Source organism: Carassius carassius, chromosome 25, assembly GCF_963082965.1.
Source record: "Carassius carassius chromosome 25, fCarCar2.1, whole genome shotgun sequence".
Lineage (NCBI taxonomy): Eukaryota > Metazoa > Chordata > Actinopteri > Cypriniformes > Cyprinidae > Carassius > Carassius carassius.
Window position 1 is genome coordinate 17520937 of NC_081779.1, and position 72089 is coordinate 17593025.

At 36.8% G+C, this 72089-nt stretch overlaps 1 protein-coding gene across 1 annotated transcript; it reads right to left on the reverse strand.

Annotated features, from left to right (window-relative positions):
• Positions 1-31779: 31779 nt before the first annotated feature.
• Positions 31780-52205, reverse strand: LOC132104309 (angiopoietin-2-like). Its single transcript, XM_059509684.1, has 9 exons — positions 51424-52205; positions 45579-45725; positions 44006-44127; positions 40805-41037; positions 40444-40568; positions 38476-38577; positions 36722-36888; positions 34108-34238; positions 31780-32695 (listed from the first exon to the last, which is right to left on the reverse strand). The coding sequence occupies exons 1-9, from the start codon at positions 51703-51705 to the stop codon at positions 32535-32537; spliced, it is 1470 nt and encodes a 489-aa protein (XP_059365667.1). The 5' UTR covers positions 51706-52205; the 3' UTR covers positions 31780-32534.
• Between the last annotated feature and the right edge of the window lie 19884 nt (positions 52206-72089).

Genomic DNA, 72089 nt, shown 5'->3' on the forward strand with positions numbered 1-72089 from the left:
TTTGTATTTTATTTGCATAGGCCATATTAATATTAATGTTGGAAATCATTTAGATATTGTCAACTGCCCTAGCAATCACTGTGAGCGTGCAATTTTCCCCCGAATAACCAGGTGCTTGTCTCTTGCGAGTGCATTTGCAGAACTGCCTTCCATCAATTCATATTTTAAAAATGTCACATTATTTTCCACTGTGGGGAGTTCTTTGCCAGATATGATTTTCTTTGGCAGTTAAAATGGATGTCTGGTCCTTAAATCAGAATTTCAAAAGACTTTTGTAGATGCTATATGCTGGCACGCCCAAGACATTGTTATGCATAACAAATAACTGAATCAGCTGTGTTTTAAAGATGCCCTTTCTTTTGGTAATGTTGTTTTTATAATTCTTAAGAATTAAAAATTGCTTCTTGAGCACCAAATCAGCATATTAGAATGATTTTAGATTAAGGATCATGTGACACTTGATGTCTGGATTATTGGCTACTGAAAACTCATCTTTGCCATTAAGGTGAGACACTGCAGGCAAAAACACTGCTTTTTTTCAAGCACCTGTCAATTTTGAGATTTTGGGCTTTTTGGTTTTTCATAAAGTGCTTTTTCAAACTGGTGGAAGGAAAACATCCAAAAGACACTGTTAAGTGTTTCTTTTATAGCACTTTATCTGTTTGTATCAATAGATTCCAATTACAATACATATTTTTAAAGGCCGTTTTCTCAAAATGAGTTTTTTCTCCAACACTGAGCCATAAATCTCCACTTCAGTAGCACTTACACACACCAAACTTTAAATGTTTTATTCTTGTCTATATTCTGAAGGTATTTACAGAGGGATTTGTTCATATATATTTTCCTTGATTATATACAACATTTTATTCCCCCCAAAATTGTGAAAATATATTGTTTTCTGGCTGTTCAAATTATTTTCTGAATTATGGAGTGACAAAAAGAGATACACAGAATTCCCTCTGTAAAAATCTTTGACTCTAATATGTCAAAAAAATGAAAAAAAATTTTTGAAACTGACTTCATCTAGTGTTCAGATTTTTGTACTAGACATTTATGCAAATGAGCACATATTTCATTAAATAATGCCTCATTTGCATATTTAAACAAAAAATTTGAAAACTTGTAATACAATTTTTTTTGCAATCATCAATGTAATCAATCAACTGGGTAAGTAAGGTGATAACTATTAGTTATTTTTTTACCCTATTCACCTGCAGTGTCTCGCCTTGTTTTAGTGTATTATTCATCAAATAAATACCGTCTTTGGAGATCATAAGAAACTTCTTTCAAATACATTAAAGAATATTATCTTTTTGAAAACACTCTTGTGATCATTTTAGACTGCATAGTTGTAGATTTATGATATATGCCTCACTGTTCAATCTTTAATATTTGACAAACATCTCAAGCAACCTCTTCTACCATACTACCTCCTCATTCTATGAAAAGGAGAGTCAGCACTCCTCTCAAAAGACACTTTTTGTTTTTTTGCTGAGTGCTGAATTCAAAGTGTGGTAATGAAGAAGAGCCAGCCCACTGTTGCAGCTAGCACACAAACTGTACAGTAGCGAAGTGGGCAGCTCTCGTCAGATGTTTATTTGAGTACTGTGCATGTGTCTACACCTGCCGACTTTAAAAGCTGTGATTTGATTGCAGTTTGATGCAGTGAGACTAGCTTTAAAAGCACGTTGTTGTCTTGCATGGCTGGCACCAAATACAAGCATGGTTAGGCATTCAAGAAATGCAATTTAAAGATCCTGTAATGTTGTTTCAGAAAATAATTTACATTTTTCAGCATGAAATTGCAGACATTAAAGCAGAGCCAGCAAGAGTATTAGCCAAGATCCTTCAAGGTTCTGCAAGTGATCTAACCACTTAGAAGATAAAACTAATTGATCCAGATATGGTCTCCCAGTCGTTTGTATTGGCATCCAAGCACTATGAGCTATTTGGATCATTTAGCTGTAAGCCAATATCATTTTGAAATTAAGCCAAAATGATCCAAATACTGTACAGATTTCTTAAAGTGGCTTATGCTAACCATTTCTTTGCAGAGCAAAACCGGTATAAGAGTTACATTTATTGACAATTGTGCAGTGTTACAGTAGCTAACTGAGCAAAAAGGAAATATGCGGCAAATGTTTTTTTGTAAAATGTCTTTGCCAGTTCATTTTGGCACGTTCATTCGGTCCCAAAATAAATAAATAAAACTAATCTCTAGCATATCCATATCAAAATCAACACACCACAAGCAAGAACACAGGAACATCTACATATACAGAAATAAACGCCACACTGAGGTCTATTCAGGCATAAGAAAGTTTCCAAAAAGTGATGTGGGTGTGAAGGGAAAGAGTGATGAACACTCATAGCCAAGGTCAGCGGATGATTTGCTGTACTGAAGAGTCATCTGCTGAGGCCACCGCAGGCCACAGCAGCCATTTGCTTTTATTGGAGCTTATTTTCATCATCAGCACACAGTCCTCTCTGTTAGCGACAGAGCATCAATCCCACTAAAGGCCTATATTGATAACAGGCACTGTATTTATCAAGGATATACACACTTGACTGGAAGTCCTTCTCTGTATTATAAGTGTCTGTAGGCAGGAATGCCATCAATAGAGTCAGGGGAAATGAAACCAGAAGATGAAACCGGAAAATATTGCTGTTAGGATCCTCCTATATATATATAGATAGATACATATATATAACACAGAATACATACTATGTAAACAGAAAATATTTTTAGTTACAATATTGCATGAATTAAACAAATTTTGAGACAACCCAAGTACTCACAAGTATACATCTTTAGCACAGTGTTTTAACCAAACACCCTGCTCCACACAGCTCTGGTGCTGTGTTAACCTTGTTTTTTGGAGAATCCTGACAAGCCTCCATTATTTTCCGATGTCAACTGTTTGTCTGTTGCATCTGTTGTTCATCTGTCTGAGGTTGTGATCACTTGTTTGAATCACACAGAATGCAGATGTAGAACAGACCTGTTCATATTTTCAGTTACATTCTCGTATGATTTGTTTGAACAGATTTCGATTGCTGTGCGCCACATCATAAAAATTCTATATATTTACAGATGTGATAAATAAATTCTAATGAAAATAGTTACTAAATCACATTAAATGCCTTAACAGTTTACTGTACATAATTCTTAAAAAAGAAAAAGAAAAATAGGTCAGAGGAATACCAAGTCTTCAAAAAAACACACTAAAAACACATTTAAAGCAGCACCAGAATGGTTTTAGGGTTGTAAGGATTAAATTCACTTCATTTCTTTGTAGAGAATTGCCCATTTCCCAGTAGGTCATTATGGTAATCACACACAATGAACAACAAAAAACGCAGCTCACAGGCTGGGCGTATTTTTACAGAAACACTGTATAAGCTAAAAAAAAAAAAAAAAAAAAAACATTAGAATGATTTGAGGAGAGGGTTTGAGAGAAGCATCTTGACTACCCAAGACATTCTCATTTCCCTGCCACACTGTTTAGTCTAACACACTTTCAGCTTGCACTTAAAACCAAGATGGCTCAAATCTGTTTTTCTTTTAAAAACATTGAGACAGTTTTTGGGGGGAGACAGACAGAGTATGTTCTCTTACTTGTCATGAATGATTCAGCAGGTGCAACCTGGAATAGATATGGTCCCATGCTCCCGCCCCATCCTGAGAGAGTGTGAGTTAAAGATGCAGTCCTGGAGGGCTAAGGAGGGCTTCAGTGTTCTGTCTCTCTCTCTCTCAGACTGTATGAGGAAATGAGAGGTGGAAAGTTATTGAATTATGAATGATTTTTATCTCACAGTTCACAGATGAGAGAGAGTAGCACTGGATTAGCATTCAGGGAATGTCTTGCGAGTGAAGGGGGAAGAGCAAAGGAAAGAAAGAAGCGAACAGAAGGGCAACCGCTTCAACACACCACCCAGAAAATACCCTGAAGAACATCAAATCTACAAATGTAACAAGTCACATTAGTAGGGCTTTACTACATGTAGAAACAGCCTGTTTAAGACTTGTCTGACACACTGTTAACATCTATTACTGTATCTGCATGCGTATTTGTATTCCATAAACATACCAGTGTAATTAGGCTAACATATTCTAAGAAGAACATTTTCAGAAAGACTGAGAACAAACTAAGAACTTGTTTTTGTGTTGTTTAATACTAAAAGGGACAAAAAGTTTTTCAAGGGTGAATCTGATCTTATTAAAAAAAATAATAATAGTAATAAAAAAAGCCACAAGTACGATATGTCTACATTTAAATTCATATGTCTACATTTGTCAGGGAGTCACCATACTTTCAATTTCGGTAGTGAAAGTTTGATAAGCAAAAAAAAAAAAGTATCTAACTTATATATATAAAGAAAAACACATTTTGTTATGATAACATTGTTTAATAAAGTATGCAGCTTCCTAAATACATACAGTTTTGCCATCTGAAATCTGAAAAAATGTACTGTATGTCTACATTTGAATCTACAGAAAAACTGAATTTTTAAAATTTGTATCTAGATTTTTCTTAGTGTTTTCTTTGTTTCATTTGTTTTTACACATTATGGTTCTAAATGTGAAAATTTGGTAGAATTCAAATTACATAAATCAAAATTTTCATGCACAACCATAAGCTACTGACTTTGAGCTTTTACTAGGTATTACAGACCTTATTGTGCAAACCATTACTGCTACTGTTCATAAATATGGCAATTCTGGGTTCAGGCTCATTTTTAATTGGCACAGCAAAGGATGTAACATCAGCATTAAGAATAAATATCAGCTGTCAAAGTCTTTCACAACTGCGTTTGCCAGTGCCAATAAACAGCTTTTTAAATGACATTCAGGTGTCCAGAAAACTCCTAATTTCTTAAAGAATGAATTTCACTCTTCTATAATGGAACTGAAATAGATTACACCATGCTTTTCAAGTTGTATCAGTGAATCTGTTTCAAACTATTCAGTGGGTCATGTGGGTAACTGGCGTACAAAGTTTAGTTGAGAAGCACAATGTCACACTTTAGAGCAGGGGTCGGCAACCTATGGCATGCTTGCCAACCTTGGCACGCAGAAGGATAATCACTGGCAGTCTTTCTGAACATGTTCTTCTGTTTCTTTCTTTGCATGATTCTTTCCAACTTCATGACATGGTTTGAGTCGTCACAATGGTGAATATGGTAAGATAGATCACATCTGAATATAGAGATTCATAGAGTCATTTTACAGACAGTCATTGAGAATGGAGCAGGTTTAGACACTGGGCCAAATGCATGCAGAACTACTTACCACACAAACTCATCTACAGGTCTGGCATCCATACTGTTTTCTGGACACTCACTTTCCATGATCTGGGGAATCTTCTGAAGATCCAGAAGTGGATGACAGGATATGCTGCAGTGAGGGGAACTAGGAGGAAAATCATGTCAGGTTACAATGTGCTGTTTGACACCAAAAGATCCAAGCAGATGGCAGATGCAGACCAGCACCAACTTTCCAACCTTGACAGATGGTCTGGCTCTTTACTAGAGATCTCGCTTTGAAAGTCCCAAGCCGTAAACTCAGTCCAAGGAATGTAGAATCCTTCAAAGTAATAGGACATATCAATCCGGTTTCATACTGTTTACATCTCCCACCTAATTACCATATCTTAACCCCATTTCATTACTCTCCGCTGATACCTGTGTCCTCAATCACACCCAGTCTTTTGACACATCATGCTCTAACCAGAAGTCTGGCCAACCTAACTTTCCAGAGCAGTTAGATAAAACCTTGTGGATTATGGTTCAGAAGAATGATTATGGTCTTTGGATGAGGACTGAAATCATCTCTAAAGGTTTCGCTATGAGATCCCAAACCATCCAGCTCCTAAGTCAATAGGAACATCCAAAACAGGCAGGATAATGTTAGGAAGAGATCAAAGGTTTAGTGACCTGCAGCTCCACCTCCCCACCACCAGAAGTCATATAAATTACTAATGTATAACATTATACATTTCAAATGTAAAAGTTATATTTTTAAGAAAATGCAAATATAAAAATAAATAATAATAATTGTGAAAACTGCTTAATATTTTTTAGGTAATCATTACAAATGAAAGTTCAAAAGAAGTGTTTTTTTTTATAGAAATCTCTTGTAACATTTATAGAGGTCTTTTTACTGTCACATTTTATTAATGAAGATTTTTAATTGCAAATTGCAAGGGTATTCTACCAACCAGTCTAGGTTTGGAGGGACTGCCCAATATGAATCAGCTCCTGTTCTATAAATAAACTAGATAAGCTCTGTAGCCACCTAGGTTTTTTTATTTGTATTTTTATTTTTTTATGTCAGGCATCAAGCACATCATTAGTAGTGAAGAAGGAGTCTGACAACCAAATTAAACTCAATTATGTCAGCTATTCCAATTCAAGTCTCCATTGCGAATGGCATGTATTCAAAGCTGTCAAACTGTGTTTCTAAAAAGCAAATACCACCACCAATTAATAATTAGGCGTCCCAGAGTAAGCAATTAATTATCATTTTACAATGTGGCTTCCCTCGTTAACAGTTGGTAAAAGACAGCTCACTTGATGTTTTGTTTAATAGTCATAAACTTTATTGCCTCATAAACATGAAAAGTCAATTACATGTGACTGAAGATGCTTAACATAGGTCCCTGCAGAAGGGGAGGTTGATTGAGGGCACACAATTCCTCAAAGCATTAAACGGATGCCGGCCAAATAAATGAAAGGCTGATAATTAAAAATCATCAAGAGACAAAAGACTCTCTCAGTTTCCCTCTCTCTTTCATTCTTGCCACAACCCTGTAAAGGTGTCACAGTAAGACATATGGATTAGCATATCCCTTCGGCAGATGCTTTTCTCTGCAACATTCAACTTACTTTTTCTTTTTCTTTTTTTCTTTTGGTGAAATTGTGCTTTTTTGGTATTTTTAAATTTGATATTTTTGTTTTCTTTGTGCTCGAAAAGTATTCTTATAGCTTCATAAAATTAAGGTTGAACTATTGATGTCACATGGACTATTTTAACAATGTCCTTACTACATTTCAGGGCCTTGAACGTGGTAGTTCCACTGCTGTCTATGGAGGTTCAGAAAGCTCTCGGATTTCATAAAAATTATCTTAATTTGTGTTCCAAAGATGAATGAAGGTTTTACGGGTTTGGAACAACATGAGGGTGAGTAATTAATGACCAAATTTAAATTTTGGAGTGAACTATCCTTTTAAGAGGATTGCAGTGAGAGGATGCTATAAATGGAAACGGTGGTGCTCCAGTAGTTTCCACAACCGACCAGTCTGGCTGATGACTTATTCACCCAATACTCTCACAGCCACAGCAGCTCAGAGGATTTTGAAATGTCATATATTAAGAAACCTACTTGTAAGAAGACTAAGGTTGGATGGTTGACAGGATTAAGTTTAGATGGCTGACAGGGCTAAATTTGGGTGGCTGCCAGTGCCATGTTCTGATGGCTGATTAGGGTCATCCTACGAGGTGAAACCCAAATGTGCTGAACTGTGTTTTGCTGAAATATTGGAGATATGGAATGGTTGAAGCAATTATTGCTTCAATGTCTGTAGATCTATTTATCTCAGACTTCGATGTGGTTTTCCCACATTTATCTGTTACGAATTAAAGCTGTTTAAAAATCTACAACTTATCCCTAAACGTTATAAATTAATGTCAAGTACAAAGAGCACTTTTGTGACAGTGTAACACAATTAGAAAACTTTGTACATCAGTTTTAATTTCGTACACTACCTTTCAAAAGTCTATTATGCACCAGGCTGCATTTATTCGATCAAAAATGAAATAAAAACACTAATATTGTGAAATATTCTTATTATAACTATAGCTGAATTTTCATAAGCCATAAATTCAATCTTCAGTTGATAATCTTACATGTTGAAAACAGTTGTTTTAATATATGTGGAAACTGAGATTTATTTAACGGTTACTTGAACAATTTAATTAAAGGATTAATTCCTCAAACAATCAACACATCTTACTGACCCCACATTTTTAAATGGAAGTGTATGTATTTTTACTTAAAAGAATGAATAAAAAAAACATCTTATTCTAATAAAATAAGTATTTTGCGACTCACATGTATGTAATCACAAACAATGATGAGAAATATAAAGAAAAGAGAAAATGCATACTGATTTCTCAGGCCCGGCCACCATAGTGCTTTGAAACCAAATTGTGTTTGGCTTGTGTTTTTCCATGCTTATTTGTTTGTTTAGACATGTTAACAGGACAGCTGATGGACTTGTTTTCTGATATAATGTGGCTGCTTGAAGTTTCAGCTGACAATGCTTGAGAAGGTCAGTAGTCAGTCAGATCACCTTCACTCTGCTGTCCTCAGCAGAGCTAAAGGCCGCCTAAGGCTGGACAGATGTCAAGGCAACCTCTGGAACATGCCACCTGTCACCAGCACATCAAGACAGAAGGTTTCCTGAAGTGAACTACAGAAGAGGACCAAGATATGAGGCAATGAACTAGCAGTACTTCCAAAGGAACAAAAGAATACTGTTCCTTAAGTGTCTTAGGATTGGCGCTTGATTTTAATGGGACATACAAACACAGGTCTTTTTCACTAATAATTATATGCAAAAACATATGCGTGCCATGCAAAAAAATAATAATAATAATAATAATTTCTCACAAATAATTTCTGCTGGAACAGTTGCAAATGCTTGCTGGCTGACTGGGTCTTGTGGCTGAGAGTATTGTTTTGTTGTTTTCGATTAACTATTAATACGCCAACATTTTTATAATACAAAAATCGCAAATTCATGAATAATTTACTCATGATCACCTCATTTGAAATCCATATGATGTTAGCATTCGTGAAAAATACCACAAAAGTAGTTTAATTGAAATGATCACGTTATTCTAATAGATTTTTTGACAAACAGACTGAAATGTAATCGCTGGTGGCGATTTATTTCCGCAAGCCAGTTGTTTCTGATGGTTGATTTAACCAGCTGAATTAAACCAAACTGAGCTTTTACGTTCAGCATTTTTTCTCTATTTTATTTTTCTCTCTGAAGCTGCATGGACTTTTCTTTTCTTGTTCTTTTTCGTGGCAAATGCACATTGCACATTGATTACTCATCAGGTTGTTGTGATGGACCTCTGACAGAAGAGGGTGAGATTCCACCAAATACAATCAGAGGGTGCGCTGAGTACCACCAAACTGGCTGTAAATTAACCCTTTGAAAGGTGTTTGAGTGACAGGCGATGTGACCCATCATGTACTGACAAACAAAACTGACCACAGACTAGATTTACGTGAGTGGACTTGAACTCGAAAAATGGTGTGTATCAAAATTTTTCTGTGGATGAAACAAGATGTCTTCTGATTTTTATTCAGAGGTGGGTAGTAACGAGTTACATTTACTTCGTTACATTTACTGGAGTAATTTTTTGGGGTAATGAATACTTTTCTGAGAAGATGGGTACTTTATACTCTTACTTGAGTAAATTTTTGGGGAAAAATCTGTACTTTTACCTCGTTACTGTGGGCGACGCTCCTCTCGTTACTTTATCTTAATGCAATAAATGATATAATGCTTCAGTTTATTCCAAACGCGCCGTCTACTTTTCTCTGGGCAATGAGCGATGCCCATTCGCGAATGATTCATTCTTTTGAGTCAATTCTGTTCAAAGGCTTGATCAAACCAATTGGCAAAAGAGTGAATTGGTTCATGAATCAGTTTGAATGAGTCGTTCAGTTCCCTACCGCACGCGCTGAGCGTCTGAAGTGGTTCACTCGGAGTTGTAACGTTTAAGAACAGAAAGAGCGTTGAAAACGTGACTGGAACTGCACTGCTAGCGATGGAGATCCTTATTAGATGAACACCGCGTGTGCTGTCTACTGTTTAACAGGTAATAACTTGGGCTACATTCGATTACAACACGATACCACTGTGACATTAGTTTGTTGTACGTGTGTGGCTTATAACAGAGGGGAGTCAAGTTGAATGCAGCTTCCAAAAGACAAAAAACAGCCGATTAAGATTTTATTAATTTTAATACAATCACACTGGTGCAAGTACGTTCAGCGAGTCATATTATCAGCTGCTAAATTCAGATCTGTGATTGCTTGCTGGCGCTTAGCCAGAGATAGATGCGTTTATACAGCGCTGCGCATTATAACAAATCACACATGATCTTTTTGAGCTGATTAAGCATTGGCCAATCAGAGGCGTTCAGATGAGTCATCGCTAAAATGCCGGTGCTTCCTTCACTCGCTCACTGACTGAATACCTCTTTCTGGCGAATTCTCTCGCAGGAACAACAAAGTGCAGATGTGTGTACGAATCTTTAATTAAGATATTGATTTCACAGTGTTAACAGTTTCAGTGATTTTAATGGGAGTTTCTGAGAGTGATTGAAATCTAGACTGACAGTGAAAATGATCTTTAATAATGTAAATGTTATTTGCTCTCTTTCTGAACAATGAAAGATTAGTAGCAATATTTATATCACATTAACTTTCAATGTTAAATTCACATTTAATATAAAGTCAGTCGTATTAAAAATATGTTATGGCATGACACCTATATCTGTTACTAAAGTAAACAGACAGGGTTTTATAATAAATTACATAAATTGGAGTAAAGGCTGATGAAATATATACATTTATACAAGCACACATACATTACATACATTTTATCTATATATCTAAATAAAAATAGGCTCAGTATATATGACCCAAAGTAACTAGTAACTAACTACTTGAGTAGATTTTTTATCCGATACTCTTTTACTCTTACTCAAGTAACTATTCAAGACTAGTACTTTTACTTTTACTTGAGTAAATATTTCTAGAAGTACTTTTACTTTTACTTGAGTACAGTTTTTGGGTACTCTACCCACCTCTGTTTTTATTTCATGTTTATTTAATCTTATAACCAGTAAAGAGGAAGATCGGTTCACGTGCCACTTGAACTGAGGCGCTACGACACATTAAAGAGCCACAAAACAGTATTTATTGTTTAAATTTCTTAAAAATGACTGCATCTGAAAGGGTGGATTGCACCTGTATATCTATGGATCTGCAGTGACCCCTGATGGTTGGGTGAAGCAGTCTTGGTGCAGGCAGTATAGTAAATGCAATCCTTGACCTACTTAGTGCCTCTCTGAGTTTCTTACTAATCTCAGAGAACTGTGTGCAGAACTAATGCAAATTGATCTGTCCAGAGTAAGGCAAAATTATGCAGTGGAAGAAGACTACAGTAAAAACCATTGTAATTATATGTATTTTTATAATTTATTTATAGATGTGATTTATAATATATATATATATATTATAGGATTATCGATGGCAGTTGGATCTTATTCATTTCACAAACACCAGTTATTTCCCAGAATAGTAGGATCATTGTGGATCCTAAGATCAAGAGATAAAGTGATAGCATCTCAGAGTAAAATTAATATGATCCAGCCTTTCTTTTCAATTAAGATTTTAGCCCACAGACATTTGTGCTCTCTTGTGTAGTACCAGCTGGATCTGTGATGCTGCCCCAAGAGGAATTATTTCATCTCTAGTAAAGGTGTCTGATCTTTGCTGGGCTCAGTCATAATGAAAGCCAGCGCTTGTTTACACTTGTTTCAAAATTGAAAAGTTAAAATTGTACTGAATACAAGAAAAGCATCCTAATTTACATGAGGTCTACTAAAACATAGCACACATAGTTTTTTTTTTTTTTTTTCTTAATCAACCTAATGAGCTGATACTATTAAATAAAAACCAACTTCAATTACTGCCTTAAATTTATAAATATAATCAAACTCCCTGTACAGGTTATATGAACGTTTTCCCAGCTCATTTAATGTAAAGTTTACATAAAGTTAATATATTAAACTGACTTTAAAAATCTAGTCAAATATTGTGTAAATTAAAGTTGCTGCAAAAGCTAAGTTGATATAAAATTACAAAGTCCAGTTAGGGTCATGCAGCAGCATGATCGAGCTGAGGCGCCACCCGCCTATTTCTTTGACCCCAAACTTTTGAGCAATGAAGTAAAGAGGGACACAGAGTAAAAGTGGAATGGCTTTGGCTGAAGCTAATTGTTGTTATCACAACACAACCATTTCATAATTATTGCTACCTTGATGCCCCCTTTCAAGAGCAGATAAGGGGCAGTGTGTAATCCTCTTTTTCACAATGGCACTGAAACCATCATTACTCACTTCCTCCTGGGCCTCTTAAAGAAGAAAGTGATGCTTTAAAGGTTCAGTCACTCTGCATTGCCTGACACCAGACTGATATATTTCCAGCTGCTCAGGCTCTCTGTCAGCAACAGCTAATGGAATCAACATGGGTGACAGATATACCAAGGAAAATAAGTTGTCAAAGAGACCTAGGCCTTTCATCAGTAAGTCTGCTATGTTTGATGCTGCCATGACCCTCCTGAAGTTTCACAGGAGGTTTATCATCTGTAGACCGAAATTGCAGTTTGAGTAGTTTGACGTAAGGAATTGGGCTGGGTTGTTAGTCAATGTCAGCGAGATGAATGAAAGAGAATCCCTACAAATGTTCTTAGACCACAGTAGGGTCAATGGATATTAAAGGGGTCATATGATGATTTTTTTAAATATTATTATTTGGTGTATTTGGTGTAACAGAATATGTTGACATCCTTTAATGTAAAAAAAAAAAAACATAATTTTTTAAATACTGTACATTATTGTAGGTCCTCTATGTCCCGCCTCTCTCAAACTGCTCTGATTGGCCAACTGACCTAGTGCATTGTGATTGGCCGAACATCGCAAGCATTCGCCGGAAATATAATGTCCCTTTCCATAAGCGTGAGCTTCTTCTTTCAAAATAAATTAAAGACAATTAAAAATGTCCTTAGTTTTACCATCAGTTCAAGCTCGAAGGGTGAACAGAGTCATGTGACAGATACAGTGATGAAGCTCGTATGTGTTTGCAGTACACAAGCCTTGGACGGTTTAGACAGCTGACTCCACTGTGTGACCATCTCTCTCTCTCTCTATCTCACGTGCGCACATGCAATGCGCAAAACTCTGCATTTGAACATTCAATAGCAAATACTTAAACTTATAACAAAACATTCTTACAGTAGCTGATTCAGAAGGGCCAGATTGTCTTAAAGTCAGAATGACCTCCTCTCCTACTTTCACGAAACGGTCATCCATAAAATGTGTTGCTGTTCTGTTGTAAGTAATCTTAAATATTCCTAAATGCATCTACTTTCGGAAGTCCAAATAAAGTGCTTTTGCTTTTGCCTAGAAACACACAGCATCTCCCTGACATGGCTGCTTCAACACTAACTGAGGTTACTGAAACCACGCCTTCTTTCTTTGCGTAAACATTTGAGTGGCATTATGCAAATATTTCCACATAGTGAAGTAGACATGTGGGGGCGTGTTTAAACGAGGTGTTTTAGGGGGGCGTGGCAGAGTCTTAACTTTGATAAAGAATATCTCTTTGGATTTGAGACTTTAGTCTTAATTTGCAACTTTACAGATTTTCATTATGCACCAAGAGCTTGTAACACTCCAAAGAGAAAGGAAAAATTGCATTATATGACCGCTTTTAGGCTGAGGTGGAACAAAACAATATATCTTTACCTGCATCATACAGACAAAATATTGAGACCTGGGCTGTAACACTTTACTGTACAGTATACAAAAGGCACAGTGGTGCTGATAATGATCGAAGCTTGTAGACCAAGATGTGTATACAACAGGGGTCTGCTAGTTGTAACACCTTGTGTAAGGTGTAATTAACTGATTCGTCAGTTTGAATGTGTCAGATTTGGTTTTTAGTCACCAGGTCAAGGAAGGGATAAAAGAAGATTGTAACTATTAATCTGTTTGTTTGTTTTTTTCTTTGCTGGTAATCTCTTTTTGCTGGGGACCTTATCTTGGGGTTCTCTCAGGTAACATTAACTGTTTATATTGTATCATCCTTCATCTATTTTGTAACCAATTCAAGTGAAACCATAATAAAATACTGTAATTAAACTATTTAAATTATAAAATATGTGCTAACTAGTTCAATTCAACACTAACATTAAAGTGCTATCTATTGCAATACAATGTAGTCACATAATGGCAACATTCTCCCACATATTTGCCTATTCTAACTGCGCTTATTTCTGTCATTGGCAAGTAGCAGTGGGTGGTAATAGACATCTTGCTGATAAAATTTCTTTAGGCACTTGGCAATCCTACAGCCTGAACCACTGAAGGGAAACCACCCTTACAGAGCAAATATCCAAATTACAGTGTCTGTCAACTTAATCATCAATATCTGGTTATTTATTTAATTATTGTACTGGATTACACTTGGAAATGCACATCTCTCATTTCTTACCATGAAAATTAGTGTTATTTTTTTTAAGTATCTCTTTTTTAACTTCTAATCCCTATTTGCATCCTTTACTAAAAAGTTTTCATTAAGAAAGAAAATACAGAAAATGAAGAAAAACATTTTGAATTATACATTCATTTTTTTAAATTCGTTAAATGATGGAAATGCTTCAGTTAATGCAACCTCTCATGCAATATGTAAGGGTGATTAGCATTTTGTGTGGGTAGAGATGCTTTGGAATGAACATAAAATTGCTAGATATAAAATGCATGTTAATGCAGAGTGTAAAGGGACCCTGTGTGAATTATATTGCTGGGAAAATGTGCCAGCATTTCCATTTTCATTGACTGACTTAAACTGTTTTCTCCCCGCTCTGCATGAAATGGGGCATTTTTTGTTGAAGTGACATTGTCTAACGCAGCTGATTCTATCATTCTCAAGACATCTTTGCTGGTATATCATATTTATATTTATTCCAATGGAATCTTGTTTCAGAAGACTGTCAGGGTCTGCAGAATAGTCTTTTCAAGCAGCGTTTGAGCGTCTCAAACCTCCCTTTTTATACAGTTCGGAGTAAAAAAAAAAAAAAAAAAATACAGGAATGCAGATCAGAGACCTATATTTAATCTTTAATACTGACACTAGAATTTTTCAGTCTGTTTGCACTCTTTTTGTTTCAGACACGGTTCCAGCAATCATACTACGACTGCTCACCAATCATGTCAGCCAAAAAGAGGCTCCAGACCTCCTCGATAGGAGTGTAAACCTGTCCCCTTTTTGGAGTTCAGATTAGAAAATCAATATTCTTATCCCTCTTGACATTATTATAAAATTCATAACCTGCATGTTTTCAAATGCCGAGATTGTCATGCACAGCAAGCACAACCTGCAAACTTAACAGGAACATAAAATCAAACGAGAGATCTCTAAATTTCAGTCAAGAAAATGGTTAAATGACTTTCAGTTTCAAATACATCATATGCAGCTAATTTTATTTTATTCTGTCTGGGAAGGGAGTCATAGAGAGATTCATTAATGCATCTGAGCAAAGATGTGTATGAATGAGTTCACTGTTACCATTTAATAAAGGCAGTTGGTACGCATTTTGAGCACTGCATTATTTTTAGTTCACACAATGGGAGTTTAAGCACGATTTGCAAGTTAACAAGCTTGGTGAAAGGTCGGGATGTGATCGTGGGAAAATCAGCGGGTGATCAGCGCTCTGCAATCTTTATGTGTGAACTACTCAACAACACATCAAAGAGGTTCGCAAACGAATATCTAGCATGCTAAATATCTGGACCAGTCAGCCAACTCGACATCACGTGGTGTCAGGTGTCGCAACGAGCTACAGCCAATGAGAGAGCGAGGCATTGGTTGAGGTCAGCGCAAGAAAAACAGCAGCAGCAACATGACTTTAAAAAAAGTTTGGAGACAAGAAATGGAGCAAAAAAAAAATTAAGAACAGATCATCAGACAAACAGCTTGCAGCACTAATTTCTTTCCGATGTCCATTTTCTAATAAACAACTCCTGTTCCACTTCACACGTGTTTTCATGAGAAAACATGGTTTGGAGACCGTGTAGAGTTGGGAGAATTAGTTTATTAATGTTAAATTTTAATCACCGGTGTGTGTGGTTGGACATAATTAATAAAAGTGTGGTGAGGTCTTTAAAAACAAGTGCAGGTTTGCTCTTAATTAGGCCAAAGACTGACAAAAAAAAAAACCTTAAGCATTAGATATTTTTTAGGCTTAGAAAGCTACATTAATTTACACTAATTGACTGTGTCTATTAGTGTAGACTGGTGTTATGATTTACTTTGTTACATTTATACTGACTTCATTTTTATTAAAAGTCTTATTTTACAGAGTAACTCTTAAATTCACGTGCAGCAGTTTTTATTAATCATGAACGTCACGTGTTCATACTGTGCATGTCACCCAATATGAGAGACTAGTGGTAACTTGAAACTCTTGATTGGAAAGAAATCTGCGAAAATGGAGTCTTCTAAAATGGTGTAACCCCATTTTTGTCTCTCTGCATGCCATGTTTTCACAGGCAGCCAGCATCTACTTTGTGGGTTTGGCAGAACAAGACGTGTGTCTCTGTGAAAAGAATGACATTTTCATCCAACATGAGTTCCCGAAGGCCTCACAGTCTGCTAAAGGAATTGTCTGCATCTGTGCTGGTTGAATCCCAGTTCAACAGCTAAACATCACAAGGTGCCAAGAAAATGAAGTTTATAATCAGCGTTATTGGGAATTCATCTATACTCTACACCTGCACACTTGTCCCTTTCCGTTTTGAGAAATGGAGATATGACGGTCTCTTAAAATAATCTCAGTAGAAGTCCATATGCTTAAGGGGTCTCTCCTACTGTTTTAGAAGAGTGCAATGCATTTCAGGGGAGTATACCTAATGTCCTTGGACATATTGCTGCTATGGCTGGTTATTTTCATCTCCAGCTAATGATCATAATTAACATTAAAGCAAATGAATTAATAAATGAATGGGTTGCACCCTACTGGTGAACTCTTATGTCTGTCATTGTATAATAATCATCAGTTCTCTGTATATCTTCCTACTTGTCTGAATCTGACTTTGTTCAAAAGGGGTTAACCCACATCATATATATATATATATTGTTTAATTTGATTTGCTTACTTTTTTTTGTAACACTTTACAATAAGGTTCATTAGTTAGCATCAGTTAATGCACTGTGAATTAACATGAACAGTGAACAACTGTATTTTCATTAACTAGCATTAACAAAGATGAAAAAATACTGTAATGTATTGTTCATTGTTTGTTCATGTTAGTTAATAAATTAACTAACATTATATAATGAAACTTTATTGTAAAGTGTTACCTATATTTTTTTCTTGTACAAAAAATTAGAAATGTAATGCCACTGAATGAAACCTTGACCACAACAGAGTTTCTGGGAACTTATTAGTTAGGATAATGATGCTGAACTGTTTAATAATATAAGATAAAAGCATTATTAGTGGACAAGTGCATCTAATGATTAAAAGATATGTACATGAATTCAATTAATGACTGAAATATCTGCATTTTATCAAAGTGTGTAGATAAACATGTTTTTCTTTTTTTTAATCTTTTTTTTATCTCATCAAAGTCAGTTTTTTCTTTTATTTGGCACTTTTATTAACAAGTCATTTTAAACTTATTTAAATTGCAGAAAAGGGAAACTGGAAATGTTATAAACAGTGATTCAACAGAAAGGGTTATTATCGTTAACTAATACAATTAAAATATTTTATTGTTAACTGGAATAAAAATAAAATTAAATTAAATGTGAACATAAATATAAGATGAAAAACTTTAAATAAAAAATTTTGAAATGTTCCATGGCAATTAACTGAAAGTAAATACAAACTAAAACAGAAATAAAAATATATTAAATCTCAGTAGTTACATTTAATATATGGAGAACAGTACTGACTCTTGTTGGCCTGCAGTGATTGACATTTAGCTGTTATTTGAAGGTCAGCTCCATGTGTGCATTTTCAAACTACACGTACAAGAGATGCAATTATTCATCTTAACTCACAATGGTTTGTCCAAGAGAATTGCCACAATGCTTTAGTAAACTACCCACCTAAATTCAAAATAATTTATTTTGAAATACTGGCTTGTTTGTAACACAACAAACTGGTAAATATGCTGTAAATTAGAATTTCCTCTTAGGCTGCTATTCATCAAAAATCCATTCAAATGATGGTCTTCAGTTAAGAATCAAACACACTTTGCTAAACAATAGAACAGATAGACATGCATGAGTGTTTGAGGGATAACAATCACTCATACCTCTCAATCACTGAATTTGACTTTCATGGAATTAGTAAAGAGCTTGGTGACAAACAAGCCCTGGGGTATGTTTCTGTGGCGTATCTAAACACCCTGAAGTCCAAACATATTTAAATTGCAGTTTTCACTCTTACAGCATAAATTGTGAGAGCCTTGACTTCTTTAAAGTCCTTAGGGTTCAGTCTGGCCGACCTTACATGGAACTTTAATAAAAACAACTCTGTCCCCTTTCAACACATCTATACAGAAAGACTGAGAACAACATTTACTTTTTATGGCACAATAAACATTTATTGCAGTCCATGACAAAAATGGACAAAATAAATATTCTTGAGACTGAAAAAAAAACTGATAAAAAAACATAATAATGTTATGAATAACAATGATCTAAAAGACAGGAATGAAATACAAACTAAAACATATTTAAAAGTAAAATAATCTCTATAGTGATGTAACATTGGTTTTGGGTGTCTTTTACATGTATTTCATTTTTTTCATAGTCATGGTTCCTGTCATTTAATGTTTCCCTTGCCAGCATGTGATACTGTTATTGGTTCCTTTTGTCAATGTGTCGTGTTGTGGTTGCTTTACTGTCTGTCTAAGCCAGAGCCTCTCCATGTCATGAGTGCCACACCTAAATCTTCAGCCAAGGTGGCCATCACGCCAGATCCTCAACCTAACCTAACATGGTTACCACTCCAGAGTATTGACCAATCATGGCTCCCAGGCTAGATCCTCCGGCCAATATGGCAGCCACTCCAGAATTTCCAGTTGTCGTGGACGCCACACTAGAATCTTCACCCATCATGGACACCACTCCAGTGTTTCCAGATGTCATGTACAGCGCATCTGAGTCTACAAGGGTGATTCCTAGGCGTTTGAGACTGGCTTACAGTATGGAAGACAATCCGCTTACATCTGTGCAAGCTGCTGACATCTCTACAGTGGTGTGAGGCCTGAGGGTCTCTGAGGTGGTCCCACTATCAGTCACACTTCCTGTTATGGCGATAGCCATTTTGTGTGTTTGGGCTGCACACTGCTCTCCAATCTGCTCCAGAGCCTACTCTAATCTATGAAGCCCCAGAGTTCAGTTCTGTGTTGGAGCCAGCCTGTGAGTTTCCTTTCTTTTCTGTCTTGACCACAGTGATCAGAAGGAAACCCTCTAACAGTCATGTCATGGCCAATGAGGCTGTGTCTGAACTCCCAGATTGTCCAGTTAAGTCCGGGGGAAAACATCCCTGAACCTCTTGCCTGTTCTGTCATGGCCATGGAGGCCGTCTCTGAATACCCTGTCATGTCATGGCTATGGGGGTCATTCATGAAGTCTCTACCTGTCATACTTTCGCCATTGAGGCCATTCAAAGAAATTCTGCCTGTCATGTCACTTCCTTGGAAAACATTCACAAACCATCTACATTTTCTGTCACAGTCAGGTGGTCTGTCCATGTCTCTGCTCGCCATGGCCTCCTGATCTGTGGTGGTCTTCTGCTCCACCAGCTTCACTTTGGTCACCTGCTTTGCTCTGGTCTCCTGCTCCCCTGGCTCCACCCTGGTGGTCATCTACTCCACCGGGATTCTCAGTCCCGCCTGCTCCACACTGGTGGTCTTTGGCTCTGCCCTGACTTCCTGCTCTCCTGGCTCCACCCTGGTCTCTGGCTACGGCTTGGTTCCCTAATCCTTTATTGTTGTTCCAAGGACCAGGTCCTCCACTGCTTAATGGTCCAGGCCCACCTCTGCTCCACAGTCAATGGTTTCCACCATTACTCCACAGTCCAGGCCCTCCACTGCTACATGGTTCAAGCCTGTCTTTTGCTCCACAGTCCAGGTCTACCATGGCTCCACTGCCCAGGTCTGCCATTAGCCCATGGTCCAGGTCCACCAGTGCTTCACAGTCCAGGTCTGCCTCTGCTTCTGCTTCTGCCCTCATGGTTCATTGTCCATTGTCTAGATTTGTACTGTGTAACCTGCTGATAGTGAGTTTTGTTTGTCATGGTCATGTCAAGATCTAATTTAGTTCATGTTTTTGGTTTTGTATCACATGTTTTTTGTTGTTGTTGTTGTTGTTGTTTGTTTATTAATAAAAGCTCTGCATGAGTTCATCATTCAGTGGGACTTTTTTACAAGTGAAGTTTAAAAAAAAATGACAAGAAATGACAGAAGCTCATACCATTTTTTTTTTTCAATTTTACAAATATTAAAATTAAACAAAAAAAAATAAAAGCTAACTAAAATATTAATAAAAACGATAATGTAATATAGATCATACTAAAATAACACTACCATAAGACACTGTTTGCACTTATAAAAAATAAACAATAATAATAAACAAAAAAAAGAAAAAAGAAAATGTATATTAGTATAAAATATAAAACAAAGTGTAACTGTAAATTCAGTATTGAACTTTGAATATCATGCACCGTGGAACTCACTCATAAGGTTAATTTATACTGGAACTCTTGAATAAGAAGATTTGCAAATTTGAAATGTCTCACTGGATTCTTGAGGAGACATTTACTCCCTTTCTCTGCACAGCTGCTGTATGCTTGTGCAAATTAAAAATGCTCATAGGCATGTTTTATCATGCTACTCCTCACCTTGAATTAGCTGGGGTCAAATACAGTTCCTCTCATTTGCCTCTTCTAAGCTGAGCTCTGGAGTTAAGACTCTTCTGAGTCCATGAGAGACCTTCAGCCTTTCCAAAGTATCCTGCAGAGCAGACGTGCTGCCCACCTGCTATATAAATACTAATTCTGTTTCATTTGCTTCCCCCCTTCTTCATCATCTTCCTCCTGTTTCTCAGTCTCTTTTAGAAGCTTTGGACTAGAGGTCTTCACAGTGCACCCGAGACCCGTCGACCCCGGACCCGACCCGGGACCCGTACGGGTTCGGGTCTATATTTTAAATCATCAGCCGGGTCCGGGTCGGGTCCGAATCTATTACCTCGGGTCCCGGGTCTGTTTAAAATTGTGTGTAATACCCATGCGATCGGAGTCATTGGACTCGGAGTCGGAGAACACCCGGCCATGATCAAAGACTGCTTGTGTTTTTTGTAACTTGCAACTTGTAAAATTAGGAAAAGAAAAGAGGGAGCCAAAAAAAGTGATCTCTCTCTCTGCTTTTAGAAGCAGAGCGCGCAGATTCAGAGTTAATACAAGTGCACGCACGGTATTAATGCTTGCAGACTTGACACACTCATATTTAATATATTTCAAATCAGCAACACAATCTGAGGTGGACTGTCACATGAATGTTTTCTATGACGCTCAAACTGCGTTAAAGCATTTTAGGTTGATACAGCTAGCACGCATGTGCAGTCTCGAGCGCATTTCATGTTTCTATGGCAACCAGTGAGGGACACTTCGACCGCCAAACCGCGTTTTACATTTTCTCCCATTTTTATAATATTATAAATGAACCGTTTAATCTTAAAGTTTTAGTCATTCAGATTCAGACTCGATGCAGAGCAGAGAGCACAGAGATCAGATGATAGCAAATAAATAACGTCAGCGGCCATGGCATTGCACGAGCGATCGTTATTATAGTTCAAAAGGGCAAACAGTGGAAGTTATTATGCGAATTAACTCGAGTCAGAATGTACATGTGCACAGTAGCATTTGTCATCCGTCACCGTGACATCAAGTGGACTTTTGAAACTGAAATAATGAGTGGATTCAGCTTGGACTTGGAATAACGAGAGGAATAACATGAATAAATTTCTTGTCGGAGGATTGTAATGCATCACAGGCAGTCAGGTACAAGGAGGAGAGACTATGGCTCTTTAAATTAGGTAAGACAAAAAGCTGTATTTTTCGCAACAGGTTTATTGATTTGTAATAGCAATTTATGGTGGAATATGTGAACGTCGGGTCCAGTCGGGTCTGTGTCTTCCCGGCGGGTTCGGGTCCAGATTTCAAATAATATACGGGTCTGGGTCGGGTCCGGGTAGGCATTTCTCGGATCTACACGGGTCCGGGTCCAGCTTTTGAAATATTAGACGGGTCCGGGTCGGTTCGGTGTAGTACATTACGGGTCTCTTTCGGGTTCGGGCACGAATTTTTGGACCCGTGAAGACCTCTACTTTGGACTCTCAGAGCAGGAGATGTGTGTCAGACGCCTTTACACTCACTTACTTTTGCTCTTCCTCCATGAAGAGAGAGGCAGTCATGTGGAGGACATTATGACATCTGGCCCTCAAGAACTGACATGGCTGCGAAGTCTTAATGAGATGACAGCTAAGGCTGAAATACCTAACCACTTTCATTTTCCAAATCTAGTAGATCTTTTAAATTTTTTAATTTACTGATTCCAGTTTTTCCATTTGACTTGAATTGCTGAGCATATATTTGTTTTATCATATATCAGATACATACATCTTCTTGACTCGCTGTCCATAATGGATCCCATACAAAATGCAGCAGGAGTGAGGTACACAACCGTTCAAAAGCTTAGAATCAAAAAGGCTGTATATAAAAAAAGCAAAATATTACAATTTAAATAACTATTGTATTTTATTTTATTTTATTTTAATTTATCATGATTATTAGCATCTATTTGAAATCAAAATCTTGTTTTACATTATAAATGTCTTCATTGTCACTTTTGATCAATTTAATGTATCCTTTATCCTTTATCAATATATCAATAAAACAATCAGCAGAATAAAATTAATTTAAAAATAGATTAAATAACAGAAATAGATGTTAATAAAACATTATATCTAATAATAATAATAGCATAAGTAATATATATATATATATATATATAATAAAAATAAATAATTAATTATATGCATAATTATAATAATAATTATAAAGATGTATTATACCGTGGCTACACACTGTTGAATGCTCAACAGGTGTCCACTAAGGCTTTTTACTCAATGATTTATCTTTCTTATTATAAGCACACTCTATTAAGTCAGGTCATCAATTACAACCTGATTGGCAGAGTGGAATATTTCTGGATTCCTTTTGCAAAACGTTTGTCCATAATGTATCGTATCGCTTCCCAAAACGTATTTCTCCTGACCATCTGCTCAGAAATTTTTGGGTTTCACGTGACAGAAAAGAAGCTCTTTTTTCCGGGCCATTCCCGAGCTCGGAGCCCTTCCCCGGACAGCACGCCAAATACGCATTCCATACCTCAGCTAATTATATGTAAGCGTGAACTATTGAAACATTTTTATGAAGAAGAATCAGTACTTGTGTTAGCTGCTGTACTACAAACAATATATGTTAAACAGGCTCTACTGGTTTTAGATAAATGATGCTATGGTTCATTTAGGAAATCATTATTCTGTGGATTGTTGATCTGAAAAAAGCCACATAAAGCTTGAAATAACAGATAATATTACGTCCCTGGGATTTGCAGCTCATGAGAAGACCAGTCCTTTGGAGAAGAATACCAAAATTCAGCAGGAATTGCAAATGAGCTCAGACATATCTTTGGGAAATAGAACACTCTGCATAGAAACCAACCATTAAAAGAGGCTTAAAATAAATAAAACCTCACTCTTCGGTACTTGACAAAGTCCTTGGTGAAAGTTTGATGGGCTATGAGGTTTTTATTCAGGCATTCAAAAACAAATTGAGCGCACCAGAACACAGTTAAAATGTATCAATGTTCTTTCGCCAGTTCAGTTAAAGGACCCTTTGAATCTCACACTTCCTCACATCTCCAGGTCACTCTAGGAAGTTAACTCTGAGAGGTAATAGTGTTTTTGCCAGGTTTATCAGCACCTTTTCCTCTCGCCATGCTTGTTCCACTTGAAGGATTGGGATGAATTGAGAAGGGATATATTGGATGGTCAAGTGCAGGAGCACAAAATGGTTGAGGAACTGTTCCAGCAATAAACTGCAGTATGTAGCGAGGGAGCAGAAAATGTCATGAGAAGGGGGGAAAATCAATTGGCTTGAATTAATTTCATCCAGCCATCAAATTTGAGAACTCGTGCGTGAGGTTTATTTCTGCAGTTCAGATGCACTTGAAAGCATTCAATAAAGATTACGGTTGAGAGTTTACTAAGTATGCAACCAACTAACTAATCAATATGGGGGGGGGGGTTGATCTACTATTTATGTGATTATTGTGTTGTGAACTTGTCCACCTTAGTAGTAATTGGTATACAGTTATAGCGATGGGAGAAGCACAGCTAATTCGAAACTTTAAATCAACTGACCCCATTTGATTCAAAATGATTCATCGTTTCTAACTGTTTTAACCCCATATGCTAATAGTACCAACAGCAACGCACCAAAAGTATGTTCAATGACATGTTCCACAAAACTATATTCCAAATGTTTTCATGAAATTGTGACGTATAATATCAGTAAATGAGATTTAAGATCCACATATGTACTTTAATCTGATTCAAGATCAAGAGAACACTTCTTCAATCAGTTGTAAGCACTGATGTAAAACAAAATATTCATAAAGCTTCAGTCTTCCACAAAGGCTTTTTCAGTTTCTTGCAATACTTCTGTGGCAGGCAAGCAGCGTTCTGTTCATTCGCTGGTAAATCCAAAGCAACAAAACATGAATAAAACAGCAAAGCTGGCATGTTATTGTCCTGAATCATCTGGTAAACAGTTGAAACAAGCCTGAGACTCAAAAGCATGAGGCAAAGTGGTGTCGGGAGAAGGGCATTTGATGGGAATGGGTCCTGATGGAGCTGATATAAAATTTATACGAGAAGCGTATGGGACATTGCCTGTATAAGAAAGGTACACATGTCATATGTCACCTGTATTTGTCTCTGCAGTTTTTATAAAGAATGAGTGTGCAAACAACTAATAAAAACATCAATGACAAGTAATCCACAAGTAATCCACATGATTCAAACAAATCCATCAAGAAGGTTTTTTTTTCTTTACTTCAAACCTAAATGTGCTAAAATGGGAGTCCTCTATCCACAATTGTTTAGTTTTTTTTAAACAATAAATATATGTTTTAGAGATATTGCTGGTACATCATAAATGTATTTAATAAAGGACACAGGGGCCGAAGTGGTGCCGACACTGGATAAGGTAGACCAGATAGTTTTTTTTTATAGAGTCATAGTACTAATAACCCAGACACTGACACTTTTTGATAGAATATAGAGAAAAGAATAAATATAGAAGTGCATTACTGCATACCGGTGCATACTGGCCCACTTCGAGCACTGATTACAAGCATTGCACCAATGTTATACAAAGTTCAATAGAGCAAAACCTCACATGACCATGAGGACCTTGTGCCTTTTTCTTTTGAGTACAAAAGTTTCGGTCAGTTTGAGAGAATTTTAAAAGGCCATGGCAAAGCTTGAAATAGATGCCTGAAATAGAATGATATCTCTGCCTCCATTTCTCCTCATTAAACACACAAGGTCACTGAAATCGCCGCTTGAGCCTCGGAGGGTTGCATCAGTCAGTAAACACATGCAGCAGCATGAGACCAACACATGGGGGGCAAAGGAAAGGCAACCGTGTTCAATGGAGGTATCATTGTCTATCACTGCATTGATGCATCTGCAAGTCTGATATCTAACCAGGTTTTTAAATGTCAGGCCTGGAGGTGTTTGTAAAAAACATCAACCTGCCTGCTCAAGTTCATCTTCATCTCAGCTTTCACGGCCATGGGCCATCTCCTAGCACTGACCTCTATCCACATTAAGAGTCCGAGAAGTGTCACTTAAAACCCACCTTGTCTTCCACCAACCCTTCAACAGCCATCCCAAAGAGCCACTTTACTCTGCAAACAAACAAGGAGACTTAGACCCCTGCCCCCCTTGAAAGTCATTGATAGTACAGTTCATAGATACATAAATAAATGTGTTTATTCATTATTCGCTTACAAGCTCATCTTCACATGCATCTGGTTAATGATAAACAGACCATGTGTCTCTAAATCTAGAATGTGCTCTATAATGATGAGTAATGATTGACAACATGGCCAGTGTAGCCAAAGCTCATTACCTCTCTCCAGTCTAAGGCAATTGTGCATGTTAGTGCAGCGTGAACTCACTGCTAATCATTGGTAGGGTTGGGTATCGAGAACCGGTTCCATTTAAGAACTGCTTCCAAATTTCCAAGAACCGGGTATTCCATAAGACACATGTATTTCAATTTTGCTTAATGATTCCTGTGCTTGCATTTTAAAGTGTTAGTTCACCCAAAAATGAAAATTGTGTTTTACTCACCCTCCAAGAATCCTAGGTGTATTTAGACGAATCCAGTCTGAGTTATATTAAAAATTGTCCTGGCTATTCCAAGATCTATCATTGTAGTCAGTGGGTGTTGCAGCTGAACAGTCCACAAGTCGTCAAATAAAGTGCCCCCATCCATAATTAAATGTGCTTCACATGGATCCAGGGGGTGAATAAAGGCCTCCACTAGCAAATCCATGTGTTTTTGTAAGACAAATATGCATATTTCAAACATAATAAACACTGTAGTATCACTTCCTCCTTCTGTCATGCGGGGAAACCGTGCCAACTACTTTTTTCTTTATGTAGAAAGGATTCATTTTGTTTACTTTTTCTTTGTTTACACTAAAGTTAATAAGTTAATGGTCAGTAGGATTGTTAAAATGAATTAATCCTTTTATTATTCATATTTAGTCCAGCTGGAACTGAAAACTCAAATTCCTTCTGTGCTCTTCTGTTAGACTCGCTTCTAATATATTCCCTGCTTAAAATAAAGTATTCTCATTAATGGGAACAATGGCACACTGAAACCTAACAAAAATGTGTGTGGTGCAGAAAGATATGTCAAATGAGAATTCAAATTCGTGAGCTGGTTTCTCACCGTCACTTCTATTTCTAGAAACAAGCTAGAGTGGGCCAAGAAATAGATTCCTAAAATCAGAAGTAGAACTAAGAATCGAGAAGTTTTCATTACATACCATTTAGATTTACATTTAGTCATTTAGAAGACGCTTTTATCAAAAAATGAAGAAAATAAAAGCAGTCAAAACTAACAAAAAAGAGCAGCAATATATAAGTGCAAATGACAAGTCTTGGTTAGCCTAACGCAGTACATGTAGCAATGCATATATACATATTTTATACACACAAACACACACACACAGAAAGAGAGAGAGAGATTAAAACACGTAGATAGAATAGAAAAATATATAAAGCTAGTGTTTTTTTAAGAAGAAGATAAAGAAAGTAGAATTAAAATAGAATATAAAGTGCTAGAGTTAGAAGGTCAAATAAAGATGGAACAGATGTGTTAATGTTTTCAACATTATATATCCATGCATCTAACTATTTTGGACTTTCAAGTCCAGTCAAATAATATCAACAAGTGCACATTTGTGAGTATAAGTTTGTGGTTGATGCTTTATCTAGGGATTGCATCATCTTATCAACACAAGAAAAGAAAAAACATACATTCTCTTATTTTGTAGATGTCCAACTCCTGAAATGCATTAGGAAAATGATGTGAGTCGTGGGGAGAGTGGATACAGATGGGCCATTTGCAGTGCTTAAGGAAATAAAGGTTATTAAAATGCATTTCTAAATTAATTGCGATCATTGGTTTTCTGCACTGAAATTATAAATGGCAAACTAAGATGTGAATCATTGTGAGCACAACAACTGCTGAGGGACTTACTGTATTGTGCATTTCAATTAGCTTGGTCTACAGGACCCCATTATATTCCCATCTCTCTGTACGCTACTTGCAAAGTGTCTTATTGTTCAACTAAAACTTGAATCTAAATGCAATGTTCCCCTTTTTCCTGACATTTTGATTGACGGTTGGTGGTGTAGTGAATTTGAAGTTGACAAGCCCAAGGCTCTATGCACCCATTCAGTTGATAGAGCTACTTCATTCCATTCTTTTTCTCATCTCTCAGCACACCGCAATGGAGACGCTCAAGCACGACAGAAGAAAAATAACTTTTATTCCTTAATAAAGTTTCCTCTGCTTCCTTGCATTGGTTTCTCTCTCCTCCTGCCTCGTCCTCCTCACACAGGAGGGAGCCAGTCAACAAGTAGCCAGGGGTCATACCAACAATTTTATTAGCTCTTCATGTTCGCTCCTAATAAATATGCTATTAGAATAGAGAGTTTAAAAAAAGAGCTAAATAAATAATTAAACCTATTAACTCATGGCCTGCATTTCCCGTCTGAATCAAATATTTATTATGTGCCCTGGGTCAAGTCTGTGCCTTGCTTTAATAGATTCTGTCAAGTTATTTTTGAGGTGGAAAAAGAAGGAGACAATAGGATCAAAAGCTCATCAAGTATTTGTTTGCAGCATTATTTATTTTTTATTTTATTTAGCAGATTTTTTGCATGAATAATATATATATATATATTATCTTTTTTTTTTTTTTTTTGAAAACAGCAGAACTAGGAACTAGGGATGGATTAATTTTAAATTTCTGTCTGATATGGATAAGCCAATAATTATTTTCGTGTTATGGACCATAACTGAACTGGAAGATATTCAGTACTATTATATATTATTTTATCCTATTTTGTCAAAATAAATGACAAAAAAAAAAACCTGAACCTAAAATAAATATAATTAAAATACTAACCGTGAATTTAGCTCCCATAACATTATAATCTACAGTATGAACAATTGATATTCATTTTGAGATTTGATAAGATTTGTTTTTAAATCATTGGTGTTTTGAAAGATTACCTTTAAATGAACATTTGATTAAGATAAGCTAATTAAAAGAAGGGAAAACTGATACTTAAAAATAAAAAAACTCTCCAGTATCAGATAAAAACTGATATGTCACAGATATTGTGCATAATGTTGTATTGGGAAAATTCAGCTTCGCTATCGCAAGAATAAATTACATTTGAAAATAAATTCAAATAAAAAAATGTTATTTAAAATTGTAAACTATTTTTATTAAATAAATGCAGCTTCGGTGGGCATAAGAGACTTGTTTCAAAAACATTAAAAAGCTTATCAACTCCAAACCTTTGATCTGTAATGTAATTCATATTTTATCTGTGAACAGATCCCTGATAATGTCTGCTGCACATAAAAACATCTAGATTGCGTTTTCACATGCATCACCAAATCATCCTGTCAATACGGCAGAATGCACTGTGAACAGATTGTATTGTTGGTTTCAAAGTGCAGTTGAGGAGCTCTTTTTTGAGCTAATCTCCGCCCCCCCAGCCCTCCATATAATATGAATACTAGGAGTAGGCATTATTGCTCTACTTGCATCCTCTTGAGGAAGACCCCTCCTTTTGGAATGACAACAGCAGAATGCATATGCCACAGTCTGTACTCTTTTATATGTAAATATGCTGTTAGAAATAATAAGCTTGAGTAAAATGAAATGGAATCAATGCTGAACAAATGAAGTGGATGATTTACCATGATATAACATTCAGTTCATTAAGAGTTGTTCTTAATAGCTAACCAATTAACATCAGAATCTAAGAGACGAGATGAAAACAACTGAAATAAATGAATACAATATATTCTTCTTTTTGCATATACTGCAAAAGAAGCCACCCCCACCACAGAGAAAGACCCTAGACTTTGAAGTGCTAATAGGTTAGATCATTATCCAGCCAACGCTGACAGATGACTACGTTTGCAGATACATTTACAACAATATGTTCTCTATGTTTCAGCAGCATTAACAATCCCATTCTGATGGTCTTACAGCCTTTTGGACCCACATTTGTCAGTGCACAGATCTGTGATGCCTTATAAGCAAGTATCACACGATTCCCCCATCAATCGCCCTTTTTCCAGTCCATCATTCAGCCATCTGTTTGAGAAAACGGCATAAAAAGTCGCCTCGCAATAGTTATGACTGACATGCATAAGTAGTTGCAACAAAAACAACACGATAAGAGAGAAATGGGAGAGCTGAGTGGAGACAAAATCCCTATCAGTTCTGTAATACATACACAGCTTCTATTTGGCTCTAGAAACATGGTGTTGCTGTGTCGTGAATGCCCCCTGCTGGCAAAAAGAAACATTTTGTCTGCAAACATGGTTAGAGTGACAAGAAACATGCTATATGTAAACACAATGATTGAATGCAAAAACTGGTCTCATTCGAGGTCAGGATTCTCTGCTCTGCCAAGCCATTAGTATCACACCGTCCCCTGGATTCATTATGGCACGTCCCTGACTTCACCTGTCTTCACATCCTATGTGGAACTGAGCTCAGACAGAGATTTATGTGTTGAAACTATGCACACCCTCCCTACTGAGCTTGCCTTCTTCTCCGTTCTCTTGCTCGAGGAGATGATAAATTCTTGGAGGTGCTCAAAGGCTCTTCTTGTTTGGAACCCCCTGTCAAAGTAGGGCAACTCATTTGCACACTGAACCAAGTTTGTATAATGATGGAATCAACAAACAATACACGCTCCAAGGCAAGGTTCATTCCTGCTCTAAACCGGGAGGAGCCAGCTGTCCAGATCTCTCTTTAAACCCAAATATGATGAAACCACCCAAGTTTAACCCTCATTTCACCAGCAGTAATCAGTCACAGCTGCTGCTGGGCCCGTAATAATCTTGTGCTAGTTGTTATTGCGCATGAGAAATGTCTTCATCTATACATGCCTTACAGTATATTTATGACAAATGGCTGGCAAATCAATGCAGAATCTCATGTGAAAGAGCACAACAGGTAAGTCTTCTTGCTCTCTGGCCGTGGATGAATGGGGTTGTAGACCAGAGCATTAAATCATGACAGTACTAGCATGGCTAAGTGCTGAGAATGAACACAGGTCAGCAGGCAAAGAGAGCCAGCCTCTGAGAAGTGTTTTATAGGAACAGCAGGAAGGGCCTTTATTGCATGATTCATCAAGCGATTGGCATAAAAGCGGGGCTAATTTAGACTCTTAACACGCTGCATGGAGGGTCAATCTTCCACAGCAGCTTAAAATCAAACTTGCTGATTTTGCAATTATGAAAAAGGAAGAGTGCAAGCGACAACAGCACAATTATTACCTTACAGTCGATTTGAAGCTGTGTCCTACATTGCGTACCAGCAGAGCTCTCAACCACATTTTAGCCTACCTGGGGTTGTGAATGTGAGGTTTGCAGGCTGGATTGAATGCAATAAAAAGAAGCATACTGCAAAATAATGTCAAGAAAGATCTTTCTGTTGAGCTGTTGTCACAGGCTACAGCATATGACTCCTCAAAACCAGATATTTTTAGTACATCAAGAACATTCAATGCGACCAGTGTAGTCTGAGACCCAAACAAATGACTTTTATGAACAGGTTCTTTTTAGTGAATCAAAAACATGCATGCTGTGAGTATAGTCTGATTCTCGATTGAATTTCTATTAGTTTGGGTGAATCAAAAACTTATAACATGACTCCCAAATGAATGACTTCTAAGAAACTGTTAGTGAATCAAACACATAATATGTTTACCAGTGTAAACTGACTCCTGAGCGAATTACTCTACTGAGCAGTTTCTTTTAGCTAGTCAAAAACATACACCACAAGCAGTGTTGTCTGATTCACAAACAAATTACTCTTATGAACTGTTTCTTTTTAGTCAATCAAAAAATACAGTCTCTTTAACAAATAATTAAGTAGTTTAATGAATAGTTCAAATAGATGACTTACCAGTTTGAATCAGTCGTTGAATCCTTCAGTGAACCGAATCAATCAGACTGTTTACTGAATCATTATCTGGCTTACATACTGATCTACAACTTATTCATAAGTTATTGTTTTCAGTCACTTTAGTATCGTGTGTCTTTCTTTTTGATTCAACTTTTTTTTATCATTCTTTCATACAGTACGTTTATCATAAAACATGTACAAGATTGTAATGACTGAATATTCCTATAGGCCTATACTGTATAGAAGACTTGACCAGACTTCTTTATGAAAGACTGATTTGATGTCTGTTGTTTTATCACAAATGTATATTTATGATGAAAGGTTTGCTTTTAAAACGTACAGCTGTTGTAGTGTCTTGAGCACTTTTATAGAGGTATATCTCTTAAACCCTTTATAAGCACTAGAATGGGAGAAGAAATCTCAGGAGAGCCGATGTTCCACTGGATGGAAAAGGTTATTGTTTTAACAGACGGACATTGGGCTCAAACAACAAATGTAAGCACTGATCAGACATTCCAGTTCATTGCATTTAACATCAGAAGAGCTTTGATATACAGGGAGATAAAACATTTATGGCACAATATGTGTCTGTTTCGCCAGACTAAAAAAACAAAACTGAGACAGATTGAATGGCCACAATGACATGGGCACAAGCTGTCCAATGCATAAGTTGTCCATCATTTTCATTGGTGTCACCTCACCAGCTTGTTTGGATGATTTGGCTGTCAGTAAAGTCAAATGACCAATTTGTAAGAGTCTCTTCCTGCTTTTAGATGTCCACAGGCCGTATCATCATAGTGGTCATGGTCACCATCCAGCTCGGCCCTTTCCAGTAGTACCACTTAATACAGTTATACCGTATCACACTGGAGTTTCCAGAATAGTATATACCATTGAGATTGGATGGACCACAAGCTTCAAACCACCACCCTGCAGGGACAAAAGGCAAGTGATTTCAGTAATGGACTGACCATTTGCATAATCTAATTAATATTCATTAGCCAAACCATTGCGATACAGGCAGTTATTTTTTAAAATTATTTATATACTATTATTGTATGTATTTATATTTTAAAAACTAAAATATAAATATAAAAATTTATATTTATCTTTATTTATTTTATTTTTTCAGTTTTAATAATATTTGTATTACAATGGCAACTTTTTTTATTTATTTAGCTGCCAAGGCAACATTTCAACATTTTTCATCTAATATTTAAAATTTTAATTCGGCTTTCTTTCTAATAATAATTTCAGTTTTAGTTAAAGAAATAGTTCATTCAAAAAATGAAAATTAGCTAAAAACTCACCCTCAGACCATCCAATATGTAAATGAGCTTGTTTCTCATCAGCATTCCATCACTTGCTCACCAATGGATCCTCTGAGTAAATGGGTGCCATCAGAATGAGAGTCCAAACAACTGATAAACACATCAAAGTAATCCACAAGACTCCTGTCACCATTATTATGATGTTTTTATCAGCTGAACTCTCATTCTATAAGCAACCATTCACTCCAGAGAATCCATTGCTGAGCAAATGATGTAATACAAAATTTCTCCTAAAGAAACGGGTGAATTGTTACTTTTATAATAAGAACACTGAATATAGGCTTTGTAAATTCAGCCTCTGTCAGAGATTATCTGCACAAGTCCCTGCAGATGTGCATCACACTGACTTGGCATTGAAATAAAATAGCAGATATGCCTCAACTTTCTGAGTTTTGATTTATTCTAAGCAGCACACAAGGGATGGATTTATATGTGTTTTGTGAGTTAGCTTTACCTGTTGGAGGAAAGGAGGGAGCTGGGTTTCAGCACCTCCGATGTGTGGCTCTGCTTAATTATAGTAAAAAGTGTCTAAAATGTAACAAGTTTTTAACGAGATCCCTGATCACATCAGCCCAACCTTCAGAGTTTGTGCAGCACATTTCAGTGAGTATTGTTTTGTGGTTCTGTCAGAGTGTAATGCAGGCTTCAGAAAAAGCACTGCCAACTGTATTGAACCCAACAGCAAACCTACCTGACTAACACTAGTGGCCCTTTGATGGGGAAATATAATAGTAAAACATGCAAAGTATGACATGACCACTTTGATACCACGAGGGAATAAAAGTTTTGGCCATATTTTTTTGGGACCAGTTTCATTATTTAAGTCAAGTAATTGTGAACTGCTGTTTTAATTTACAGATTTTAGATACCACTACTTTCTCAGTTGCCATGGAAATACCTGACACTTTGACATCGTTGTAGTTCTTATCTTGGATGATGTTGGAAAATTAGTTTCCATTATATGCTATTTAATAATTATGTACACTGTTAGAAAGAATGTAAATGTGATACCTCCGGTGGCCATCTGAGCACACTTGCAGCTACACTGGTCATTATCCTGATCCTTAGCGCTAAACAGGGTTCCTGACTGGGTAAGGCTACTGGTTCGTCCAGCTGTACCACTGAAACCACTTGCATGAAGACTGAGGAGAAAAAGAAAAATACTGAAGATTTCAACATATGGATGGACACAGAAAATATAACACACAAATGGTGGTTTTAAATTGATTAAATGGTGAAAGTAAAGGCATTCATAATGTTAATCTTTTGAAGTTTCTATTCATCAAAGAATCCTGAAAAAATGAGGCCCATTTCCTCAAAAACATAAAATAGCACAACTGTTTGCAACATAATAAGACATTGTCTTGAGCAGCAACTCAGCATATTAGAATGATTTCTGATGGATCATGTGACAATGAAAACTGGAGTAAAGGCGGCTGAAACTTCAGCTTTGACATCACAGGAATAAATTAAAATATGAATGGAAAACTTTATATATATATATATATATATATTTCCAAATAAACTGTTTTGTTCTCAGAGACCCCCTAGCACCCACATGGCACCCTGGTTATGTAACCCCCTGAAAATCAGTACTTGTACAATCATTATTTGTATAAACACTTCTATCATGCAGTCCTGATCCGAAATACATCCCTAAAATGTCTATGGCTGAAAGTGTGCCAGGAAACTTTGCTACTACCACCTTCTCCTTATTGCCACTTCTTATATGCTGAGTTACGGCATTAGCTTGCTTAATGAGCTCAGACACAAATCCTGTTTTAGATAAATTAACTTAAATACTATACACAAAGGATCACTTTAACATACAATGTTTTTTTATTTTCGTTTTACATAATCTTATGAAAGCGTCTACATCTAATGCATCCACTGTTAACCCAGAAATTGGACTAGCTGTGAGCCTTTATAAGATATAAGTGATTTTTCTTTTTCTTATTTCAGAAAGCTCTAAGACTCACTACTGTGCATTCCAAAGATATTCAGCCTCCATTTAATATCCACAATCCATTGTTGATGATGTCTCACCACACTCTCAGAAATAAAGGTACAACAGCTGTCATTGGGGCGGTAACTTTTCAAAAGGTACACTTTTGTACCTATTAGGTTCTAATATGTACACTTTAAGTACCAATATGTACCTTTAAGGTACCATAATGGACCCTTTAGGTACAAATATGTACCTTTTGAAAACGTACCACCCCAGTGACGGCTGCTGTACCTTTTTTTATGATGCAGGAAGGACTGCAGACACACTGTGCCGGAGAAAGGACCACACAGCTAGGGACTGCAGGAGATTGTGTTGGCATTAAAACATTTTTGCACCATAGGTTGCTTGGCTGGTTAATCCCAAATGGGCCCAACATCCTCGAGACACTGCCAGGATTCTCAAAACGCTAATAAAATGCACACTTACCATATGAGGTAAAGTAGAAAACAAACATGGTGGGATTTGGCAAGTGTTTGCTCAGCATTTGCTCTACCTGTTTACACACACACATACACACATTGGCGTTTCCATCTGATACACTGCTTCAACACTCTCCCATTCTAGGACTGCATTCCAAATTATTTATTTTGAGTTAAATTTAATATTTCTGGTTCTGGTTCATTCACTGTATAAGTATGCCTACAAGCAGTGCTGCATGTTTAATTGCATCCCTTAAGAGAGGTGTGAGATTTGTATTACTCAGAAGTTTTCTGGCAAAGCCTCATGCTTTTTTGAATTGTTTGACCTGTTTTTCATTTCTAGGCAGATCTGCTCCTGGGATCGGCAGACAAGAAGCAATATTGATGGCGTGAGAAATGGTGGTTTACCCTAAATGTAGCTCGTCGTTTTGACATATGCACAAGTGCTTCTTATCCAAGAAAAATGACAAAGACAAGCCAAAAAAGAAATTAAATATGTCAATAACGTACTGAAAATTTAATTCACTCTGCAAATCTAAATGCAATTTAATACAGAATAAAACATGGCTGTAATTAAAAACCTGAAATACCGGAGATTTTATCTTCTGCTATTTTGTTTTTCCAAAGTCACTTGTATCCATCTAGGCATCATTTACAGTGAAGACTGGTTGGATGTGCCTGCCAAGGCCAATTTTATCCCCAGCACTTTATGAAATAACTCACGTCCTGATGCTAATACATAGGAAACATCTTCAAATACTGAGCAGGAGTTTTTAATTTGGGAGAGGGTATTGAAATGAGTCTGGCGCTGGAATTCATCATGTAACTTTTTTTGTAATCAGTATTATGCGATCAGTGGAGGATAGCGTTCTCTACCGCACACTGTTTTGCCATCTCCCTTTCACTTTCCACTTGTTATCCATTTCAGTTAAATTATAATACAAAATGTAACCAAATGTTTTCCTGTTGCTGATTTGGCTTATTCAAACAAAAGGTTATATTAGGGAACCCTTCATACTTAAAGCAAAAACAGTGCCATTAGACCAATCATATTGGAAGGTATCTGACCTCAAATTTATATGAAATACAGAGAAATGGATGTAAAAAATGATTGGCTTATATATATATATATATATCTATATATATATCCTCTACTACTACTTTAATACAAGACTGAAACTATTTAACATTTTGGTACCTGTATTTCTTATCCTCTCCGTCAATATAGAAATGGTCATACTGAGAATAAGCCTGCTGTCCCTCTGCGTCTTTGAGGTGGACCTGGAGAGTGTAGTCCTTTGATGTTGTTAGCAGGTGGATGACATCATTTCCTAACCAGTGTTCTCCTGATGGATCTCCAAATCCCTATGCCATATGTGAAGAAAAGACCAAAACAAAAAAAAGTTGCTTTATCTGCTTGACATACATCTCATTTTAACTACCTTTGACAAACAACCTGAAATCATTCATTTCCAGTGGTGAGTAGTACACTGGAAAATAAATAAATAGGTGTACGATTTCCGAAACTATTTTCACTCAAATTGCTAGTAAATTTCACCAAATGTTTACATACAAAATGAAATATTATATTGTTTTAAAAATTACAATAATTTACAATGTATGGGAGCTGTGTGTAGTTGCATAAGTATTGCATAAGTATTTACATTGCAGAAAGATGCTTCAGAAGGACAATCCTGGAGTTCTGTATTTTTTCACATACTAACAAACATTTCAAAAGACCTCCCGTAACCACAGGAAAATTTCCATCAGCTTGGCCCAGCAAATGATATGGCACATTTGAACACTGTGAGATTTGGTAATGCAGTTGGGCATTCAGATGCTTCAGTGCACATGTTATCAGCAATCTAGAGGGGCTCCCCACTCCCATGCTCCATCTGGGGCCAAATATTTATCATTCACTTGTAAAAACATTTTCTTGTAAAAACATTTTCTTGGAAAACAACAAGTTAAAGAGAAAACAAAACTTGTGTGGTTCTGACGCACTCCCAGAACAGCCATAGCAATTTGTCTGTTGAGCTGGCACAGGTGAGATAAATTACCACTGTTTTTGCATTTAAAACTCAAAAATTTCCAAACAAATCATCTCTCCAGGATGTTACTTTTACAGGTCGAAAACACAGATTTTTAATGGAGCATTACTAATAACGCAGTGTGTGAATGATGGCATCCTACTTCAATTCAAATGTCTTTTCTTATCTTTTCTCTTCACAAGACTTCAAATGACCCTGTGACCAAATTAACTTATCCTACCAGATAGGGAGGGATTGCAGGTGTAACAACATGGGAGACATCGGAATGCAGAGACGGCCAATCAAAATTCTCTTCCTCACAGAAAGGTCAATGGGGTCACAAATGCATCAGTATTCTATGGCTGTAGACGTCAGACACCATGCATGAGATAGACTTTCATCAGTGAAGGTTAATAATGTATGTGTTTTAAATGTTAGGCGTCTCAGATTAATGGTAGCAGTAATCAAGAAATCTCAATAAGAGATAGGCAGGCTCACGTGTTATTTATACAGTATGTCTTCATTAAAGGAGTGATCATTCTTCACTGTCTAAAGCAAAATCTAGAAAAAAAATATTTTAAGCAATCTTTAATGAAGGCACAAAATTAAAGTCTTAAAGCTAGGTATACAATGTTCACCTCGTCATATCATGGCAATACGAGGCATTTTCCAAAACATGATATGGAAATTTACCAGAAGGGTTTTTTCCCCCTTATTTTTCAAGATATTAGATGTATGAAGACCTGCTTAATGCTGATATCTGTGATAAAAACCAAACCTGATCAGAGACAGAGAATTGCATTTCCACAGCCAAACTGTGGAAAGACAACCACAATTCCTCCTAAAGCTATAACCTACGAATACACTAAAATTGAATACATTTGGAAAATGATCTAATTGGTGGTGGACAAGTGGCTCCTACCAGTTTGTATTCATTCCAGCCACGGTTGAAATCTACTGATCCATCATAGCGATGCTGAAAGACAGTCCAGCCACCTCCTTTAGTTTTCATGTCACAGAACACCTGGTCAGAAACAACATCACAGAAACATAAACATATCCTAAATATACAAATATACTTTGTAATTTTACACTTTTAACAATAGAGAAAATGAAGTAGTATGAACTAAATGAAACATTCCTTTTCTTAATATTAATAGTAGTGACAAAACTATGCTTTGCAATGGGTTATTTGATTTAAAAAAAAACTGAGAGATCCTTTGCAAGGCTGTATTTTACAAATAACAGCTGTGGTAATTTTCCAATATTTCATTATTAAAGTAATATTTTGATAAGAATTTGGTAAATAAGTTGCAGTTTAGAGATTTGACTGGTCAAACTACTGGAATTTCCCAGGATTCACCACAAAGCACATATCAACTCATGAAGTAAAAAAAAAAGACTTAATCAGGAGATCTCCACCAACTTTTACTGACCATTGATTTGGTATTGAACACAAAACAACTTAACAATTTACTGTTTTGTGGCAAAAACAGTGAATTAATATGAGCTATGAGCAGCAAAATGAAATTATAAAAGGGCAGCTCATTCAATTCCATCATCTGAATCCATCAAAAATAATTAAAGCCAATCCCATAAAGGATTTTATTCTCAAATATAAATATGTCTAGCCTGTGGGTGTCAAGTGAAAACATTCCAACATCCTCTGTATGATTTTTCTCCAATTTTCCCAGCTGTTTTTGAGAAGAAATATGCTTAAGGAGAAGGCAAAAAGCAATAAGATCTTCTTGGCAAAAAAAAAAAGTGGGATAACGTACGTGTCCATCCCTTGGCGGGACTACCTCATTTAGCAAAGCTGGTCTTAAGACATCCGCTGTGAAACTTTAAATGGCTAATCAGGGTTTAAAGACAAAGCATTCACATTAATGACATCTGTAGAGAGGTTGCTTTTTGGGAGAATTAATTGATTTCATTTTTTCTCTGCACAACATATCCTTCTACTTGCATAACAGATGTGAGACAGGCTTTGTTTTCTTCTTCTAAAACTTTAGCTTGTTTCTAGCAGCAAAAACCTATTTAAAACATTCACTGTAATATAGCAATAAGTGTGCATCACCGGTCAAGATTTTCCAAAGGAACCATATGTAATCATAAACTTCAATAAGCACTAATTAATATCACTCATAAATATGTTGATTTGTATCATTATGGAATTTGAACTCTAAATGAAAAGAGCCACCCAGTGTGTTTCCCTGCGAGGTGGCACTCTCACTCACTTCATTAAACCCTGTGTTGGCAGGAAGCTTCCGAACCTCTGCCAAACACCTGGCTCCTATGCCCACAGGAAATGGAGGAGAAGACCAATGAGTGCACAGAAAAATAACGAATAACAAAAGCAATTTTAGCCACATTTTATAAATGTTCATCACCCTAAGAGCCTGCCAGAAATTAGATTTGACTCTGGAAGTCAAAGGCAAAACACAAACCTTTAGAGGTTTTCTTGTGTTGCCTTAGGGCAAGATTTTGAAATAAATACGGGTGCATATTCATAGTTAAATGCACTGAGAATTAGCCTGAAGGAAATGTTTCTCTGACATCTTGATTTGGTTTTCTGATCCACATGACATTTTCATCTTCGCCTTTTTTCTAAGACGTACTGAAATTGAAGTATATTAGAACATTTTGTCCTTTCATATTATAATTTAGTCCTCAGAAACAACACAAAGAATTACATGTCAGGAGAGCTTAGTTTCTTCAGCAATCAAGACACATTCCAAGATTAATGCTTTACAAAATGGTTTTGTTTTGCATGCAACTTGAGATTTATTTATATATATATATATATATATATATATATATATATATATATATATATATATATATATATTCCATCAAAGTGATAGTTAAAAAATGGTTACAATCTACAAACCTTAGTTTTCTGGGTTGAGTTAGGAAGATTAATGTTGTAAATCCCACTTTCTGTAACTCCAGATTTAAATATCTCAGCACAGTCTCTGAACATCAACATCTCCTTTTCAACTGGAGTGGAAATATCTGGAAATACATGGGATATTATTTAGTTTGTGAAAAATAAATAAAAGTACACATAGGTCCTTTTGGTATTTTGTTTGGTTGAATCAATTTTGATTTACACAGCAATCTTCCTGGAAATTTGCTTGAGAGACCACCATTTGAAATTTAAGCAGTGGCCCAGTTCAGAGAGACTCTTTTGTTCCCACTGAGCTGGTCGTATGCAGCTTAGCCTTTGGTAATGTGAATTTGGCACTAACCGTTACAGTGAGTGACCATAGCCAGTAGCTGCTGCACTGTGTCAGAGAGTGTGGCCTGCTGTCGTTGGAGCAGTGTGCTGTTACGAGTGGAGCTGGCCAGTTCTCCCTCCAGCAGGCTGACCAGGTGATTCTGTCTGTCCAACAGATCCAACAGCTGCTGTTTCTCCTGCTGGATGGCCTGAAGCTGTCTGCTGTGCCTGGCCTCCATGGCAGAAAAACGCTGTTCTAGATAGCTTAGAAGAAATAGGCTGGTTCATATATGGCCTTGCTATTTGCATATAACAAGCTCAATGTTTTTAGAAAACTCTTTATACAACATGGTGGATTTTTCACTGTTTGTATCACTCCAGTTGATATGTACAGACACTATTTAACTGAACAGAGATGACATCATTGAATTCAATGATGGACTGCCTTTAACTATCATTTTGCATTATTGACACACTGTTTTCCTAATGAATGTTGTTCAGTTGCTTTGACGCAATGTATTTTGTTTAAAGCACTATATAAATAAAGGTGACTTAACTTGACTTGACCAGTTGTCTGCGTTAATGCGTAATAGAATGTAGTATGTCCAGATTTTATTTACACAAAACACATTTTTTACTTTATAGAACAAACTTTGTTAATGTACTCAGACAGTATGCAATTTCAGATGCACCAGCTGATTAACTTAGAAATTAAACATCTTTATGAGTGAATCACAGTTATTTACTGAATCAGTTTTCATTGGTGGAGCAGAAATAAATAAAGTAACAGAACAACATTGTCTAAAATGTAGGTTTCTCAATATTAACTTCAAGCTTGTTGACCTTTGTATACCATAACATCACCAAATTAACACGAACCATAGCACCGTTAAATAGTTGGAGTGAAGACACTGAAACATACAATATCAACATATCTAGTATGTAGCTACTTATATGTAAGTTTACATAAATGTAAATAATTATATGCACAGTATGCGCAACTTTAGAGATGCATAAATCTTTATGAACATTTTGAAGACTAGCCAGAACTGAAATGGTTGGAGTTCAGTCAAAGTCCCTGTGCTACAAAATAGTAAGATTGAATAATTTTACTGATTTGATCTCATTCAGCAAAATTAACTTACTTCTATTCAAATCATTTTGTTCATTTCTTTCATTTTATGGGAGTTAAATTAATTTGCAGTGGCTAATTTCCAATAGCTAAATTCCCTGAACATTAATTTTCATATTCTCATGTATCAGTAAATGATGAAAGACATTTTTAATAGTACATTTATTTATAAAGGAAGTCCAGAAATTATTATGTTTTAATATTTGTATTACTGGAAGCACATATATGGTGCCCTAGACACAATCGTTGTGTATTACTATATTGGTTGTCATATCAAATCCTAATTTTTCATATTTCAGTGTGTGAATAGCTGTTTGTTGGTTCCCGCTGCTCTCAGCACAGACGACAGCCTTGAATGAGCCTCTCAGATTCCACATCACACACCTCTGTGAGCCTGAGAGGCTGATAGACCTGTAAACACCTGGATACCGCTGCCGTTCACAGATGGTGTGGTTGGCTGAGCTTCTCTATCAAAATCCAAATCAACACTCTGACAGGCTGTGTGAGCTGGCACCGTACCAAGCTCCAAATAAAGACAATAAATCCCACAGGCCTGACCTTTGTGAGTCCGACTAATGACTTTGCAGCAGTTTTTTATTGAAACGCTCCACCCACACATATTGAACAAGCTACTTTCAGCTAGTCGAAAGAAACAATCCCTGAATCTCTCTTTGCTTGCTGTTTCTGTTCTTCTAGCATGCATCCTTTCAAGGAGCTCTGCACTTGAGTATACCTTGTCATGCTGTCTGAAAAGACACTAAGTTGTTTGTTTTTTTACGATGACTGTTTATAGTCATCTACATTTCTGCAGATTAAACATTGCTATTGTTAAGCTGTAGCGATATTGTAAAACACCTTGTCTCAAAAAAATCTTGTGCAATGATATTTAAATCCTAAATAGACTATCTTACTGTCGCATTTACAGACAGAAAGTTTAAGTTTCCACAAAAAGTTTGCATATTTTAATTTAGGATAGCAGAAAGAGCCCCAAAGACCAACAGGGAAAGATGAAAACACATTACCTTGTGACAAAGGTGTTCGCTGTTTATTTGAATGCAGTTATAAAGTCATAAAATAGATGTGAAACAGGTGATGCTTGTTTGATAATAGTTTTTTTTTTCGTATATGAAACAGTAAACACCTGGAATAAACAGGTAAAATTAAAAATATCTCTTTTATCATTGATGAGATGATTTTGGGGCTGTTTACACATTGTTTAGCCAAAAATGAAAATTCTGTCATCATTTATTCACCCTCATGTTTTTTCTGTATGTCTTTCTTCTGTAGAACATAAAAGCTAAATTTTTTTTAAATGTTGATAACCAAAAATTTTGTTTCCCATTGACTTCCACTGTATGGAAAAAAATACAATGGAAGTCAATGGGAACCGAATCTTCTTGCATACAAACATTCTTCTTTTGTGCTATGCAAAATAAGGAAATGCATACAGCAGTTTTGGAAGACATGTGTACGTAAATGTTGACAGTGTTCATTTACTCACTCTTGTTCATCTTCAAAACTCAAATGGAGATTTTTTTTAAAGAAACCGGTAATTCTACCAAGATATTGTCTTTTAGTTGCATATAAACATCGATCAAAGCACGTACACAGAGCACATCAAATATGGTAAACAGAAGTTCAAATGCGCTATAACAAACTTCATTGGGTCATGCATATTAAGCAAGTATGTTTTAGTCTCCATTTACCATATTTGATATATTTGATACATACTGTACAGATGGACATGGGGTACAATTTTATTGTATTTTTTAAAAAGGGCAAAAAAAATACTAAATATAAAGAAGGCTGTAAAGAGGCAACGTGATGTAATTAATATTCATAGGTACTATTGCGTAATGTGTGGTTCTAGCACATACACATTTCATCGATTTGAACAAATATTTATGTTTGAATAAATTTAGAGGTATAATATCACAGTTCATTTGCATCTTGCAACACGTTTGCCTTTGTTTTCTGTTTCACAAATACGCATTAATTTACATTAGCAAAAATACGCTTTTGCATTTGTAACAACTTTAGAGACAGCGGTCACGTACAGGTGGGTGTGACTTAGATGCTGCACATTAACAGATGACTCACCTGTTTTTGTCATTGAGGCGGGAGACCTCCTGTGTTTGCTCTAAGAGCTGTGTCTCCAGCCGGTTGGTACTCAAAGAGTATTCCAGCAGCTGGATCTCCAGACGACTGGTTTGGTTCAGCACCTGCAACCAGGCCCACATGACAGACAAGGGGAAAGAGAGATTACCTTTAAAATATTCAAAGACATGGGAGAATGAGGAGGCTTTTCTTGTCCAACTACTATGGTTTTCATCTTTGCTTGAATACAAATGTGCAGGATTTAATTTTTCTTTTTTTTCAAGAAGATGCTGTAGTTAAATGTTGAAGGTTGTACCAGATGTTTTCCTGCAACATTACGTTTGCCAACTTTATCCAAAAACTATTTTTGAAGAAGCATTGCTGGAAACAAATACAGTATTTTAATGAGTTTTATTTAGGGTTAAAGGAAGAGCTCACCCAAAAATTGATGTTGTTCCAAATCCGACTGACTTTCTTTCTTCCACAGAAAACAAAAAGAAATAATCCAGAGACTGTGCTGGTCACACTTTTCCGTTCAATTACAATGTACTGAGTCACATGCACTATATTCCAGGTCACATTACAGTTTTTGTGAGGAACATCAAAATGTTTATGTATTTACTGACAATCTTCCGCTTCAATAATATTTGTAAACCGCTTTTGATTCACTGAAACAAATAAATGAAAAAACATAAATGTTCACAAGTTGGACAGGTCCTGTTCATTGTATCTGCATACAAGACTTCAAAACTATCATTTTTTGCAACACAGAAGAAAGAAACTTATGGATTTGGGGCAACATGAGGGTTAGAAAATAATGACGGATGGTTCATTTCTGGGTGAACTGTTTCTTTAAGTTTGTGAAGCCATAATCAAGTCATCCAAACACTCAGAAGTCACACATACATCAGCAGTGATTATCCCATCATGCCTGTTCCTTCAAACAGCTACATGTTTTTTCAAGCAGGTCAAACACAGCAAATATACTGTAAGCCCTATAACAAAAGCAGCCAAATATTTTTTCAGGCTGTTCTATGATGTTCATTGAACTGCTGACTGTGAAAAAAAATGAAGGTAAAACATAACAGTGTGAAACAATCACTCTTTGAGAGGATAAACACTATATCTGTTTTAGTTGGGCTATTTTCACTGTCTCTCTGATTCTTTTCCAACACTACTCTGCATGGCCACTTAACCTTGCTTATGTTGGCCATGAATTCAGAGTGAAAACACACACACACTATCCAAAATGGGCAGCAGTGCTTTGAGCATCAAATGTGAGGCCTAATTTTGTGAACTTGCTTACTGCACAAGATTAAAAATTCTCAGCCATTGAGCTCCAAGAATTTAATTCAATTGTGAGTCGTCAATGCAAATTATTGAGCAGTTTGCTTATCATAACATATAATTTTTCGAAAGATGATGGCATGAGAAGTGCCCACTTTTCACGGCCGCTGGTCTTCTAAATGTGATTTGGACATCAGGACTGCCTATGCATAGGGCCCGGGATCTTGTGCAGCGCCCCTGGTGCTATATGTTTGTCTGGATGCTGTCAGTCTCATTTGATCAGCCTCACCTGTGTCTCCACATCTGTCAGTTTGCGTGTGTTTTCAGCTGATTGGCTTAGAAGATTGGTTCCGATCTCCAGCATGGTGGCTGTCTGAGTGTGAATGACATTCCGCTCCATCTCTGATCGCACATTCTCCTGAATATAGCTCTCCAGCTGTAAACATGACATAAGACACATCAACAAACATACACCAACATCTCCATCTGCTAAGCTTGTTAACCTCACAAGAGCACATATCCCAAAAAGCTTTCAGCATAGGCGACATAAAAGCATGCTAACTCAAAAGCCTTTTATATTGTTTATGGTGTAATAACTTACATCATTATGTTCTTAAAATCACTCAAATGTGTATAAATGAATTTTCTATTATAGTTTACTGAATACTTTTATATGTATATATATCTTTATAACCTCCAATATACGTTGCCTCTAAGTCCTTTCAAGCTTCAGTCACCTCTCTACTGCAATCTTGGCACATTCCCATGTAAGTTATTATAGTCCCTGAGGGATTGAATAATGTTGATCGTAACTGTGTGTATAAATATGTATATTTATGATGCCAACAGATACCAACAGTGGTAACACACTGATCCAACCAAACCAAAAACCAACTAAAGAAATGTATCTGTCGATCTGTCGGTGGTTGTTGGCATCTGTCGGTGTAGTGTGAATTAACCTTTATTGATAATGTTATTTAAACTTGAAAAGTTCATGAGAAGTTTTCCAACAGGCCAAAACAACACAAAAACAATCAATTTGAAATGCATGGTTGGATAACAATGCTAAAACAAGTACTGTACTATACCATCAATCTTACTGACTGTGCTTGACCCTTATTTAATTTGTCCCTTTCGGACAAATTAACTTCAGTGTACACTGAACAGTCCTAATGAGGCAATACAAATATGCCCTCATTCATCTTCAGTGCCGCTGTCCGCAACCAAACAACATTTTACACAAGAAGCCATGACACTGTGTGCTTCATACCATGTGCACAATTCATGGAATCTTTCAGCCATGACTACTAAATAAAGATTATGACCATTTATGCGAAAACTATAAAATTGAGGCACCAAACATCTGAGAGTAATAAATAGATCTCAGATTGATGTGCCCTTTTCAAAAAATGACAAAAGGGAAGAGAAATCCTTTCATATATTCACTGTACCATGTAATTTCAACGTTTTTTCCAAGGACGATTTTTTTTGTCAGTCCCTAAGTACTGTAGGTGAGCTTCGCAGAAAACTAAAGTGGTATTGATTAAACCACTTTTAATCTGGCTGTTCAGCCACTTTCAGTAATGAACATTCAAAGGATTTTAATTGAGTAAAATAACAGGTCATAAAAACAGAACTGAATTTAAAAGTGGCCAAGTCCATTTGTATTTTCCCATTTCCTGGAAAATGAGATTTATTATTAAAAGGGGCCAAACATGAATACTCCAGGCTCTCTGTGAAGCTTTACTGAAAACAATAGATGGGCCTACTCAAGGACAGTTGAGCAAGAAGAAGAATGATTTTATTGTACAAGACTGAATACACATCTTTTCTGTACAATGGAAATTCAGTGATCACATGCTGTCAAGATCCAGAAATGAACTACAAAAGTAGTTTTGGCATTACGACATTTGGTGATAAAACACATGTGAATCAGTTATGTTTGCTGTTACTGATATCCAACCTGCACTATTGATGCCATATTTAGTATACAAATTACTGTATATAGACTAATTTTCTGTTAATTTTTAGTAACTTTAAAGCCATGTTTACAATGAATTATAATTTTATGGAAATCAAAAATGCATTCAGGTTTGGAAAATAATAACCTTTCATTTTGGGTTTGAGCCAATTTAAAGGAATAGTTCCCCAAAATGAAAATTAGCTGAAAATGTATTCACTCTCAGGTCATCCTAGATGTGGATGAGTTTGTTTCTTCATCGGAACAGATTTGGGGGTGAACTCTTCCTTTAATTCACAAAGGCTTCATAAGCAAGCAGAAGACCTGCCTTAGGAGATTGGAACGCAGTGTTCAGAACGGATGTTGTAAAGTTACAATTCCTGCCTGTATATATTCCATGCCGAGACGTGTTCTTGCATGAAAGAATGTGATTTATTCACCTCTAAAACAAATATAAAGTTTGTTGCGCAAATACCATGACACAATAAGCCTGTTGTGATTCATGTATGCTTTTATCTCTTTTCTGAATAGTGCTTAGATGAACATTTTGGGGCAAGAGGATTTGTGTTAATTGCTATGTTCATAATGGTTCCGTTTAGTGCTACGCCCATGTATGAATCACATTCAATACTCAAATCATCAATTATTCAAAAGTGACAGTAAAGGCATTTATAATGTTACAAAAGGTTAATATTTCAAATAAATGCTGTTCTTTTAAACTTTCTATTCATCAAATTCATCAACATTTTTGTATGATTTCTGAAGGCTCATGTGGACTGAAGACTAGAATAGTGGCTTTGCCATAACAGAAATACATTAGAAAATAGTTATTAAAAATAGTTATTTTAAATTGTAATATTTCACAGTATAACTGTTTTAAAGTGAGCATAAAGGACTTCTTTAAAAAAAAAAAAAAAACCTTCCCAACCCCAAACCTATTCACTCTCTGTTTAATTTATTTGATTCATTGAAGTGTCTACCTTTCTGAAGCAATATATTTAGTTAAATGCTGGTGTACATCGTTTTCTATTCAGTAATATGTCTTACAGATTTTTTCTCAGTATAAATGTATTTGTTCAGCTGTCACTCTAATTGCCCTCTCATAAAACTTTTTAAGTAACTTTTCCTAAAACATGTCTTCTTGACTCTCATTTTTCTACTCTAAATTATTTTTTGAAAGCTAAAGTTTAAAAATAGCTTCCCCAACACTTGCAGAAATGTAACCTCATTCTTTTAGGACATTGGCTAAAATCTGTCATGTAAGTGTTATATGAATTGCAAAAAGTCTAGGAAAGATAACCTTCAAAGTGAAACATAGCATGTATCTGATGAAGACCTAAAATATGGAGAGGGTTCTTGGTTTTGATATAGATTTCCCATGCATTTATAAACACCTCCTATTGACCAACCACAGGATGAATGTGATTCAACAGAAGTCAGGAACTGAACAAAAGCCTCAGACATGTAATTCAGCATGCTTGTCCCCTTGGAATTTCATTGAAGAATATCCAGGATTAGCTCATGTTTTCTTCAGGGGGGTTCTTGAAGACCCTGGGGGTCAGATAATCATGTAAGAGTATAGTGTGTGATACAAATACACCGTCTCCAGTGTGGCCTCTGGCTGGAAAGTCTAGTAATGCATATGCAAAGCAGATCGTCCATGGTGTTGAAAACCTAGTTCAGTTCACTCAGCAGAGGGCCAGGGGTCAACACTCTCCAATGCTCAGGAAGCTGCTTCTCCTACCGCACACTGCACTCACTGAGGGAGTGAAGTAATAATTTATACAACATTTGGCCCACTGGTGAAAGTGTGCATATAGGCATGTCAAGATGGTCTGTCTGGAAAGCTTTTTCTGAGATATAGTAACTGCTTTACCTTTTTTCCCCCATACCTCCTACTGTCAGTTAAATGCAAATAGTGCCAGATGTATGGCCTGTAAAATGAAAAGTGAGCCAACTCATGAGTGTTTTTGACCCTTTTTGTAATCCTTTGGCGTTCAGGAACATTTATGTTGTGCACATATAAAACAAAGCCCACTCCATCTCCATATTTATGGAGCAAACCAGTTGGAGGCCTGAATAACGAGATAGTCTTTCCAGAGGCCCATAGTCTGGGTGACAAACAGAGCAAGCCAAAGTCTGGACTTGTAATACACAGGCTATGTGATTTTTATTTTTATTTTTTTTAGCAAAGGACAGGCATATATTAGCAGTACTGTGTGTTATTGCTGTTCAGAGGACCTACAGTAAATGACAGAATCTGCATGTTGTGATGTGACAAGTAATGACCTTATCTTTGAAACGTTTTGCAAATGACACAGAGATAAACTGACTCAAAACACACAATTGATTTGAATTGCAATATGGAAATGATTGTGCCATAACGTTATCAACTTTAAAAGGCCTTCACTGTAAAAACAACATTATCTCAAACTTCCAAACAATAATCTACAGGATTTAACTGTTGGTATCTTTAAAAACAGCAATACCCCTGTCAAACAGAATGCTTCTGAGATAAGCTTGAACTATGTTAGCCAGAAACACACTGTAACAACGTTTATCAGGAAACCAAAAAAAAAAAGTGACAAGTTAAATGGACTTATAAAAGGAAATCTATTCCTTGATATGACAGCAATATTTTTTATTCAAGCTTTGGATAAAAGGACCTGCTAAATGAATAAATGTAAATGTAGTATCAACCTGACTTCACTCGATTTCATCAGCAAAAGCTATTTTTAAGGGGTGAGATCAGGTAGAAATAGATCAGAGCAGAATAAATGCTGCTGTTTTATGTAGAACATTTGCTCTGAAAATATGACAGAGAGAAATGGATCTGGCTCTTATAGGAGGCCAAATCCTTTTCTTAAAATGGTTTCTGATACTGACAAACTGTCCGCCAGCTTAAAAAGATCTACGCATCCAGGAAATCTTGCTTAAACATGTTCAAGATTTACCTCTCTCTCATTCCTTCCCAAATTCAATAACCTTATGAGGATAATGTGTAATGCAGATTGGGACACATCTAGTGCATGTGTATAAATAATGCATATAAACTTGTTCTGAAGTGCTTTGGCTTCAGAATCCAGAATTGATGAATTAGACATCAAGTGGAGACCCAACATAATATCAAAATTACTTATTGTAGGAAAGTAAACAAAATCTCAGTACAATCAAACACTAAAATGTATTAATATTTCAAAAACTCCAAAATTCTCCATTATGTAGTCTGAACAGGACAAATATTTACAATTTGGTTTCTAAATGTCTCAATTTCAACAGTTTCATGTTTGGACTATAATTCACAAGACAAATACATTGTGGTCGACAAAACCATGTTAGTCTGGGTTGTATTTCCTTTCACAGCTTTGTTTTGCGGTTTTCAAGTATGTCACACAACCTGTCAACGTTCTGCTAGGATGAATTTAGTTTTAATTAGTTTCTTTTTTTTTTTTACATTTAAAATTCTGCACATCAGTTTCTAGGTCACTAAAACAAGCAGTTTTGGGACTCTGACCATGTGATCTGTTTTGTCATAACTTATTTTTTGGCATAATACCATAAAGTTTGATTGGATGAACAGCCGTTGACATCAACAAAAACGACTTTCGTTTTCTACTTCCTTTTAAAAGTTAAGAAGCCTATTTATCTTGCTAACGTATCTTGTTAGTTTTCATTTAGCACAGGGGTTCCCAAACTAAGCCGAACCACTTAGATGTAAAATATTTTCTTGAAGGACCACCTAAGAATTATTTGTATTTAAATCATTAAATAACACATTTGCATATTTACGGTTCTCTGATGTCAGTTAATGAACACATGGCATGCAAGTAAACATAAAATATTTAATCTTTTTTTTAAGATTATTGTTTGAATTGTTTAATTGAGAAAAAAATATATAGGGCTGCAGCAACTTGGCAAAAAAATATATTGTTATTATTTTTTACTACATTTCATTTTGTTATATATTTTATTCAATTAATTATCATTTCATCAACTCTCGAACACCCTGCAGTTCCCTCGCAAGCCCCCATTTAGGAAACCCTGATTTAGCATTTTTTTCCAGCTGTACATGATCAGGACAAATCTGCAGCCTAATTTGCGAACCACTGGTGCTATAAAAGAAGAGAGAGAAACAGACAGAATGAGGTTTGGGGCGATGAAGCTCATTCACTACCTTCTGCAGCCACTGTGTATTGTTCTCTGTGGCACTCTCTAGGGTCTCCAGCTTCTTTTCCTGCCAGGTGGGTTCAGCGTGGGGCGACTCCGGGGCCAAGGGCGAGTCTCGCTGGAGGGAGTTAGTCACCTGGAAGTCCCCTGCAGGCCGGCACTGCTCCACCTCTGGAAGGATAAAAGTGTAGCGGCAGGGGCCATGCTGCACCTGGTGCTGTTGTCTTTCCGAGCCAATCGCAACGGCCACTTTTGCTGCCAGGTAACACAGACACAGCAGCCAGCCCATACCAGGAAAATGCTGACGGTAGGAAAGTTATGATCCAAGGAAGGATGAAATCGCGTGGGCAATCCTCAAAGCAGGTCGGATGAGAGCGCTTCACTTGGAACTTCACTTGTCCAAACTTTTCTGAAACTCGGAGTTCAAGTTCTGCTTCTTTGCTCCTTTTTTTTCCTGTTTCTGTGCTTGATGGGTAGATCCAGAGGTTTCTTACTCTAAAATAGCACACTTGTAGTGCTGTTTGCCAAAGAATGCAGTAGATTTATAAGCAACACTGTCCAGACAACAGCCTAGAGGGGGGAGATTCCCGTTTCCTATTCCTCGCTTACTTTGCTCTCAGCACAGCTCAGAATCAGAAACATTCTCCCTGTTTAGTTAACCTGTGAATTGTTTTTCAGTTTCCCGCTCTGTGTCTGTGCTGTCCTCACTCACTCATTGCGACTGTTTTGAGTTTGGGAACTTTTGAACTAAGTGCCAGAGCTTTTTAACGACTGAATCTAACATCCCTTGTTTTGACACATAATCACTCACCCCACTCCTTTATTCTCTCTCTCTCTCTCTCTCTCTCTCTCTCTCTCTCTCTGTCTCTAACATACTCCCCCTTCCCTTTCTCAGCATTTTGAGATGGAAGCTGCAAAAATGCCCACCACCACTAAAAACCCAAATAGAGAACATTCTCTTTTAATTAACCCCCTCCTTCTCTCACGTTCTATAGTTCTATAGTTCTATAGTTTGATGACGCTGTGACTGAGTGTGGAATCATGAGTTGTCATGTTCATCCCCACAGACGATGCAATCCTACAGGACTCGGGCAGAAATCAGTTTTGGGGTGGTGTTAGCGCAGTGGATAAGACGCATGCCTGTGGTGTGGGAGACCCAGGTTCGAATCCACTGTGAACCGCCAGTGTGTCCCTGAGCAAGACACTTAACCCCTAGTTGCTCCAGAGGCGTGCGACCTCTGACATATATAGCAATTGTAAGTCGCTTTGAATAAAAGCGTCAGCTAAATGAATAAATGTAAATGTAAATCATGTTCATGGATGAGCTAATGATTTATTAACGTATAGGATGAAGCAGGGTGAGTCTGAAAGCCGTCGACGCTAAATGAGGCCACTGAACGAGCGCGATACACGGTTCAAAAGCAATGGAGCTTTCATTATGTCACAGTCAACTGCTTCCGCTCCTTCCGGTCATGTGTAGGTGGGGTGGGGTGGGGGGGGTAGAGGGGAAGAAGCACTGTTTTATCATACTAGATACATTTGAAAGTTCTGTTATAATGCTACTCTATGCGGTCGTCACATGTCAAGGCAACACATAGTTGACCAATTCACTTTCACTTTTCCCCTTTTGTAAATGCTGCATTTTTTGCAGTGCTGTGATCTCAGACTGAGTCAGTCACTCATTAGAGGAAGGGTAATATTTAATGTATTGAAGCTCGCTTAATAAAGCTAGAATATGTGCAGTGGTTCAAACTACATCTGCACTTCATATGAAATAGAATTGATTCATGAAGAGTTGGCAAGTTATTCGAGTCTAACCTGGTGGAATAGCATTCCGGAAGACTCTGACCCAATTTCACCCCTGACCATTTTTCCCATAGTTTATGATGTTGACTTGTGTGTTCTAGTTACCACTAACTAATACAGCCTGGCCTTTAGACTGCTTACCAGCAACTGGTATAAATAGCACAAGCTCTCAGGAACATCTGGGAGCTTAAATCTTCCTCCCTCTTTCATTTGCTTTTCCCAGACGCAGGATAAAATCTAACAATCCCATTTCAGTCAATCCCATTCACTTAAACTGTTTCCTTTTACACTTTTCCATGCCGTAATTCATAAATGGTTTACTCTAAATGGAAAGTTAGTAGCTATAAAAATCCTGTGGGTATATAATGGGATTAAGTTGCCAACACAAAGAGAAATTAATTGTCTTTACATGTCTCTTCTTTGACAGGAGCTTGTCTCCTCCTCTCCCTCCCTCTCCTTATCTCCCTTCACGTCTGTACCAACAGAACAAGGTTCATTTGTCTTGCTAAATACTTTAGCGCAGCAGCTAAATAAGAACAGTCTGTTGGTGATGATGTGGTGCCTCATGGATCAAGGTGTTATATATAAAGAGTGTGTGGGCGATGTTTTGCAACTCTCTGAATGCCTGTATTGTCCATCATAGAAACTGATCAAAGTATGCATAGCAGTGTGAGGGGGTAGTCGAAGTCACAGTGAAGGCTAAAAGCTATGATCAATTGTGGAGATGTGTGCGGAGAGGCTTCAGAATATGAAATGGTTTGTTTAGGTTCAATAGTTCATCGAAACCCTGAATGGTGAAAATAGTCTTTCACTTTCACACTGAGAACCATGTGCTGTTGTTTCGCTTGAGTAAAAAAAAGAAGTAATCATCACAACATGCAATTGAGATATAAAATAAATTTAAAAAAAGACAGAACAAGGACTACATTTTCACTTGATATTCCAAAAAAAATGGTCCAATTAATCATGGACCCCAAAATTAAGGCATTCAAAGACATCACATTATTGTGGCAAACAACAGCCCTGAATTTATATTGTAAAGCTTGAAACTGACATTATATCAAGATTGAATGGTTCAGATGGTAGGAAAATTTCCAAACCACAGGGAGGATGCTTTTTTTCTTCTTCTTCCTTTATTTATTTATTTTTTATTATTTATTTTTTAAACGTTTTTTTCACGATAATATCACACCAAATTGTTAACCAAATAATAATTTAAATAATATTACTGTAAATTTTAAATATAATTTTTTAATTATTATTATTATTTAATACATTCTTAATTTTACAGTGAGATTTGTCTTGTGAAATACATGGAAATTATAAATAATATAATGATTAATGTTAAAATAATAATCAACATAATTATTTTATGTATTTATGTATGTTTGTACTGCATGTATGTGTGTATATATACACTGTCGTTCAAAAGTGTGGGATCAGTAAGACTTGTAATGTTTTAAGTGTCTTATGCTCTTCAAGGCTGCATTTATTTGATAAAAAATACAGGGAAAAAAATGGGGGAAAAAACACAGTAATCTTGCAAAATGTTATTACAATATAAAATAATGGTTTCTATTTTAATATCCTTTAAAATATAATTTATTTTTGTGATGCAAAGATGAATTTCCATCAGCCATTACTCCAGTATAAAGTGTCACATGATCCTTAGGAAATAATTTTAATACACTGAAAAAGGGTTTCATTCATCCAATTTATATTATATAATGATTTAAATAAAATTATTAATGATTAAAAATAAAATAAAATTGGGTAATGACTTGCTCTAAGGCAAACTTTTTTCAGTGTATGCTTATTTATTATTAGAATTAATCAAATATGTTTTTGGAAACCGCAATACTTTTTTTTCAGGAAATGTTTTCTATCACTTCTTAACAATTTAGCACATCTTTGTTAATTTTTTTCAAAAAATGAAAGAGTATTTTACTGACCCCAAACTTTTGAACTGTAGTGTATTGTTAGAAAATATTTCTATTTTAAATAAATGCTCTTCTTTTTAACTTTTTGTTCATTTAAGAATCCTGAAAAAAAGGTAACACAGGTTCCAAAAAAATATTAAGCAGCACAACACAAACGTTTCCAGCACTGATAATAAATCAACATATCAGAATGATTTCTGAAGGATCATGTGACACTGAAGACTGGAGTAATGATGCTGAAAATTCAGCCTTGCACCACAGGAATAAATTAGATTTTAATGTATATTAAAATAGAAAAAATTATTACAACCCGAATTCCGGAAAAGTTGGGACGTTTTTAAATTTTAATAAAATGATAACTAAAAGACTTTCAAATCACGTGAGCCAATATTTTATTCACAATAGAACATAGATAACATAGCAAATGTTTAAACTGAGAAAGTTTACAATTTTATGCACAAAATGAGCTCATTTCAATTTTGATTTCTGCTACAGGTCTCAAAACAGTTTGAAGACGTCTGGGCATTGAGGCTATGAGTTGCTGGAGTTTTGCTGTTGGAATTTGGTCCCATTCTTGCCTTATATAGATTTCCAGCTGCTGAAGAGTTCGTGGTCGTCTTTGACGTATTTTTCGTTTAATGATGCGCCAAATGTTCTTTATAGGTGAAAGATCTGGACTGCAGGCAGGCCAGGTTAGCACCCGGACTCTTCTACGACGAAGCCATGCTGTTGTTATAGCTGCAGTATGTGGTTTTGCATTGTCCTGCTGAAATAAACAAGGCCTTCCCTGAAATAGACGTTGTTTGGAGGGAAGCATATGTTGCTCTAAAACCTTTATATACCTTTCAGCATTCACAGAGCCTTCCAAAACATGCAAGCTGCCCATACCGTATGCACTTATGCACCCCCATACCATCAGAGATGCTGGCTTTTGAACTGAACGCTGATAACATGCTGGAAGGTCTCCCTCCTCTTTAGCCCGGAGGACACGGCGTCCGTGATTTCCAACAAGAATGTCAAATTTGGACTCGTCTGACCATAAAACACTATTCCACTTTGAAATAGTCCATTTTAAATGAGCCTTGGCCCACAGGACACGACGGCGCTTCTGGACCATGTTCACATATGGCTTCCTTTTTGCATGATAGAGCTTTAGTTGGCATCTGCTGATGGCACAGCGGATTGTGTTTACCGACAGTGGTTTCTGAAAGTATTCCTGGGCCCATTTAGTAATGTCATTGACACAATCATGCCGATGAGTGATGCAGTGTCGTTCGAGAGCCCGAAGACCACGGGCATCCAATAAAGGTCTCCGGCCTTGTCCCTTACGCACAGAGATTTCTCCAGTTTCTCTGAATCTTTTGATGATGTTATGCACTGTAGATGATGAGATTTGCAAAGCCTTTGCAATTTGACTTTGAGGAACATTGTTTTTAAAGTTTTCCACAATTTTTTTACGCAGTCTTTCACAGATTGGAGAGCCTCTGCCCATCTTTACTTCTGAGAGACTCTGCTTCTCTAAGACAAAGCTTTTATAGCTAATCATGTTACAGACCTGATATCAATTAACTTAATTAATCACTAGATGTTCTCCCAGCTGAATCTTTTCAAAACTGCTTGCTTTTTTAGCCATTTGTTGCCCCCGTGCCAACTTTTTTGAGACCTGTAGCAGGCATTCAATTTTAAATGAGCTAATTAAGTGGATAAAAGTGTACAATTTCTCAGTTTAAACATTTGCTACGTTATCTATGTTCTATTGTGAATAAAATATTGGCTCATGTGATTTGAAATTCCTTTAGTTTTCATTTTATTAAAATTTCAAAAACGTCCCAACTTTTCCGGAATTCGGGTTGTACATCATAATAATATTTCACAATATAAAATGTTTTCCTCTATTTCTTATCAAATAAATGCAGCCTTGGTGAGCATAAGAAACTCCTGTATATATAGTTTTTATATTTAAAATATATTATACATACACACAATTTATGTACTTAGATTATTACAATATACATATTGTATATTGTACATGTACAACCTTTAGCAATATTAGTCGTAACTATTGTCCATCGCAAGCATCAGAGCAGAATATCTTGATGAGCAGGGACAGAAGAAATTTGCAAGTATTTAGGCAACCAGCCCAGTCAGAACACTGAGTCTGGTCTACGTTAAAGTTCTGATATTTTATTAACCTCCCCAAAGGTCCTAAATCAGGCAAACTAGTCCTTTTACAAAGTGACACAAATCGGTCTCTCTATCAGGCCAGAAAGGGTATGGCTTCCTTGTTGGGCCTGTCACAATGCAGGCGGGTGTTATTTCAGCATGAAGAAAAGAAACAACCCTTAGCGGCAATATCAATCGCCATATAATGTGCCTTTCAGTGGACTTGTCACTCTATGAAACAGCAAACCAAACTAGCTCTCAAAGCATGCAAAGATGACAGAAAACAGGAACGAATCATTATTGGCCGCTGTCCCTTTTGTTGTATAAAATCTGCTCAGCATTCCAAAACCTGCATGACTTTCTTACTTCTGTGGAACACAAAAGTATAAAAAAAAATGTAAAAACAAAAAAAATTAATTAGGAGGAACAAAATGAAAGTGGATGGTGACCAGGGATCATCAAGCTTCAAAAAGTACAAAAAAACACCATAAAGCATCAAGAAGTAATTTTTATAGATTTCCTTCAGGAAAAGGCTAAAATACAAGTTGTTATTCTGAAATTCTTGCTTAACAGACATGGCCACCATTCATTTTCAATGAAAAGAGCAGATTGGACATTTCTAACTTTATTTGTGTCCCACAGAAAACGTTCAATCATATTGGGTAACACTTTCTTTTTCAGTGTCTTTGTTACACGTTACATGTACGTATTATAGTAATAACAGTAAACTATTCCTATAAAAGCCAGTCGTGTGATTGTGAATGATGGAATTGCAAACTTTTATTGCACTGCTATCAGTGCTGCTCTATGAAAAATAAACTAAAAAAAATATTTTAAAAAACTCACAGTATAGCATGATGTCATGACTCACGACAGAAGTGCATGTTTAGCATCAGCTTTTAATTTACAGGAAAAATACATGTAAAACATATACCTAAAATATAGTAATGGTGATGTCATGCAATGCCTTTAACCTTTGACCCCACTAATGTTTTTACACAAACAGGCCCACATTTCCATGGGGACAGGAAAACACATGCATGAAGGCTCTGATTTACAGAGCCAGGGTAATTTCACCTTTGGCAGGTCTTAGCTGGAAAAAAACGCTATGATCCTTTGTCTTGTCTTTGGAACAAATTGTTAAAAAGACAGTTTTATTACAACATGTAAAAATCTTGCCACACATAGTGTCCTGCAAAGAACTTTGATTCTTCTCCAAAAAATGCATTTTGTTAAATTATAGCAAGATAACGCGAATGCCCTCTGAACTCATGTGAACTCCCAGAACGACATTTAAAAATATGATAAATGCACCATTATCTGGAAGTTTAGATCACCTAATAGCAAATAGGCATGTTTAATAGTACCAATAAAACAGGACATTATCAAAAGGGGATCCAGATTTTCCAGGCATTTATGATGATATTCTCTCTCTCGACACTGTGAATGTTTCTGTTTTTTGTTGAAACTATATTCGAGGGGTTTAACCAAGGCCACTGCCAGATATCAGACCTATATCATGCACTTTTTTATTCAATAATCCTGTCAGGATGGTGTAAGCATATCTATTTTTCATTTTTTTATATTATGACCAACAACTGCTCTGATAGCTGCATTGTAAAATGTGGCCGTTTGCTCCATTTTAAACTCCTAAAAGTCCTCATTAGTCACAGCAAGACGCTTGTATAAAAAAAAAGCCCCCACAAACCATCTTAAAGTGGTTTCTAAGCAATTAAAGCAATAAGCAAAATGCAGTTGTAATGTTTTAGTGTTTACATGATAATCTGTCTGGCTATACGATCTCTATGCTAACAATTTATCCTAAATTATCTGTTATTCTTAATTCAGGTTGTTACAGGAGTTAAAAGGAGTCATCAATGCTAATGTTGCTAATCTCTCTGTAAATAGTTGTTATTGGATTAGATTATGCAGTCGTAAATGGAGGAGCTAAGCCGTTAAACATAATCACACTTCGTGTCATGCTAAGCTGTCTAGCATGTTAATCTAGCATGTATATTTCTCCTGAGGACCTGCAGTGGCCCTGAACATATGTGTCATGTTTAAGGCATAATGAACTTTAATGTGGTTCACATGTTGTACGAATAACTGGTTCAGTGGTGGTTGAGTAACATGCAGGACAGAGAGGTTATTAGCGCCAGCTGCCTTTCTCTTTATGCTGTGTATGAATCAGGAAGTCGTAGCCCACCACCTTTTTTAGCCTTTACCCTCGCTACACAATGTCCTGGAGTGTGTTCTAAAGATCTATCTCATTTTGATGTGTGTGCCTGTAGGGGGTGGCATACATGTGCAACCAGGGGCTGATGCTTGATCATGTTTATATCTATACAAGCACATATTTACTGTTTATAATACAGGTAAAATACATTTAATTAACTGTGTCTTCACTCTTAGAAAAAAAAGTGGGTATTAAAAATAAAGGAGCAAAGCCCATTTTCAACACCGATATAATAATAAGAACCATTATTAATAATTGGGCACCAAAATTTATTAATCATAATTATAGAGCAGCACATCAACATATTAGAATGATTTCTGAAGGATCATATGACACTGAAAACTGGAGTAATGACTGCTGAAAATTTAGCTTTGCCATAACAGAAATAAATTATATTTTTAAAGTGTTTCAATTGTCACAAAATGTCACTGTTTTTACTGTATTTATGATTAAATAAATGCAACTTTACTAAGCATAAGATATATCCTTCAAATACTCACACACACACACACACACACACACAAACTTTATTATTACTTCAGCATTTTGTTCCTTTTGTTTTTGGACTTTGACCCCTCATCAGTAGTTTTCTTCCTGGCTACGAGCAAAGCGTCTGGTTGTAGTTTGTAACACCTGTCCTGGACAGGAGCACAAAGAGTGTCCAACACAGCAGGGGGGTTTTCCTTCAGACCCAAATGTCCAGCTCAAGAGGTCCTGAAATATTTGCAACCGATCTTATTATGACACTCCTGTCAGATCTCTTTAGAGGCTGAGAGCTGGTTTAGATAGTGAGTCTTTATCCTCGATGGTCCCATCAATCAGAAGAGGACAGTGCATATATATAGTGGCCTACATGGATTGTGAACTATGAACTATGAACATGCAGCGCGGCTGACACAGAAGAGCGTACGCTGCTTATGTTCAGCGGATGTTCTCCAAAATGGACTTACAGTGATGCAGAGAGACACAGAGGAGACAAACTGTTGAAAAAAGTCTTTTTTTTTTCTTTGTGTACAAAAAGTATTCTAGTCACTTTATAAAGTTGCAGTTTAAAGACTGATGACAGATGGACTATTCTGACGATGCCTTTCATACTTGACAGTGTAATTTACTTGGCAGTTAATGGGAGAGTCACAATCCTCCCGGTTTTCATCCAAAGTAAGTGATTAATGACAAAATGTTCATTTTTGGTTGGAGTATCCCATTAAATTGTTCTGCTTTTTTTTTAACATGCCTTCTTATATTCATTCATGTTTATTTTGTGCTGTAACTAATAGAAAGGAGGATTGAAAAAGTGATTGATTTACATGCTGCTTGAACTGAGGCGAAAACATTGTTCTCACGCCTCACTAAAGAGTGTAAAAATACATTTATTGTTTGTATTTTGTGATACAATTGACAGAATTTAAAGACTGAGACTTTGTGTTAGTTTAAAAGTAACAAAGCACAAAGCCGATTGCGATGCACTGTTTGAGGCCATCCAAGATGTATAGTTTGTTAAAATAGCCCAAATGGTGGATATTGTTTTTTTTTTTTTTTTTTTTTTACAAACATGCAGCTTTTCACTTCACAAGACGTTAATTAATGGACTGAAGTTATGTGGATAACTTGTGGATTACTGTGATGTTTGTATAGCTGTTTGGACTCTCATTCTGACGGCACCCATTAACTGCAGAGGATCCACTGGTGAGCAAATGAAATAATGCTAAATTTCTCCAAATCTTTTACAGTGAAGAAACAAACTTGAATGGCCTGAAGGTGAGTTCAGTTTCAGCAAATTAAAATTTTTGAGTTAACTGTTCCTTTAAATAAATTTCCTGAGTGAGTTTGGGGGAACATCATGTTCAATGTACCATTCGGAGCAAACAGCCTGTTCCTCAAATAGGTTGTGGAACCTCACGATATGATTTCATAAGAGAAAATGAGCAAGAAATCATTTAGACAGATTGATGTTGATGAAAAAGGAGCAGATCTCTCTAATTGTAATACGTGGGTGTTATCACATCCCAAGAAACATGTCCTGCGGTTTTAATGGTTTGGACCAGAGTTCAGGAAACAAAAGAAATCTTTGGGTTAGGCTTCTATACAATGGTTGCCAATAATAAAGAAACTCATTCAAGGGCTGTTCATTATCATCTGCTTGTACAACACCATAAATAATACACCTTAAAGCCCATTAATTTGGCTATTTCTGACAATTATGAGGGCATGTTTTATGGTTGGGCATCTAACTGGTCTGCTGGTATTTACAGAAGTACACAAAGCCATTTTTTGAATGTGCACAAAATGAGTCTGCTTTAATCAATGTGCTGTTGATACCTGTGAAATTATTTGTTGCTTTACATCGAGCGAATCATGTAGCCTACTAGCCTCCAAAATTGAAAATGTTATTGATTTACTATGGTTTGAAAATGGGCCGTCTAATAAATACCACACTCTTTTATTCCAGAAAAACACTAAGTAATGAAAGGACACAGATTCAGTTATTGAAAACTTTACATGAAAAGGAGTTAGTCAATGCAAATTCTTCATTTAAAAAATGTTTAGCTTCAAGGTATTATACACAATCAAATAATTTCAGGTGGGATTTTCATTTAAGAAAGTACAAGAAACAGTATTTTCTCTCATTTTCAAAAGAGACAACACATGTTCATTTATTAGAAAAGGAGAATGCAGTGGTTTTCATTCAAATGTTAAAAACATGCCCTGGTTTTGAAGGTCTGTTTCAAAGGTGCTTACAGGATGAGGCTAATGACCCAGTTCAGAAGTGACTTAACCAATTGTTTCTGCTGCCTTCATCTTTCAGTCTGTTCCTTGTGGCATTCATTAGGGTCTTTGTGCTTTTATAAACATACTTACAGGTCAGGGGTCACCACACACTCAACATTTTTCATCTCAATACATGCTTCTCACTCATGAACACGACATGAAAAAAATGTATATGTAAAGTTAAAAAATGTATATGTAAATCATTAAATATTATAAATCTGCTTTTATAATGAAATGACAGTTGTTTTTATGTAAAATTATACACAATACATATTTTACCAAAATTATAGTATTTTTGTGCATTTGTCTCTGTTGTATTTGTATTCTTTGCAGCTCACAAGTACTTAACGCAACATCAAGGCTGAGCAAGAGAAAGAATAAGACATTTCAGTGAATGCCCACTTGAATGAATGCAGTTGTTGTTTCATGAATGCACTGCGGCTCTGAGTGAGTTTTGCCCAGAAAACATCCCACTCAGCAGATGTGAAAACACGTGAAAAGCCCCTCATTTATATTCAAGCTGTTAGTGAAAGTCAATTTGTGTGCATGAGTGCCTTCACATTCACATCTGAGCAGTGCATGAAAAGTAAATGTAAATTCTGCGCTTTACAATGACAAACTGTCAGATGGAACTATTCATTTGAAGCCCAGCTTTTACTTCATTGTACAGGCAAAGCAAAGTCTTAGATTTGTTTAATGTGCACATTCAGCTCACTGTAAATTCCTGGGGGGGAAAATGAAGAAGAAAAAAATGTACACATTTACAAGATTAATTTATATTTGCAATCATTGTTTAAATCCATCCATATAAGGTTCTCATCAAACACATGGCAAGCACTTGTAGAGAAGTGGTACTGTAGGTGGGTGATGGATCTAAAGGCTCTAGACAAGTCAAAGGGGATAATCTTGTTTTGGAGACATGGGAGGAATTGAGGCCGGCTGATAATATATTTAGCAGTGGGGAGCTGTCAAAGATAGCGTTACACACTGAGCAGTATCATAAAATGTTAAACAATCTCCTAGTAAACATCTCAGTGTACTGAACAAATTCTGCACCACTAACTGGGTCTCATTTGCTGTGTATACTTAAAGCTGTGTTTGAACATTTTCATGAAGAAATCAGGATTCATCAGTATGTTTGCAAATCAATTCAGGAAAAAATTTCTAAACAAATGTGTTTAAGAATGTATACTGTATGTGTATAAAAATATATATCAACAAAGAAAAATATACACAAGAATCAAATTATACATTTTATCTCACATTTCTGAATTTGTTTTCTCTCAACTGTATGTCTCACAATTATGACTTTTCATTTCAAAATTGTGAGTTTATATATTGCAAAAGCAAGTTATACTCACAACAACGTGTTGACGTCTCACAAATCTCCCATGGTTCAGAGGCCATGTGGGCTGCGATCACAGCATTGTATCTCTTATACAGTTGTCCAAACAAGGCCAAACCCTCTCTTCAAGAATACCGCTGGAATATATTGTGTTTACTTAGAGATTTCTCACCCTAAAGTTTCAGTCGGTCAGCTCTGGCTGCTGGTCTGAAATGAACTAAGTTAGAAAGTAGAAATGATAGCATCATAATGCTTTACCTTTTAGAACTGCCAGATCAATCAGATCAAAGCCCTGTTGCAGTAGGAGATGGTTTGGAATCTTACATATACTTTTATTTACCGTCAAGTTTATAATATGTATATCATCCTCTATGTGTCCACTTTATACATGGGATTATTGATTTTATAATGGAATGTACATTTGTCATTCTATCAAAAATCCTTTTGTTTCCTTCAAATAAAATCAATTAACTTTTTAACAATCAATTTAACAATAAAATTTTGGGTAGCTTAAAGTACAATTTCTAAGTAGATTCCTTGGCACTGATGACTTCGTAACCCTGCCCAATATTAAAAGTATTTCTACAAACAGCATGTGAGATAGGTTTAATCATTCAAGCAGTGACTGGCAGAGCTTTAACCTGGCATGCGTTTTTTGTGAAGCCTGACTATGGTCTACATGGTGATCTGTCCTCCTACTCAAAACACTGGTTGCCATGGAGCCTCAGCTGTGGTGTCTACCCCATCCTCTGTTTTCTTTTTCTTTCTCTCATTCTGTGCTTTCTAATTTCCTCATGGCACTGGTCACCCTCCCCTGCTGGAGGCTGCGATTTTGTAGTGTGATATTCCCTTTTCAGCACCCTCTCTGTTACTCTAAAATCAGCCAGCGTAATACAGACATCACAGTCCACTCCCAAACAGATGGTCTCATTTTCAGGAAAGACACTATTCCTACACCAAAGATTAAAGATGCTGCTGTGTGATTAGAGCTGTACGAGCCCTTTGAAACTCTAGCATAAGAGCCTTCACACTGGATCTGTTATACGTAGTTTAAAGGGACAGTTCACCCAAAACTCTAAATTTCAGATGTCATTCCAAATCTTTATGACTTTTGTAGAACACAAAAGGAGACATTAAAAAAAATGCCTCAGTGGTTTTTGTCCTTATAATGAAAGTCAGTGGAGTTCTGGATCCAAATGTTTTTCACTGTACATTCTTCAAAATATCTTCTTTGGTGTTCTGCAAAAGAAAGAGCAGATCATATAGATTTGGAATGAAATATGACAGTGAACTAATGATCATTTTTAATCTTAAAATTCTAAGTTTAATTTGCAGATGCTACCAAAAAAGCAATCCAAAGATCAATTCCCCTAAAAAGCATGAACACTCTGCTTTCCAACATTTTTCAATCTGTTTGAGCATCCCAACCAACCTGACACAAGAACATTGGTTCAACCAGTGGCATGAGTTTGGGGTGAGACTAACTAATGGCAGATGTTTTCTAGAAAACTTATTTAAAGTCTAAAATTGTATTATCTCTCCATGCAAGAAGGCAACATAATTTTTTCACTTTGGTGAGCTATATAAAAATGAAATAGTACAATTAAAAAGAATAATAATAATAATAATTAACATTGGTGCTTATGAGTACTTTTCTGCAATTTGTAATTATTATCACGTATTATATAACTGAAACAAAACCTGACAGGCACCTCATTGATGGTCAGACTGCCACTGGCTGCCCCGCAACTATTCCCGATCAAATGTTGTGATGTTGTGAGAATATATCCTGTGAAATAAAGATTATACCTTTCCCCACGGCCGGACTGTATGGTTTCTGTGTTGCTTCTTTGCTAAGCAACATTCCAAGAAGTTCAGCCAGAGATCACTGACATATAGATGCACACTGTGATGGGTGGACCAAGCAACATTATGGCAGAATGACTAATCACTACTCTGAGAAATGATTCCTACAAGCACTTAGAAATCACAAATAATTCCACACAGACTAATAATTCGACTTTGTATATCATAATGTTGTCACTTATGATTTAAAAATAGAAAGAATCACAAACAAAGTACCATTTTACAATTTAAGCCAGCCTTTTCCAAACCTTCCAAACTAAATCCTGGGTATTTGGTAATGACATGCCAAATAGCTTCAGAATATATATTGTGATATGACGTCTGCTACTTATGATGACACGAGTGGGTGCACATGCTACTAATATCGTTTTGTTGGGTCCGCTGGCATTTACTCTGAGGTTTCGGTGGTATTTGCTCTGAGTGCATTAAGTTATTCCGAGTCTGTTCTGAGGAGCTTATCCATAATTTCCAGTCTGAACAGCGTGAGAAAGAAAACATCAGGAGAGAAAATGAGAGAGCTGCTATTGACCAGGCTAAAACTGAATGTTTCTCCTCAAGCGAGATAACTGACTCAGCACAGCGTGACATTAAGTGCTGCTGTTGTCCAAATCTAAATTTTTGGAGCTCAGCAAATAATCGTTTTAAGGAAATATCCCACATTTCTTCCTGCAAGCTATGAATACTGCTAAGCAAATTCATGATAGTTCTAATGCGCTCAGCGATAATATTCTAAGATGTGGATATTTTATGCTGCCTAATATAATTAATTAACAATTATGTGGTATTTATAAATTATATAATGACTAAACAAACATTAGATCATTTTATATTCAATAATGACCTACCATGAAACTCCAAAATTACATCTAGACATTGAATTAAAACCTAGCATTTGGATTCAATTAAATCATAACTTTAGAGGGAGAGAGAGAGAGAGATGTAAAGATATTTTAATGTTTTAGTAGGCCGATTAAATATGGTCTTTATTACAGCAGATTGTCAGGGCCGGCCTTTGCTGACGCATGGCCCGTTGCGTCCGCTGCGGGGCCCGGTGAAACCGCACCAGCTGAACCCCCCTAAGGAAGGCGCTGTGTGTAATGGTATCTTCATGATAACATCTCTTTCAGCAAATGTTATAGGTTTCCTCACCTATAAACTTACATGTTGCTGCACAGACATCTAGTGGAAGAAGGAAGAAATGCCTCAGTTTTGCATGGAGTACACCGGAGAATGTAGCATTAAAACCAAAGAAAAGAATATTGTAATGGGTTACCCTTGGGAAATTCTTGTGGTTTTTAGAATTCCAGTTTTCAATGTATGACTAAGTTAAGTGGGCAACATTGTAAAGTTTCTTATATGCTGTATAACTGATTAATTGACTCAGTATTCGTTTTACTAGGCCAATGTTTTCTAAATTGCTAATTGCTTTCTTAGCATACAGACAAGTAAGATTATAAAACTCTAATTCATGTAGACTATTTATTTACCACAAAAAGCCTTAAGGACTCTTGATCACACTGTCAAAGTTATAAAAAGTCTATTTTATAATAATGACCTGCTCATTTTACATAACAGTCAACTTAATATACCAATTTAAATGTCACTTCCTCTATAAGCTCTTCTAAATTCAGCTTAAAGTTTGTAAACCTGTTTGTTGTATATCTTAGCAATTGTCTCATTTATTCGCTCATTTTTTATACAAAATTAGCTATTCTACCTTGTGTTTGAATAAAAAGAGTGATCGAACGAGTGAGCTAGAGAAATACGGCAGAGTGATTTTAGACACATGAAAGCATGAGGTTCTGTATCCACCTTTTTCTTGCCATAAAAAAGGGTACGGTCATATGTAAATTCTATGGATCTAGCTTCCGGTCTCATCCATGTCCAGCTAATTTTAGATGTACAAAACAGTTCGTTTTGCTGCTTGATATTGAAAACTGGTGTGCCTTATCATATTATTTTAATGTATTATCATAATTACGAAAACACTGGTTAGTAGTGCAAACAGTTTTACCATTTACTGCACATTGTTATTTTTATCATTATATACCTATAGCGGTCAATGATCCGTAAGTCTCGCCCACAGGCTTACTTCCACGCTGAATAAAAAGGTGGATAGAGCTTAAATCAAACTTCGCTATATATATATATATATATATATATATATATATATATATATGAAATGTGTGCAATTACACAATTACAATTACACATGTTACTTTTTTGCAACTTAAAAAAAAAAATGCGTCTAGATACCTTGTGTTTTTCCTCCATTCCACTTCCCGCCTATTATGTTTTCAAAGTAATAGCACGTGTGAATGGCCCCTTTCGACCTTTGTACGCCATTTTTTTTTCAGACAATCTTTTTCAGGCTCTCGCACATTACACTGCATGTGTTCCAAAAATGTGGCACTTGAGTTAAAAGGAACTGTCTTTCTGTTAGCATCACGGACATGTTTGACAGTTTGACACTCTTGTGTCTTTAGCAGTCTCGCACATGACACCGTGTTCAAAATGTAAAAAAATATGCATCTCGAGGCCTTTTTTTACCCATTCTTTGCCCGCATCTCATGTTTTTTGAGGCAAAAACAAATTCTGTGTGAATGGCCCCATAAAAGGTCAACTCTTAAAAGCAAGTTTTTAGACATTCTTTTTTTTCCCCCATTGCCTTTTAACCCCTTTTTTCCTTGTAACCCCTCTCTCCCAGGTCTTCACCACCACACTTGGTCCTTGCTCCGAGAACCCTGGTCTCCCGCATTGGAGGTGGACGCACTAGCAAGGAGGCTAAATGACTGCAGCCACTAGCGCATCTCTTGAGATCAGGAGAGTGAGGTTTACCTGCGCAGCACCTACCCAATGGCCTTCGTTACACTCACCCTCCTAAACCTCACTCCCATCCGGATCAAGGCACCAATGTAACCCCTCTCTCCCAGGTCCTCACCACCACACCTCATCCTTGCTCCAAGTGGGCCTCGAACCTGGGTCTCTGTTATGGGAGGCAGACGAGCTAACAAGGAGGTTAAATGAATGCAGCCACTAGCGCATCTCTTGAGATCAGGAGAGTGAGATTTACCTGTGCAGCACCTACCCACTGGCCTTAATTACACTCACCCCCCTAAACCTCACTCCCATCCGGGTCAAGGCACCAATGTAACCCCTCTCTCCCAGGTCCTCACCGCCACACCTCGTCCTTGTTCCGAGGGGGCCTTGAAACTGGGTCTCTGTTATGGGAAGCAGACGAGCAGACAAGGAGGTTAAATGACTGCAGCCACTAGCGTCAGTTGCTACATAAACATGCTCTAAATGGACATGTTTGACTGTTGTGCTCGTGTCCTGCATCTTTTGCAGCATCTTGCGCATGACGTGGTAATAAGTTACATTTTTAAAACTTCCACTACCTGCTGTGTTTTCAAGGCAAAAACATCTGAATTGGCTCTTGACCTTTGTGCTTGTGTCTCACATCATTTGTTCTAAAATTGCAGCATTTGATTTAAAAGAAATTCATCTTTTAAAAAGTGCTTTTCCATAGTTTTTCTGTTAACATGACCGACATGTTTGTGCTTGTGTCCGGCATCTATGACAGTGTCTAGTGCATGTACTAAAAATGCCGTGCTCAAGTTAGAAAAATGTTAACATGATGGATGTGTTTGACTGTTGCACTTGAGTCTCGCATCTTTTGCAGAATGTCGCAACATCACACTGTGTCCCAAAAATAGCACTTGAGTTAAAAAGTTTGACATTTAAAACATGGTTTTACATGGTTTTTCTGTTAGCATGACAGACATTTGAAATGAAAAACGTGTTTGACCATTGCACTCATATTTCATGTCTTTTGCGGTGTCTCGCGCACGACACATTCTAAAAATGCAGTACACAGCTTAAAAGTTCAACTTTTCTGCGTAAACGTGCTTGGGTGCATTCACACTAGGGGTGTCCCCGACTAAGGATTTTCATAGTCGAATCGGAATCTTTGAATCTTGCTGATATTCGACTGATAGTCGAATCATATGTTAAGGGGCGGTGCAAAATACATTGAGTCAAGTCAGACATTCAACAGCCATAATTACTGATGTTAACACACAGGGAAAATGTGTAACAAATGCCTCGCAGATACAAATGGGTAAATAATGTTTTTATCTTTTGATTAAAAGATAGTTAACACTAAATGTCAGCGAAACTCTAACAATTCACATTTTTTACAATAGTGCTCTCATTATTAAGTTAGTCTTTATTAATGTTCTGCATTTCTGTTTTGAGCTGCGCGCGCTGTAGATGATCAGTAGAGTGAGCATTTGATAGCAAGTTTTAAAATATGGGATTAAACTCATAATTTCATGTAGAATACGCTTTGTTATTTATACAACATAACGTTAATACTAGGACTTATAGGCTATCTGCAAAAAGAGCCTGAATGCAAATGAACGTGTCTGCGCGGCTCTGAATGAACTCATTTTGTGGACACGTTCTTCACGAAACAATGTGCAGAACACAGCAGCCTCTAAAAATTCACAGCGTTTTATTATAATGGTGTTCTCATTATAATGATATGGGTGGGACAGTCAAGTCATAGTTATTTATATTCTGTTTTGTTGTTTGTCCTGCTCGTGCTGCGCTGTAAAGAGATAATCACTAGTACTACAATCAAGCGCTTGACTCAAAACCAAATGCATCTTATATCACGTAAATAATATATCTACGATATACATACACTGGCTGAAATGTTTTGAAATCACTTGTACCCTACCTGTTCGAAAAAATCCAGTCTCTGCCTGTGTCAGTTTGAGTCATGTTAAAGTTTTAAATCCCTGCCGCCAAGATGCTCCTCTGTCCGTCACTGATTATGGAAAGTGGAAATCTATAGGGGTGGTTGGAATTATTCACGCACTTTAAAATATTTATTTGAAGCTTCTTTCTTTTCAGATTCTTATTCATGGCTTTATCATAATAGGCTACATGCTATTATGCTATTATACTGGTTTGCCCAACCAGTCCACATGTGCTTTGTGGATTTGGAGAAGGCATTCGACTGTGTCCCTCGCGGCGGCCTGTGGAGGGTGCTCCGGGAGTATGGGGTCCGGGGCCCTTTGCTAAGGGCTATCCGGTCCCTGTACGACCGGAGCAGGAGCTTGGTTCGTATTGCCAGCAGTAAGTCAGACTTGTTCCCGGTGCGTGTTGGACTCCGGCAGGGCTGCCCTTTGTCGCCGGCTCTGTTCATGATTTTTATGGACAGAATTTCTAGGCGCAGCCAGGGCCCGGAGGGGGTCAGGTTTGGTGACAACACGATTTCGTCTCTGCTCTTTGCGGATGATGTTGTCGTGTTGGCTTCATCAAGCCAGGACCTTCAGCATGCACTGGGACGGTTTGCAGCCGAGTGTGAAGCGGCTGGGATGAGAATCAGCACCTCCAAATCCGAGGCCATGGTCCTCAGTCGGAAAAGGGTGGCTTGCCCACTTCAGGTTGGTGGAGAGTTCCTGCCTCAAGTGGAGGAGTTTAAGTATCTTGGGGTCTTGTTCACGAGTGAGGGAAGGATGGAACGGGAGATTGACAGACGGATCGGTGCAGCTTCTGCAGTAATGCGGTCGATGTACCGGTCTGTCGTGGTGAAGAAAGAGCTGAGCCGCAAGGCGAAGCTCTCGATTTACCGGTCAATCTACGTTCCTTCTCTCACCTATGGTCATGAGCTTTGGGTCATGACCGAAAGGACAAGATCCCGGATACAGGCGGCCGAAATGAGCTTTCTCCGCAGGGTGGCTGGGCGATCCCTTAGAGATAGGGTGAGAAGCTCAGTCACCCGGGAGGAGCTCAGAGTAGAGCCGCTGCTCCTCCACATCGAGAGGGGTCAGCTGAGGTGGCTCGGGCATCTGTTCCGGATGCCTCCTGGACGCCTTCCCGGGAAGGTGTTCCGGGCGCGTCCCACTGGGAGGAGACCCGGGGAAGACCTAGGACACGCTGGAGAGACTATGTCTCCCGGCTGGTCTGGGAACGCCTCGGTGTCCCCCCAGAAGAGCTGGAGGAAGTGTCTAGGGAGAGGGAAGTCTGGGGTTCTCTGCTTAGACTGCTGCCCCCGCGACCCGGCCCCGGATAAGCGGAAGAAGATGGATGGATGGATGGGCTACATGCTAACTTATTGGGAGAAAACCACAAGTTTCATGTGAAATCAGACATTTGAGCTCTCACATATAGTCAGAATGGCATAATCATAACAGCCCGCGAATATTTGACTGTGAGATTGGTAGTCGAATCAGGCTCCTCGAATCGAAGCATCGAATCGTCGACAATTTGAGGTCACCCCTAATTCACACAGAATGTTTTCCTATTCCATTTATTTATTTATTTATTTACTTATTTTTATGTATATAAGTGCTAGACAGAGGTATGAATGGCCCCATGACCTTTGTGCTCATGTCTCAGCATCTTTTGCAGTGTCTCAAATTACACTGTTACACAAAATTTCAAATTAAAGTTCGAGTTTTAATAAAAACATGCTTTATCATGCCTTAGACAGATGTGTTTAAATGTTGCACTAACGTCTCGTTGTAGCGCTCACT

What these genes read in the sequence shown, in the direction of transcription:
- LOC132104309 (XM_059509684.1), bottom strand. Translation starts at nt 51,705, where the DNA reads ATGGGCTGGCTGCTGTGTCTGTGTTACCTGGCAGCAAAAGTGGCCGTT. An exon ending in GGAGAGGATAAGAAATACAG is followed by an intron (nt 34,239 to 36,721) that starts GTACCAAAATGT and finishes TTTTCTCCTCAG; the next exon opens with TCTTCATGCAAGTGGTTTCA. An exon ending in TGCTCAGATGGCCACCGGAG is followed by an intron (nt 32,696 to 34,107) that starts GTATCACATTTA and finishes TTGTCCCTGCAG; the next exon opens with GGTGGTGGTTTGAAGCTTGT.